The 72089-nt window shown below is 32.5% G+C and overlaps 4 protein-coding genes and 1 long non-coding RNA gene across 5 annotated transcripts in view; 2 read left to right on the forward strand and 3 right to left on the reverse strand.

The window, feature by feature from the left end:
* The first annotated feature begins 4267 nt into the window (after window positions 1-4267).
* On the forward strand, window positions 4268-34359 carry LOC136269626 (girdin-like). Its single transcript, XM_066088536.1, has 41 exons — window positions 4268-4441; window positions 4793-4949; window positions 5322-5626; window positions 7394-7489; window positions 7736-7898; window positions 8336-8398; window positions 8905-8955; window positions 9489-9551; window positions 9986-10045; window positions 10198-10260; window positions 10764-10814; window positions 11349-11411; window positions 11731-11790; window positions 12259-12312; window positions 12685-12747; window positions 16479-16541; window positions 16673-16735; window positions 16845-16940; window positions 17293-17388; window positions 17492-17554; window positions 18521-18571; window positions 19062-19121; window positions 19583-19636; window positions 19784-19888; window positions 20456-20518; window positions 21182-21244; window positions 21381-21443; window positions 21553-21648; window positions 21996-22091; window positions 22166-22228; window positions 23298-23360; window positions 23479-23562; window positions 25473-25586; window positions 26048-26161; window positions 28171-28296; window positions 28934-28975; window positions 29269-29442; window positions 29626-29661; window positions 30507-30545; window positions 30901-30939; window positions 31390-34359. The coding sequence occupies exons 1-41, from the start codon at window positions 4313-4315 to the stop codon at window positions 31422-31424; spliced, it is 3402 nt and encodes a 1133-aa protein (XP_065944608.1). The 5' UTR covers window positions 4268-4312; the 3' UTR covers window positions 31425-34359.
* On the forward strand, window positions 14244-15646 carry LOC105322300 (uncharacterized). Its single transcript, XR_010714919.1, has 2 exons — window positions 14244-14584; window positions 14928-15646. It is a non-coding gene; the product is annotated as an uncharacterized lncRNA (long non-coding RNA).
* Window positions 34360-42255: 7896 nt separating the features above from the next.
* LOC105342376 (uncharacterized) lies at window positions 42256-46817 on the reverse strand. Its single transcript, XM_011449301.4, has 2 exons — window positions 46462-46817; window positions 42256-43455 (listed from the first exon to the last, which is right to left on the reverse strand). The coding sequence occupies exons 1-2, from the start codon at window positions 46526-46528 to the stop codon at window positions 42581-42583; spliced, it is 942 nt and encodes a 313-aa protein (XP_011447603.3). The 5' UTR covers window positions 46529-46817; the 3' UTR covers window positions 42256-42580.
* Window positions 46818-48633: 1816 nt separating this feature from the next.
* Window positions 48634-59231, reverse strand: LOC105342377 (leucine-rich repeat-containing protein 74A). Its single transcript, XM_011449302.4, has 14 exons — window positions 59113-59231; window positions 57137-57231; window positions 56705-56877; window positions 54249-54356; window positions 53690-53783; window positions 53516-53565; window positions 52943-53024; window positions 52612-52697; window positions 52284-52478; window positions 51550-51642; window positions 50970-51090; window positions 49841-50013; window positions 49223-49311; window positions 48634-48762 (listed from the first exon to the last, which is right to left on the reverse strand). Exons 1-14 carry the CDS (start codon window positions 59166-59168, stop codon window positions 48744-48746), a joined length of 1434 nt encoding a protein of 477 aa, XP_011447604.3. The 5' UTR covers window positions 59169-59231; the 3' UTR covers window positions 48634-48743.
* A 5618-nt stretch (window positions 59232-64849) lies between these two features.
* LOC105322725 (enolase-phosphatase E1) overlaps window positions 64850-72089 on the reverse strand; it is a 10367-nt gene continuing 3127 nt past the window's right edge. The window contains exons 7-12 of the mRNA XM_034468470.2: window positions 71902-72089; window positions 71107-71237; window positions 70078-70101; window positions 68628-68826; window positions 68200-68330; window positions 64850-68056 (exon numbers count right to left, since the gene is read on the reverse strand). The exon at window positions 71902-72089 is cut by the window's right edge and continues 20 nt beyond it. Coding sequence (XP_034324361.2) covers window positions 65013-68056; window positions 68200-68330; window positions 68628-68826; window positions 70078-70101; window positions 71107-71237; window positions 71902-72089 — 3717 coding nt within the window. The 3' untranslated portion in view covers window positions 64850-65012. The remainder of the gene's footprint in view (window positions 68057-68199; window positions 68331-68627; window positions 68827-70077; window positions 70102-71106; window positions 71238-71901) is intronic.

Genomic DNA, 72089 nt, shown 5'->3' on the forward strand with positions numbered 1-72089 from the left:
TTATTTATGATTTTAAGTTGCATGAAACAAGGACACTCAAAACAGAAAAACTATGGTGTTCTGTAATAGCAACTCGCACCTTCGCCTTCAAGGCGAAGATGCAAGATTGCAAAGGTTCGAATGCGAAAGTGTAAAGGTGCAAGGGCGAAGGTTCGAATTGAGATGGATACTCCTATCGCTTCTTCGCCTTTGCAACTTCATAATCTGGTTTTCGCACTCTCGCCTTCGTCTTTTTCCTTTCGCTTGGTCGATTACTTATAGTTCGATGCAGGTATCGTACTCGCCCGAGGTTTGTCGAAAGCTCTCGAATGTTACCGGTACGCGCTAGACAGTGTGCTGTGTGCAATTGTACTTTATGAAAGTTTATTAATATTTTACTGGGTTATCCAACATCTGTTTACCAGTGCTGGCTAAGCCTATTTTATATTATATAATTTATATATATATATATATATATATATATATATATATATATATATATATATATATATATATATATATATATATATATATATATATATATGTAGATAAATAAAGCCTTGGTACAGCAAAAAATACTTAAATAAATAAAACAGAATGCGACAGTCCAAATTAAATAAATTGTTTACTGTTAGCGCTTTCAGCCATGTCGGCTCTTCAGAAAATATTTCCGTTTTACAAAATCTGGAAAATATTTCCGTTTTACTAAATGTGGAATTCAAATGAAATCGGCCGAACCACAAAAGAGGACTATTTTATTAAAATATTTAACCCGAAACTTAATCGAAAATAGATTTATCATATATATAATTTTTTATATGTATTGTATTATATGTCTATGCATTGCTTAACGGCGTTGATAAAGTTCACGCCATCGCTACCTTGATGTACATTGTGACGTCATAATGAACTTTAAAACACGACGTCATTGACAACGTTACAAACAACGTTTTTAATTTTGTATAACTGTCTGAAGAGCCAACATGGCTGAAAGCGCTAACAGTAAACAATTTATTTAATTTGGACTGTCGCATTCTCTTTTATTTATTTAAGTATATATATTTAAGTATATATATATATATATATATATATATATATATATATATATATATATATATATATATATATATATATATATATATATATATATATATATATATATATAAAATTAAAACTCCTGATGATTTAAAATGAAACTAGTTGAGTTTATTTCGGTGTTGTGATTTTTTTCATATATATATATATATATATATATATATATATATATATATATATATATATATATATATATATATATATATATAGATAAATGCCCATTTAAAATAATAATTTTATGTACTCCATATAAATGTAATGCATGCCATAATGTGCTGGTACTCTCAGACTTTCTGTCACCTACCAGTCTGTTTACCTTAATTCAATACTGTACTACATGTAACAATGGTTAAACACAGAAACGTTTGAATTTCATTATGCAACAAAGTGTTTAGATTGTTAATTGCAAATATTTTCTCAAGAGTTTTATAGCTAAAATTATCTTAAAACAATAAAGAGCTCAACACATTCAAATGCGAAGTGCGAAGTTGCGAAGGCGAAGGAGCAACAGTATATAAATAGTGCCTGTTTTGGAGTGTTATTATACCTAAATATGATTAATCTATATTACGCCTCATCCCGGGGAATAAATATCGTGCCTAACCTATCCGAAAATCTGGGGATCTTCATTCAAAAGGTATAAAATAAAAACCAATATGAGTATAAGATGTTGACAAATATTATTAAATAAAAAATATCTCATCAAAACAATTATCTTTAAACCATGAAAACCATTTTACTATTGTAATTGATTCGACTGTATGAAAGAAAACAGAGATTTAAAAAAAACCAAACAAACAATCACGACGTTATTGCTTTCGACAAGTCGAAAAATTATTAGAAAATTAGAAATCGGCATATTTTGTATAATCATCTGTTGTTCGGTGTAATAAAACTTTTATTGCATGAATGTTTGGAAATATTCCCCAAGAATAATCATATTTCCCGAGTGCTTCGCCCGCCAAGTTTTATAAAAAGGAAAAAGGGGGGGGGGTTGTCATGTACGCCTAGGTAATACATTCGAGGTTTTTTCCAAGCCTGCCGGAAAGTCCCGAGAAGTTGCGATTGGTTTATTACCATCAACTCGTTTCAGTACTTTCAGTACTTTGATTGTGAATGGTAGTGTACTTTCGGTTAGATATCCCGGAAATCATAACCATTGGTGCATTGTTATCGATTTTTTACGTAACGACTTGAGCAATATTATATAAATAGTGCCTGTTTGGGAGGGTAACAGTTGAAATTGACACCCCGAGAAAACCATTGTCAACCGACGCGAAGCGGAGGTTGACAATGGTTTTCGAGGGGTGTCAATTTCAACTTTTATCCTCCCAAACAGGCACTACTTATTTTGTTATACTGAATGTCTTTTTTAAAATTTTTAAGAAAATTTTACTGCTTTTATATAGGAATAACGTGAATTCTACAGCGAACCGTACGCGCATAATTTTCGCGCATGTAACATTTTTTAATGTTACCCGTTGCCAAGTGCGTTGCTAACGCTGAGGGTAACAGTAAATATTATTAACTGCGTCTTAACCAATCAGATTTCAGTATTTAACATGAAAGTATAACAATAGAAAATGCTCTGGATATCTTATAATGGGTTGTTTTTCATGACCGAATGACCAACATTTCCAAGAATTTCAAAAAAAAAAGACCCAAACCAAAATTGAATTCACAAACTATCATAAACAATCTTGAAAATATTTGAAAGAGGAAATTGTCGTCGTATATGTTTTGTGTGTGGAATAGGGTGGGTAAAAAATTTATGTGGTACATATATTACTATTGTCTTTCGACCTAATTTTTTAAACATATTTTGAAAACAAGTTTACCATGATTACGGAATGAACGTGGCCTTGTAACGACCGTGCCATGTAGACATGCCGTGCAGACAATCTACAAGGCTCACTAGTGAGAATATATTTGACCCTATATCTGCAACATGTTAACAAGCATCCCATCAACATTGTTTTTTGGTATCCAAATAGAATATAGTAGGCTATTGGGAAAATCTCAGATGTCTTAGTCTCACTTCACCAAACAGAGCACACAGTGGAAAAAGAGAGACTGAGATCAAACGTAAGCTCGTCAAAGTTGTATGACTTCGGGCCCTCTATATCGCCCATTAGAAAATTAATGTCAAATATGTTAAATGTACGTGTGTATTCTAATTACATGTATATGTTATAATTTTGAAGCAATATTATATATAACGGTCTACAGTTTGGATATAAAACGATAGAAAAAGAGTGCATATGCAATAATTCACTGTTTTTGGTTGACCTATATTAACGTTTTGTGTTACTTTCGCTTTGAGTTCACGGAATTTTGCTTTCTTTTTGAATTCCTATTTAAATAGTAAATACACGCTTCTAAACAATTTGCGAGTAAGGCGTCAAAGCGGTAAGAAAGTTTATGTTGTTCGTCTTTAAGATTTAGAAATAAACAAAACATAATTTGATAAAGCCGCATGATTTATTTTTATGTTTTTTTTTTAAATATTCAAGCAGTTAATTATTAGATTTAATTTAATAATTGCGTTCAATAACTTGATGGTTGGCTTTTTTTTCTTTTCTTTTTTTGCAGCAAGCATCATGAATGCATATTGCAATTTTTAATTTAGGTGTATTTATTTTACAATTTTTTAAAATAAAATGTCACGACCACAAAAAAAAATTATCCCCGAGACTTACTAGCTTAATTAGGCGATATTTATTGATATGAAAAAATTTCGCATTATATTCCTACAATGTATAACTATCATTTGATCATCAATAAAAATCTTGGCCTTTCTGCCAAAATGTTAAAAGGCAAGAAAATCGCATTAAATAAACATTAACACGCAGACCATTAAATGGGATTTGTTGATCGTTGACATTTATTTTTTTTATAGCAACGTATATATTGACCGAGTTTTGCAGGTTTTAAATAATGACATAACCAAATGATCAGTTGAGTACTCTTCGAAGATAAAATAAACGTTTGCATAAACATTTTTAAAAAGCCTCTTGAAATTTGAGTTCAATATCTATTAAAATAGACAAGTGTTATAATTATATATATTAATCAGTTTGTAATGCAGCATCTTCGCTAGCCAAGTGTCCGATTCGTTTTTCTCATCTTCGCTAGCCAAGTGTCCGATTCGTTTTTCTTATCTCATCTAGGGAGATGAGAAAAACGAATCGGACACTTGGCTAGCGAAGATGCCCGTGGTAATATCAACAGCGAAGGGATGCAACGTTCTGCTTCACCTACCACCATCGATTCACCGAATACTTACATCACTATGATGCCCGTACAGGGACAGCCTCTTCGGGCATTTGGTGACGATATCGGTGATCCCGGTTTGCGAAATGGGGAGGTAAAAAATTTAGGAGTGGGAAAAAAGTAGTTTACATTTTATTTGCCCATATTAGATCATATTGTTTGTATTTAAGTTTCTGTTTACATCTTTTGATAATTTTAGTTATCACACATCCCAAAGTTAACACGTTTACATCTCTATAAACATGAGCATGAACATTTAACCTACCAAAGTTTTACCTACAAGTACAAGCATATAACATATACAACTACCTTGTCTAATGATAGAATGTTAAAATTCTTTATAAAATTACCCAAACATTTTTACTTAACACTTATATATATTTACAAATTCAATTCTTATCATCGTGTATTATTTTAGACGAAAATGCTATTTTATATTTGATAGATGTCTTTAGATGAAAACGAGGCTGGAAATAACAACGTGGTGGCTGTTGACAATTATGAAAACGAAGTGGATTTTTTCCAGTCACCAACTTCTGGAACTAATATGGCTCACTACCAAGGATCCGATGAAACCCTCAACTTTCTTTTTGATATACAAAGTAAGTACTGAGTAGAACACCTTGTTTGCTGTCACAGTGACAGCCTTTATTGTATTGTACGTTTGCAAGTTTTTCTTATCTCTAAGGCGTATCGATGCTTCGGCTTATATGCAAAACGTTTGCCCAAGGTATAGGGGACCCCAAACAGCTCACTTGAAAACTTAACAATTTGCAGTTACAGTTAAAATGTTATAATTATATTTTTCAAAAGTGTTTTTATTTTCATTTACGAAATCAAGCATGATTACTAATTTTTATGGATGATTTCAATATTTTTTTCATAAATCTACATGTTTTTCATTTTAGCTTAATGTCATACTTTTTTAAAAGAATTTTGTTGTTTTTTGTTTCATTTATATTTGTAATACTTAGACCAGTCCAGAGAGGTTTCAGAAAAGAACACATCCGCAGAGTCTAATGATGTATTGACAGAGGATGTAATTGTAGAAACAACAGTTGTTGCTAGTGATGCAAAATCAGGGGATGATAGTCCATCGCAGAGTGTTCAAAATGAAAACATTGAACATGATTATATAAACAGCGAAGAGATACAACATTCTGCTTCAACTACCACCATTGATTCACCGAATTCTTCCATCACTACGACGCCTGTACAGGAACAGCCTTCTCGGGCATTTGGTGCCGATGTCAGTGATTCCGGTCTGCGGAATGGGGAGGTAAACAATTCATTTGCTCATATTTGATCATATATTTTTGCATTTAAATTTTTAAAATATCTATTTTTGAATACTTTAGTCTAAACATATCACTAATCACATTCACACTAAATATAATTCCCTCTACTCCATACGGAAATTAATATTAATTTAAAACTGTTTAGAAACCGACAGGACTGAGAGTTCTAACCAATTTAATATCGATTAGTCGAAACCTTCAGCGAACTAGGAACAATTCAAAAATATGCTTCCTAAAAGACAACTGAGTGTGTCCATCATGCATGTTAACTTTTCAGGAAATAATTGTAGTATAAGTCTTGCAGTGCTCAAATGATTTGACATTTTAACAAATAATATGAAATCTTTTTCTTCACTCTTGAAACGCAAAGAATCATTAGTTTACCTTTTTCAAGAATATCATAATTACACGAAGCAATGCAAGTGAAAAATAAATCTATTTATACCTACACAAACACACACATGCAAATACATTACATACAATAAATACATTTACCTTGTCAACTTTTGATGAACTTTAAATAAATAAGTGTTCATTTTCTATACAGTGGTAGCAACGTTATTGTTGACAAACGACACGCACGATTCTGATACACGAACGATCACGCACGATACACGAACGATCACGCACGATACACGGACGATCACTGACTTACTGCATCTTCACGATACACGAACAAAAACGATAAAACACGCAACCGAACGATTCTACACCATTAAACACGCAAAATTAAAATTAATTTTTAAGATTAGAATTAATGAAACGTATTACTTTAATTTGTATTGCTTTATGTTTGTGTGTTATTGAAAAGCGGCATGTACTTTTATTAGTCATGCACTGTTTTGTATTTTAAGAGTTAAAACTTTTACACATCCATACACAAATATAAAGGATTCACTCAGAAATTGATTTTTTTGTCTCCATCACAAATATTAACTTCTATCATAAGTTTAAGAAAATTACGTGTAATAGAAATGAAGATAATGCATAATCTAAACGAAATTATTTACATACGAGTTGACTGTTTATGTAATTTGATTATCTTACGTACGATTTAATTATGCGGGATACAGGTAAATTTGTTACCTTGTTCAATAGAATTTCGATTTTTCATATCCAATATTTTCATAATTTACAGTACATAATTGATTTATTTCTATTTATTCTAAATTTTAAAGCGTCTAAATAAATTTTATTTCTAACAAATGTGTATACAATCTACAAGATAATAATGCGTATCGTATTCTCATTTGAAATAAAAAACGTTAGGAATAATCGTTTAGTTTAAAACGGGGAATGGGTAAGCTTGGCCGCTTTCATTCAACGTGTCGCTTTTGCTAATAGGATTGAAATTATGTCAAGACACAATTGATGCTTTAATTGATGAATTAAACAAAACTAACTCGACCGAACGAAGGGTTGAATGAGCTATGGAAATAAAAAAAAAGTATTTAACGACGAAAGAGAGAATGAATGTTAACAACTGCCAATGTTCTTATATAAAATAAGTTTTAAATTCATCTTTGTTTTGAAAATAAATCCTGTCATTCCGTAAAAAAAGTTACAAAACGAAAAAACCGCACGATCACGCACGAACACGCACGGTAAAAAACGCAAACCAATTTTCCTGATACACGCACGATCCCGCACGTTACACGAACGATCACCCACGTTACACGAACTATTTAACACGATTGGCTTGTCAACAATAACGTTGTTACCACTGTACCCATTGCATCAAATTTCAGGCAGAGAGAAAAAGTGTGTCACAAACTGTGGTCGGCCTTATTTTTGGAGTCTTTAAATTTGTGATTTTTATGTCATCCTCAATCTTTGGAAATTTTGTAAGTAGAACATAGTACTCTCTTGTATAAATTCAGCTGTAGCTTTAATACAGTTATTATTCTAATGATGATAAGCATGGCAAATTCTTGCTGTTTCGTTTAAAATGTTACATATAGAAACATAAAAATGTTTAAAATTATGTATAAACATTACACACACAGTTTCCTTAGCAATGATGTTATACTGATCAGATTATAGTAATCTTGTACTGATTTTGGACGGATATGTTATTTTATATTTGTTAGATGTCTTTATATGAAAACGAGGCTGAAAATGACAACGCTGTGAATGCTGACAATTTTGAAAACGAAATGAATTCTCCCAAGTCATCAGAGTCTAGAAATGATATGGCTCATTACGAAGGCTCCAATGAAACCCTCGGTTACAACTTGCTCTCTGATATACAACGTAAATACTTAGTACTACTTTAAAACTATTCCAAAATTGCATTGTATAATCATGAACTTTAGTACTTTTGTTTAATACAATATGCTGGGATTTGTAAAGCCACGGAAAATGCAGAAAAATCCATATTTTTTAAGGAAGAAAAGTGTCCTGATACCTTATTTGTTGAGTGTTCCTGCAAAAAAAACAATGTGTGAAATTGTGGGTGTATAGTTACAGCTTACCTCTCTTGAAGATGTTCCAAGTTGATCGTTCCGTGTTGTTTAATTTAACTGAATGCATTTTAATGTTCTTTTTGCAGTTAAAACTTTACAGGAGAAAGAAATTGAAAAATTACAACTCTGTAACATGTAACTGTCTGACCTGCATATCATTAAGCATTCCTTGCAAATATACGTATGTATTAATTTAATATGTATTTTATCATTATATACCGACAGAAAATCTGGTTACTTTACAAGAAGAGATGAAACGTCCGGATGAAATTATAAATGAGAAAAATTGTAAGTATGATAACTGGAAAATACAAAGTTATACTTATATATATCAACAAAAAGAAGAAAAAAACTCCTAATGGCGTCGAGTAATTATTTGTACTTTCAGAGATTAAAATGGTAAGAACGTTTATTAGATCTTGCGCTAAATATTTTTAACTGAATGCCGATGTTACAACTTGATTCAAAAAGTTATTACTAGTTTTAAGTTCCTTTACTGAACTGTGTGGATTGAACTGCTAGGTATTATCATAGTCTGAATTTTACAAATATGTTGAAAGAAAAGAAATGAAATAGTAGAAAAATATTGAAAAGGACAGAAGGCAGATTTTCTCAGTTTTATTGTTAATAGGTGATAAGTTGTGAATATCTGAAAGATAAATATTCTAAATATAGTACCTATTTTATTTATTTTCATGTAGAATATTCCTCGTCGATACGATATTTTTGTAAGGAAAGTTCATTTTAAAGTAATAATCCATGAATGAATTTTTAAAAATTTTTTTTACATTCAGCCGAAAACGCAGATTTATTGCACAGATGTGTTGTTTCGGAAACGTCTGCAGGTAAAGTATGATATATGCTTATAAAATAAAATCCCTCTTATTTATCTTATAACTCTACATTTAATTCTACTGATTTTTATCATAAAAGCAAAACAGTATAAAAGGTATGTTAACGTAAGTAAAAGTAAGTCGAGTCCTTTTTGTTATTGATTAATAACTGGAAACCAATAATTACATAAATGAAGTCGATTCATCTTTATTATACAATAAGGTTTCAAAAGTCGGTGCATGCATCACCGATGTTATGCATTTTATATAACACTTTTCAATGACGTTTTTGCATCAGCATCAAAATCAAATTAACATATTTTTAATAAATGTGGAAATAAAAGATAAATTTACAGAAACAATAGTACATACTTTACATGATAGTTAAAATATTTGTAATTTATATTTTATGCAACATTTTGTATATTTTAATACCCTCACCATGGCCCAAGGAAAGAGACTTGCATTACGTTGAATTAAAAATCACGTTACATGACAAATTATGAGGGATCCCAAGTATACAATGTAAATATTTTTCATTCTAGAAGCGGCTGATGATTTAAGAGAACAGTGTGAAGACAAAACTCATCAAATTGAAACACTGGAAGGTATTTTGCATGTTAAATTACCAATATAAATAAACGATTAAAAAGTATAAGGAAATTACAAATGTTCGAAAGATGCATATGGTTTCATAATCCTTTGTTAAATTATTCTTTCAAAAGTATTCCTCATATCGAGAAAGTTATTCAAATCATATCAAGGATTTTTCTTTACATGTATATTGTTGTTAAAATTGTTTATCTTAGATTGATGGTTGTTATATACACAAATAATTACGCTACACAATAATAAAGGTTATTTTTAGGAACTTATTTTTTAAGGAAGGGTCCTGATACCTTATTTGTTGAGTGTTCCTGCAAAAAAAACAATGTGTGAAATTTTGGTGTATAGTTACAGCTTACCTCTCTTGAAGATGTTCCAAGTTGATCGTTCCGTGTTGTTTAATTTAACTGAATGCATTTTAAACTTCTTTTTGCAGTTAAAACTTCACAGGAGAAAGAAATTGAAAAATTACAACGAGAGCTAAACATTAAAAATGGTACGTTTTAAATTAAAGAATAGTTATATTAATGAAATAACATTAAAGAAACTCTGTAACATGTAACTGTCTGACCTGCATATCATTAAGCATTCCTTGCAAATATACGTATGTATTAATTTAATATGCATTTTATCATTATATACCGACAGAAAATCTGGTTACTTTACAAGAAGAGATGAAACGTCGGGATGAAATTATAAATGAGAAAAATTGTAAGTATGATAACTGGAAAATACAAAGTTATACTTATATATATCAACAAAAAGAAGAAAAAAACTCCTAATGGCGTCGAGTAATTATTTGTACTTTCAGAGATTAAAATGGTAAGAACGTTTATTAGATCTTGCGCTAAATATTTTTAACTGAATGCCGATGTTACAACTTGATTCAAAAAGTTATTATTAGTTTTAAGTTCCTTTACTGAACTGTGTGGATTGAACTGCTAGGTATTATCATAGTCTGAATTTTACAAATATGTTGAAAGAAAAGAAATGAAATAGTAGAAAAATATTGAAGGCAGAAGGCAGATTTCTCAGTTTTATTGTTAATAAGTGATAAGTTGTGAATATCTGAAAGATAAATATTCTAAATATAGTACCAATTTTATTTATTTTCATGTAGAATATTCCTCGTCGATACGAAATTTTTGTAAGGAAAGTTCATTTTAAAGTAATAATCCATGAATGAATTTTTTAAATTTTTTTTTTACATTCAGCCGAAAACGCAGATTTATTGCACAGATGTGTTGTTTCGGAAACGTCTGCAGGTAAATTATGATATATGCTTATAAAATAAAATCCCTCTTATTTATCTTATAACTCTACATTTAATTCTACTGATTTTTATCATAAAAGCAAAACAGTATAAAAGGTATGTTAACGTAAGTAAAAGTAAGTCGAGTCCTTTTTGTTATTGATTAATAACTGGAAACCAATAATTACATAAATGAAGTCGATTCATCTTTATTATACAATAAGGTTTCAAAAGTCGGTGCATGCATCACCGATGTTATGCATTTTAGATAACACTTTTCAACGACGTTTTTGCATCAGCATCAAAATCAAATTAACATATTTTTAATAAATGTGGAAATAAAAGATAGATTTACAGAAACAATAGTACATACTTTATATGATAGTTAAAATATTTGTAATTTATATTTTATGCAACATTTTGTATATTTTAATACCCTCACCATGGCCCAAGGAAAGAGACTTGCATTACGTTGAATTAAAAATCACTTTACATGACAAATTATGAGGGATCCCAAGTATACAATGTAAATATTTTTTCATTCTAGAAGCGGCTGATGATTTAAGAGAACAGTGTGAAGACAAAAATCATCAAATTGAAACACTGGAAGGTATTTTGCATGTTAAATAACCAATATAGATAAACGATTAAAAAGTATAAGGAAATTACAAATGTTCGAAAGATGCATATGGTTTCATAATCCTTTGTTAAATTATTCTTTTAAAAGTATTCCTCATATCGAGAAAGTTATTCAAATCATATCAAGGATTTTTCTTTACATGTATATTGTTGTTAAAATTGTTTATCTTAGATTGATGGTTATATACACAAATAATTACGCTACACAATAATAAAGGTTATTTTTAGGAACTTCTGTTTGATATGTTAGCATGGATTTTAGATTTTACTTATGAAATACATTTATGTAGGTGATTTAGCTTCTGTGCGAAATGAAAACGAAAGTTTAAAACGGCATCTAGAAGAAATTGGTAAGTAGTTGTGGAAAATGTAACATCCAGAAAATAGAAAATTAATCCTATTTTTGTCATTTATTTCTATGATTGAAATATTTAAAAAATATGTGTAAATATTTTTTTGTACAATAAAAGGAAGTTTTTATCAGCTTTCTTCAAAACACTCATTGATATGATCCTTCTTTTACATATCGTCATTGGACAGGATCTTCAGAATATTACTAAACATTACTCCAATTTACGACAGGGTTTTCATGACATCAGCATGTACACTTTTTTCCTTTGACTGAATTTATAGATTGATTGGACATGTATATAGCATATAAACATACCTAACGCCATATTTTAACAATGTTATAATGGTATTCATATCTAACATTAAAGTTTGCTGTTAAAATGTAAAATGAAAAATGATTCTCATATACTGTTGATATAAGTTTGTCACATATATTGCTTTCATTTACAAACCACATTATTTTGTAGAAAACGTAGCTGCAGATCATCAGAGGCTAATTGATGAAAATAAAAGTCTTAATGGTAACCGTTTTTATAAACTAAAATTAATATGAACATATAATGTCATTGATTATTATCATTATCAAATATTGAAACAACTCTTAATAGAGTTTCAAAACAATTGTAAACATGATATTTTATGTATGTTTGAATATTTGTGTTTCAGTTGTGTTTCAAGCTCTATTTCCCTTCCAAAACCAAAGAAAAAACATTTTGTGGTCATTTTTGTATATAAACAACTTTACACGTGGTGCTTTTTGATTATATAAGGGGTATAACTTTTATTTAAGTGTTCACTGGCTTAATATTTTATTGCGTCTCATATAGATTGTACTGATGCTGAAATATTTTTGGTGCATGGATAAGCGGATAACATTTGTTTTTATCTAAAAGGTCAAATTAAAAAGGCAATTGAAGAAAAAGAAGAATTAGGAGCACAACTTGCAAGCCGAAATGGTAAGCTGTGTAAATTTCTCAGAGAGAGAGAGAGAGAGAGAGAGAGAGAGAGAGAGAGTGTGATTAAATGAGAGAGAGAATAATATAAGAGAGAGAATAAGAGAAAGAGAGAGACATTTATGTTATTATGGTGAACATAAAAAAGTACCGTTTTAGTATAAACAGTTTTATTTATTAATCACATTGGCCTACCCTCTGTTTTATACTTTATGATTTAACATTCACTCTTCATTATAAATTTAATTTCAAATGTGTATTTGATAATTCGAATTTAAAAAAAAAACATAATCAAGTAATTTTATGCAATATAGGGGCATTTTGAAATCCTTGTTGATAACCATCATTGATATGGCTTACGTATACATACATGTACTCCCTTACCAAAGTAAAATTATTGCTGCAACAATGCTGCAATATTGCGGCAATATTGCAGCAACACATTTTTGTTACCAGAAACCAGATTTTGAGACTAGTGAAATGTTGCCGCTAGCTGCAACAACTTCTGGTAACATTTTGGCAATACTGCTGGAGTGTTGCCGCTAGCGGCAATAACTTCTGGCAACATTCTGGCAATACTATTAGAGTTATTTTTGTAAAAAATTATATTAACATGCACCTAGAATATTGCCACTAGCTGCAACGACTTCTGGTAATATTCTGGCTACACTTAGTATCATACTGCCAGAAATAATTTTCTGGTAACATCTACATGTATTTGATCATTTAAATCATGAACTAATATACATAATATATATAATTCGATCTGGCAATACTGCTAGGCATCATATTTGATTTCTGCTATAATTATAATTTAAGGAGAAGCCGAGCAGTGGAGGCCGGGGGGTTAAAAAATTGTTATAACACCTCAAAATTTGCCAGAAGTTTACCACAAACTTTTCTTTTTCCTCTGATTTATTATGCTTACCGAGCTTGCAAAAGCTTTAGCAGAATTTAGACTTATAAAATTTTACACATTCAGCACAAGTCTAAAACTGTCAATTTTAATTGCATGAATATTGCTTTTGTATACATATTTTCCCCCCAAAAATAATAATAAGTCGAAAAAATTAAATCTACTAAATATTTTATGATTAAAGTCTTATTCTAAGAAAGTCTCAATTTAAAAAATCCAGTGATATACCCTTCAATGGCATATAACTGTTATGCATGGTTATGATGTTTCACTATAAAAGACTGTTTGAATCACCACCACCCCCACCCCCAACTCATGTTTTACGTGAATACCGACCTGTCTGTTCTTTTGTAACGGTATATTCTTTTTTTATTAAGTTAAAATATCTGTCTACTGAGATTTGAGTATCTAAACTGCTCGTTGCATATTGAATCACAGGGGCTCATCACGAAGTTTTTCAACCTTTTATATATACCACCTCTATACTATAAAATACACAAGGGAGGAATCAAAACTTGTGTATTTTATAGTATAAAGGTGGTATATATAAAAGGTTGAAAAACTTCGTGACGAGCCCCTGTGGTTGAATTAAGAATTTTCGTATGCTGTTTGTTTCCACTTTTACTTTCGTTTCAATGTTAAGTAACGCGCGCGTTGATTGGTCGATCAAATCGCTAGCCGCCAATTTTCACTTTCGAAGCTGCCATGTTGTCTGCCATCGAGCCTCATGCAATCACAGTGATCACTGGAGATGGTGAAATAAATGAAATACGGGAATTATCTGTAAACAAGGTTAAAAAATACACTGTCAATGGGGTGTTTATCTGTAAAAAAAAATCAACGGCTGAACTGAGGACGAATCTGAGTGAACGAATCGAGTGTTGACATCCCCTGCACCATCTGCATGAGCACGTTTTTGAAAAAGTAAGTTTAGCAATAAAAATATATTCATTGAATGGCAGTTTAAACATGTTTGTTATAAGAATATAAACCAAAAGACTGCGATCTACCATTATACCAATGGGTTTAACACTGTTTAAGAACCATGCGCGGATCTAGAATTTTATTCCGGGGGGGGGGGGGGTCGACGGTTATTTGAGTTTGCCAGGGGAAGGGGGTCCGAGGCATATTTTTGGTAATTTTATAATGTAATTTTAAAAAAATTGAAGGGGGAGGGGGTCTGGACCCCCTCTGACCCCCCTTGAAACTGCTTAAAATCTGAAAACCATTGCCAATGTGCTTATATGAAATCCATTTTTCTTCCCAGTAGGTCTACCCTGGGTTACACAGACCTGAAGAAAACCATGAAAAAAGCTGTCACCTTACTGATTAAATGAATGGTGGAACTGGCAACCAAAAAATAATGATGACGTAATTTGTTTAAGATTATGGAGAGGAACATATACACAACAGTGCTGAATTCCAATGTGGATATTGTTGTGATATTCTAATAGCTGTTTTTGTGATTGTTTATGTGTGAAATCAGAATGCCCACGAGGCTGTCAAAAAAGGACATTAGGAATGCCTAGGACGATTGCCTTGATCAGTCGTAATACAGCAGGTGGTTGTACAGGACTTGTGAACTATAGGTTTGAGCTTTGCTTACGGTAAAGAGTGAACTTTTGTCCATATCCGTCTGTGCGCGTTGTGTCAATCCGTCTGTGCGCGTTGTGTCAATCAAACTACAATACATGTTATTCTGCAGCAATAAATTGTCACTGAATGGCCGAGTACTTTTAGTCAAGTTTCATCATGATTTGTTCTTCATATTTGTGTTTATTGTATTCATGTGTTAAATTTAAAGATTATTAATTTTAACTGGTGTTCTTTATAAGCATGTTGAAATTCCAGTTTCAGGTCTCTAACATTATACATTATATTTTTAATTCAATACTTACGTAGTATTTTGTGCATGTTACATTGAATAATATAATATTTTTACTTTTTTTCATTTTGGTTGTAGATTAATATAATATACATGACTGCTTTACTGTTTACATTTATTATTTATAAATATTGCATATATTGTATCATTGATGCCAGAGCACAGAAAATGCATTGAACCAATATTTTTGCAATGTCATTTTTCTTATGCAAATGTATTGCCAGAAAGGTGTTGCAGCAACAATGTGTTGCAGCAGAATTTTTGCGGCAACATCTTTCTGGCAATATTGCCGCAATCTCATTTGCATACGAAAAACGCTACTGCAGCAACATTGCCGCAATGTATTGCCAGAAAGGTGTTGTCGCAACAATATGTTTCAGCAAAATTTTGCGGCAACATCGTTCTGGCAATATTGCCGCAATCTCATTTGCATACGAAAAACGCTACTGCAGCAACATTGCCGCAATGTATTGCCAGAAAGGTGTTGTCGCAACTATATGTTGCAGCAAAACTTTTGCGGCAACATCTTTCTGGCAATATTGCCGCAATCTCATTTGCATACGAAAAACGCTACTGCAGCAACATTGCCGCAATGTATTGCAAGAATGTTGCTGCAGTATTGCTGCAATAATGCCAGAATGTGTTGCCAGAAGGTCAATGTTGTGGAAAGGGCTGTATACATGGAAATAGTCGCCCCTTTTTTCGCCCCTTTCGCCATTGTTGTCAACAGGCGAATGTAAGACGGGGCGAAATACGATGTCTTAAACTATCTCTTTTAAAACACATCTATGTCTGGGCGAATTTAAGACGGGGCGAAAACTGTTTGCAAGAGTAGAAAATAACCCTGTATACAGTATTTACTGAAAAACAATCATGAATCGCTTGTTGGACGTGTTACGTGGTTAATGTTTTTATATCTATCTATTGAAATAGAGAACAATTCTGATCTTCTCTCTAATTACCTGGAGATGAAGAAAAAGGACGAAGAGTTGGCAGGTTAGATTTAATTGTTGTTTTCACAAATATCCTTTTTTTAAACTATTTTGATCCAGTTCTTTCGAAGTGAATTTGTAAACAGTCTACGTTAATGTGCTAAGTTTCAAATTATTTTATCTATATTTCTAAAGCTGAGCTAAAGAAAATGCAAGAAAATTATCAATACGAAAAACGACGTTCAGAGGAATTGTCAGGTACGATAATTTATAATTTCTTCCTAAGATTTGTTCGAAGATTTTTTTATATGTTTCGATTTTTTTTAATTTATTTAATTTTTATTTATGTTTTATTTTTTTTTTTTAGGCCAATTAAGTTTGAAAAACAAGGAAGTGACAACTACCGAAAATAAGTACAAACAAGAGATGGAAGAACTTAAAGCTAAATATAAAAATGAGAAGGGTAAATTTTCACATTTTTTCATTAATGTTTCAAAAACATTTTTTTTAGTTTATCTTAATAATGCAAGTGATCTTCATTCAATCGAAAGAAAATGTGGGTAAATGTACAAAAGAGAACTTACAAGACACAAAATATAAAAGATGTTTTAAAAAAAATCATTTAATACAGCTAGTATGGATAAATACTATACATGCATACCATTTTCACATAAATGCATGTACATATAACTAGTCAAGCACAAGCACATATGGTGATTTTTTTTTTTTACATTTTGGTCCCTTATCTAACATGTGAATGATGATTTCGTTGTAAAAGTATCTTTGGTATATAAAAATATTTTATAACTCTACAGATCAAGCAGAAAAGGAGAAGGAATTACTGAAACAACGCGTCACAAAACTCACTGAAGGCAGTCAACAACTTCAAGCTGAAAATAAGCGAATAAAGGGTAAGCTCTCTCTCTCTCTCTCTCTCTCTCTCTCTCTCTCTCTCTCTCTCTCTCCTCTCTCTCTCTCACCGATTATTCTGAACAGTAGTCTTGGCTTTTTCAGATGATTTACAGTTAAAGTCAATGGAATGTGGAAACTTGAAATCTGAACGGTTGAGATTCACAGGTTAGTTTTTTTTTAAGTTTTATTTATCTCATATAAGTGGAATTCTCCACCTTTGGTCAGCATGTTCTATGATCATGGTGATTTTCTACACCAATTAATGATATAACGATATAAAAAAAATTAAATAGTTACATCATTTGCTAATAAATAGATTTTGAATAGTTACATCATTTGTTATTGCTGTTTAATGTATAAACGAGGAATTGTTTGACCCAATTCCAGCAAATACAATTTATTATGGTTTGTAAGTTTGCATTTTATTATGAAAAAAAAAGATAGTGTGAGCCAGCTTTCGTTAGAGGAAAGCAAATGACAAATTGAATGAAATGGAATAAGTTATTTACCTATTGCACTCCCCTCCCAAGAAAAAAAATTGTATACATTTAAATTGAATATGTCTACAAAATTGAATACACTTGGTACGATATATACAGATATTTTAGGTCAGGTATATTTACAACAAGCCAATAAACAGCAATTTATAGTGGGAACGCTCGATTTGATGTTTGCATCTTTATTAATAAAAGTGTCCTTTGCACACAGTTAATTACCCTTAATATTTAACATCTTTATGTAAAATACATTTAACTCGTGAAGTAAAAAACGTGTCTTTATATATATATATATATATATATATATATATATATATATATATATATATATATATATTACTGTGTGGATTGAACTGCTAGGTATTATCATAGTCTTAATTTTACAAATATGTTGAAAGAAAAGAAATGAAATAGTAGAAAAATATTGAAAAGGACAGAAGGCAGATTTTCTCAGTTTTATTGTTAAGAAGTGATAAGTTGTGAATATCTGAAAGATAAATATTCTAAATATAGTACCAATTTTATTTATTTTCATGTAGAATATTCCTCGTCGATACGAAATTTTTGTAAGGAAAGTTCATTTTAAAGTAGTAATCCATGAATGAACTTTTTTAATTTTTTTTTTTACATTCAGCCGAAGACGCAGATTTATTGCAAATATGTATTGCTTCGGAAACGTCTGCAGGTAAATTATGATATATGCTTATAAAATAAAATCCCTCTTATTTATCTTATAACTCTACATTTAATTCTACTAATTTTTATCTTAAAAGCAAAACAGTATAAAAGGTATGTTAACGTAAGTAAAAGTAAGTCGAGTCCTTTTTGTTATTGATTAATTACTGGAAACCAATAATTACATAAATGAAGTCGATTCATCTTTATTAAAAGATATAAGGAAATTACAAATGTTCGAAAGATGCATATGGTTTCATAATCCTTTGTTAAATTATTCTTTTAAAAGTATTCCTCATATCGAGAAAGTTATTCAAATCATAGCAAGGATTTTTCTTTACATTTATATTGTTGTTAAACTTGTTTATCTTAGATTTATGGTTATATACACAAATAATTACGCTACACAATAATAAAGGTTATTTTTAGGAACTACTGTTTGATATGTTAGCATGGATTTTAGATTTTACTTATGAAATACATTTATGTAGGTGATTTAGGTGATTTAGCTTCTGTGCGAAATGAAAACGAAAGTTTAAAAAGGCATCTAGAAGAAATTGGTAAGTAGCTGTGGAAAATGTAACATCCAGAAAATAGAAAATTAATCCTATTTTTGTCATTTATTTCTATGATTGAAATATTTAAAAAATATGTGTAAATATTTTTTTGTACAATAAAAGGAAGTTTTTATCAGCTTTCTTCAAAACACTTATTGATATGATCCTTCTTTTACATATCGTCATTGGACATGATCTTCAGAATATTACTAAATATTACTCCAATTTACGACAGGGTTTTCATGACATCAGCATGTACACTTTTTTCCTTTGACTGAATTTATAGATTGATTGGACATGTATATAGCATATAAACATACCTAACGCCATATTTTAACAATGTTAAAATGGTATTCATATATAACATTAAAGTTTGCTGTTAAAATGAAAAATGATTCTCATATACTGTTGATATAAGTTTGTCACATATATTGCTTTCATTTACAAACCACATTATTTTGTAGAAAACGTAGCTGCAGATCATCAGAGGCTAATTGATGAAAATAAAAGTCTTAATGGTAACCGTTTTTATAAACTAAAATTAATATGAACATATAATGTCATTGATTATTATCATTATCAAATATTGAAACAACTCTTAATAGAGTTTCAAAACAATTGTAAACATGATATTTTATGTATGTTTGAATATTTTTTGAAAATAGAGTATTTAGAACAAGAAAGACAATCAAGCGCTACATTGAAAGAAGAGGCTCAGGCTTTGAAAGAACAGATTACCAACAAGGAAGATGTTTTAAAGGAACTTGAAAGTATTTTTTACGGAAACATCTCTTTATTAGCCATCTTTAAGTGTGCTCTCCTAATAATGATCTCTGTATAAATGAAGATTACCTAATATAAATGGAAGGTTAACTTCAGTTGGTTTAAGAAACTGTTTACTGCATTCGCCATCTTGTGGCATCTGTATTTTTATAATTATTTTCTTGGATTAAAAAAAAAGTTTTCATGATTTGTTATTGTTTTAAGAATTCAAGGATTTCTGCAAATAGTATACGATTAGTGAAGGATATTGATTATAATTTAAAGAAACCCGACGAATAAAATTATCAATGATATGACATTTTGGAAATATGATTATGAGTCAAACAGTTGTGTTTCAAGCACTATTTCCCTTCCAAAACCGAAGAAAAAACATTTTGTGGTCATTTTTGTATATAAACAACTTTACACGTGGTGCTTTTTGATAATATAAGGGGTATAACTTTTATTTAAGTGTTCACTGGCTTAATATTTTATTGCGTCTCATATATATTGTACTGATGCTGAAATATTTTTGGTGCATCGATAAGCGGATAACATTTGTTTTTATTTAAAAGGTCAAATTAAAAAGGCAATTGAAGAAAAAGAAGAATTAGGAGCAAAACTTGCAAGCCGAAATGGTAAGCTGTGTAAATTTCTCAGAGAGAGAGAGAGAGAGAGAGAGAGAGAGAGAGAGAGAGTAACAGAGTAACAGAGTGTGTGTGATTAAATGAGAGAGAGAATAATATAAGAGAGAGAATAAGAGAAAGTAAATAAGAGAGAGACATTTATGTTATTATGTTGAACAAAAAAAAGTATCGTTTTAGTATAAACAGTTTTATCTATTAATCACATGGGCCTACCCTCTGTTTTATGCTTTATGATTTAACATTCACTCTTCATTATAATTTTAACATTTCAAATGTGTATTTGATAATTCGAATTTTAAAAAAACATAATCAAGTAATTTTAAGCAATATAGGAGCATTTTGAAATCCTTGATGATAGCCATCATTGATATGGCTTACGTATACATACATGTACTGTATACATGGAAATAGTCACCCCTATTTTCGCCCCTTTCGCCATTGTTGTCAACGGGCGAATGTAATACGGGGCGAAATACGATGTCTTAAACTATCTCTTTTAAAACACACCTATGTCTGGGCGAATTCAAGACGGGGCGAAAACTGTTTGCAAGAGAAGAAAATGACCCTGTATACAGTATTTACTGAAAAACAATCATGAATCACTTGTTGGACGTGTTACGTGGTTAATGTTTTTATATCTATCTATTGAAATAGAGAACAATTCTGATCTTCTCTCTAATTACCTGGAGATGAAGAAAAAGGAAGAAGAGATGGCAGGTTAGATTTGATTTTATTGTTGTTTTCACAAATATCCTTTTTTTAAACTATTTTGATCCAGTTCTTTCGAAGTGAATTTGTAAACAGTCTACGTTAATGTGCTAAGTTTCAAATTATTTTATCTATATTTCTAAAGCTGAGCTAAAGAAAATGCAAGAAAATTATCAATACGAAAAACGACGTTCAGAGGAATTGTCAGGTACAATAATTTATAATTTCTTCCTAAGATTTGTTCGAAGATTTTTTCATATGTTTCGATTTTTTTTTAAATTTATTTAATTTTTAATTATGTTTTATTTTTCTTTTAGGCCAATTAAGTTTGAAAAACAAGGAAGTGACAACTACCGAAAATAAGTACAAACAAGAGATGGAAGAACTTAAAGCTAAATATAAAACTGAGAAGGGTAAATTTTCACATTCTTCGTTCATGTTTCAATAACATTTTTTTTAGTTTATCTTAATAATGCAAGTGATCTTCGTTCAATGGAAAGAGAATGTGGGTAAATGTACAAAAGAGAACTTACAAGACACAAAATATAAAAGATGTTTTAAAAAAATCATTTGATACAGCTAGTATGGACAATTACTATGCATGCATACCATTTTCACATAAATGCATGTACATATAACTAGTCAAGCACAAGCACATATGATGATTCTCTTTTTTAGATTTTGGTCACTTATCTAACATGTGAATGATGATTTCGTTGTAAAAGTATCTTTGGTATAGTAACATTATATAAATCTACAGATCAAGCAGAAAAGGAGAAGGAATTACTGAAACAACGCGTCACAAAACTCACTGAAGGCAGTCAACAACTTCAAGCTGAAAATAAGCGAATAAAGGGTAAGCTCTCTCTCTCTCTCTCTCTCTCTCTCTCTCTCTCCGATTATTCTGAACAGTAGTCTTGGCTTTTTCAGACGATTTACAGTTAAAGTCAATGGAATGTGGAAACTTGAAATCTGAACGGTTGAGAATCACAGGTTAGTTTTTTTTTATTTTATTTATGTCATAAATGGAATTCCCTACCTTTGGTCAGCATATTCTATGATCATGATGATTTTGTACACCAATTAATGATATAACGATATAAAAAAAATTTAATAGTTACATCATTTGCTAATAAATAGATTTTGAATAGTTACATCATTTGTTATTGCTGTTTAATGTATAAACGAGGAATTTTTGACCCAATTCCAGCAAATACAATTTATTATGGTTTGTAAGTTTGCATTTTTTTATGAAAAAAAAAGATAGTGTGAGCCAGCTTTCGTTAGAGGAAAGCAAATGACAAATTGAATGAAATGGAATAAGATATTTACCTATTGCACCCCCCCCCCTCCCCAAGAAAAAAAATTGTATACATATATATTGAATATGTCTACAAAATTGAATAAACTTGGTACGATATATACAGATATTTTAGGTCAGGTATATTTACGACAAGCCAATAAACAGCAATTTATAGTGGGAACGCTCGATTGGATGTTTGCATCTTTATTAATATTATTTATTAAGTGTCCTTTGCACGCAGTTAATAACCCTTAATTTTGAACATCTTTATGTAAAATACATTTAACTCGTGAAGTAAAAAACGTGTCTTTATATATATATATATATATATATAAATATATATATATATATATATATATATATATATATATATATATATATATATATATAGTTAAATCCAAAAAAATATCGCAGTGTCAGGTTTTATATAAAGAAAATTTGAAAAATGAAAGACAACACAGAGTAAAACGTTAGCGCTTTCATTCAATCTTCAGACGTTTTTAATATATATATATATATATATAAATCACTCTTTTATATATATATATATATATATATATATATATATATATATATATATATATATGAATTTTTTGTTTCAATGAAATTATTATACTTTTTCGATAGAAAGGGTATTCTGAAAGTCATAAAGATTTATAAAGAATAAACAAAAAACTTTTTTTCATAGTATCCAGTTACCATAATATAAATCACTCTTTTATGTATTGAAAGTGATGTCATTTGAATTGATAATTTTAGGAGAGCTAGACGCTGCTAAAAAGGAAATTGCAGAGCTCAGTAATGATAGAGATAAACTGGGAGGTCTGTAACTTTATCTATCTATCTATCTATCTATCTATCTATCTATCTTTCTCTCTATCAATCTTTATAATAAACTATGTTCTTTACGTTATCTAACTATACATTTCCGATATTTTAGCTTACATTACCACTGTAAATGATGAAGTAAGGCAACTGAGAGCAGCTCTTGAATTGAAAGAAGCAGAGAAAAATGCTGCCAATGGTAACTTTGTAGTATAAAGTTAATTTTAAATTTACTTGAAGTTTGTAAATACAAATCTTTTCGATGGTTAGTTGTATGTTTTGAATTTAAACCCGTTCTGACAAAAGGCTAAATGCGTACTAGTATCTCAAGAGTAATAGGAAATTTGAAATTTAAAAAAAAATCAGTTGTTGGTTTTCAACCTCCCCCCTCCCCCCCCCCCCCCCCCCCCCCCCCCGATCTAAACACAAACAGGCCTGGGGGCCATAAAAGTTAGACGAGCTCACTTTCGATCTCAGTCTCACTTTTCCACTATATCTTCCTTTGATAAAAGTGAGACTTAGATCAAAAGTGAGCTCATCTAACTTTTATGGCCCCCAGGCCAGGAAACAACTTAATAAAAGAGCTTGTTTTGCTTATATCATGGCCACCTGTAGATTGAGGGGTTCAAATTGGGATAAAAAGTTGTTTATGGAAATCTTAAATTCAGTTATAGAAAAAAAATCAGAGTGTTGCAGAATAAAGTGGATAAAATGACCATATTTACCGCTGCATTTGGTACTTGATAACATGCAAGGAGTTATGTAATGTAAGGATAAGTGTAGATTAATATAGAAGAAAAGGCCCTAAGATCATGAAGCAGTCTTAGACTTAAGTCAAATATTATACACTGTCTTACTGTCTTGCGATTGACAACATCGAAAAAATGAAATTCTATTTGAAAGTGTCGCTATATTATGTTGATAGTTACGAAGTTTAAGTGTAATTTTATGTCATATCATAATTTTATAAACGTTTGCAATTTAGACTTCAGTCTAAATATGCTTCATGGTCCTGAGGCCACGTGTGTCATAAAACAAATTTTGTTCGAAAATATGATTATAAACCCTAACACAAAACTTATATATATATATTTACATTTTCCAGTGTTTTTGTCTGTGATAACACTACGTATCGATTTTGTACTATATAACCCAAAACTTTAAATTGGGGCGCCAGCGGGGTTTGCTTATTTATATTCAAATATTAAATCGTACAATAGCTGAAGATTATATAAATATAAGTAATAAGGAATCATGCTTTGAATATTATGAGGTTATAATTTCGGTCGGGGCGTGATCAAATCTACCATAAAGCCCTTCGGGCGTTATTGGATTTCACCACGCCCCGACCGAAATTATCACCTCATAATACTCAGAGAATGAATTCTCTTATATATGTATATATATTGTATTGTATTGTAGACGTCACCAAGTAACGTTATTGTTATTTTAAAAACGTCTGAAGATTGAATGAAAGCGCTAACGTTTTACTCTGTTCTGTCTTTCATTTTTAAAATTTTATAATATATATATATATATATATATATATATATATATATATATATATATATATATATAACACAATTACTTTGCATTTACAGTTTTCATTCTTCAGTGTTTATCATGATACTTTTGCAATTTATGTACAAAAGTATTGCTATGGCTTTTTCCCATTTTGAAGTCTAGCTTGTTATCAAGCAATGATTATGGTTGAGTGAAGGAGCAGTAAATAAGTGCGGTTAAACCTTCCAAAAATTGACAACATATCGAAAACAAGGCGACTCTCAGACCCTTCAAGCCTTTGATTAATCAACTAAAAACGATTTATAAAAATATTTATGAGCATATGAGTATAAATTCGGTAGCGTTTGAATTCATTCCTTACAATATATGAAGGGGTAAAATTATCAACACGATGCAAACATTGTTCAATTTTATGTAGACAAACAACTTTGACATCCTATTCCGTACATTTTGTTCCTGGGATCAAAGTTGCACATCATTGCCCTAATAAACAAAGTGCCCCTTGTGTTCATAATTGTTGTTCTATATCTGTGCTTTTCGACGTAAAATTTAAATAATGGTACATTTTGACATTTTTTCCACTAGAATGCATGCAAAAGGTTGTCAGAGAAAAGCAGGAAATGATGTTTACCATGGGGAATCTTCAAAGAATAGAGCTAGAGAACCACCAACTTAAACATCAAAATATGGATCAATCAGGTAAGAGAATCATTTTTTTTTTCAAAGGTTAATTATGTTTTTTTTAATGAATTTAATATACATAAGACGCGCTTATATATTGTTACTTGCGGTTTACTTGTTGCTTATTGCAGTCGATTATTATCTTAGAAAAGTATTGCTTTGTTTTTTGAAGTCTACGTTCAAGGTTATAAAGCTTGATATATTTATTTATCGCAGTTATTTATATCACTAATACCTAACATTCCGGAAATCATTGATAGTTTAGAAGGATAAAGGTTGAAACTTGCTGCTTAACATTCTTAAAGCCGAGTATCTTACCTAAAATGTCGAAACAGTAGTTTTGATATATCTTAATCATCTGTTACTTGTCTAAATTCTTTGAAATAATTTTGCCCTCTTTTAAGGAAAAAATAATTACATGTATCTAGATCATTTTTAACTTGCATTTAAGCATTAAATGATTATTATCTAAAATTTAGAACAAATTACCAAGCTTCATGCATCACTTCAAGAATATGGATTATTACGCGACCATATTCAAGAATATTACAAAGCTTTCCAAGATTCCCAAATGGAACTTCAAAGAGAAAAAGGTATGACATTTTTGTCGTTATAAAAGTTTCAAATCAAATAGTATTTTAACTAACCTTAGCTGAAAGCTCAAGTGAGCTATTCTGATCACCTTTTGTCTATCGTCTGTCTGTCCGTCCGTCTGTATGTCCGTCTGTAAACTTTTCACAATATCAACATCTCAAGAACCACTGAGCCAATTTCAATCTAACTTGGTACAGCGCATTCTTATGTTAAGGGGATTCAAAGTTGTGAAAATGAAGGGCCACGCCATTTTACAAGATAATTTGGAATTATTGAAAGAACGAGGTACAGTTTCACTCATATTTTGCCCTGTTCTTAGGTAATTTTTTAAAATATCAGGAACAATTAAAATGTAGCATTTATTTACACATGAATACCCATAAATTAAGAATTTATATATAGTTACCTGATTAGACTTTCACAACTGTAATTGTGACGTCATGAAAAGTGCATTTTCCCGTATTTTTTAAAACTAAGCAGACGACACCAATTTTTCAATGGTTATTTGAATAGAAAACAATGTCCGCAGCCGTCGCCCACGATGAAACTCACATTTTAACTTTATTATGTGATATCATTTAAAATAAATTAATTTCGTTCTGCGGACTGCGGACACATTTTCCTCTTAAAAAAACCTATGAGAAAATGTGCTATTTTTCATTATTTTTGACTACATTTTAGAAATATGACAAAATGTTGAAGTCATTATCCTTTTTTAGAAATCAGAATAAAGGTGTAGAGCATGGTTTTTTTTATATACACATGTATTACAGATAGTGTGTGCATTTTTTCATGAGATTTAAACAACTTTGGTATTTTAGGGCAAATATTTAAAGAAACCGTACCTTTTCAAAAATCTTATCAAAAAAATAAAAAAGCCAGGAAAGCTGATAATTGTCTGGAAGAATCCTCATGTAGTGTAAATATAAAGTTGTGAAAACCATGACCTCCAGAAGTAGGGTAGGGCCACAATTGGGGGGGGGTCGAATTTTAACATAGGAATATATAGAGTAAATCTTTAAAAATCTTCTTTTTATCAACCAGAAGGCCAGGAAAGCTGAAACTTATGTGGAAACATCCTCAGGTAGTGAAAAGTCAAGCTTATTCAAATCATGATTCCCGGGGGTAGGGAGAGGTCACAACGGTGGGGGGGGGGGGCAATATTTACATACATTTAATAATAATTAGAGGAATATATTAAAATCTTTTTCTTAAAAAACATTTGCCTAAAAAAGCTGTTACTTTATTGGAAACAACTTCAGAACTTCAGATCGTGTAGATTCAAATTTGTTCAAATCAAAATCTTTAGTAGTAGGGTGGGGCCACATTTGGGATCCCATTGTACAAAGGAAAACATTTTAATTATTCACAAAAACTGAAATGTTATCATATTTGGTTTTACCTATATGCAAGCATTTTTAAATATTGCTGATTCTTTAACATTGTTTGAATTTTAGCACCTGGATGAATATTGGGTATCACATGGGATTCAGAATTTGATGTTGGGTTTAGGGTCTTTATGAGAAATGCAATGCTTAATGTGACATGACTATAAAAAATCCTGTAAAAAAAAAAGAATAACACCATATTGTCCAACCATTTTGTATAATGACCTTGAAGTTGATTTTATCATGCCTATTGTTGCTCAGGTGAGCGATATGGCCCATGTGGCTCTTGTTTTATGTTAAAGAGCTGGGGAAATCAAATTCATGAAAATTTATATTCGTTGAGATGACACATATGAAAAGAAATAATTGAAATAAAACAAGTAAGAAAATAAAAAAATACATGTACATATTTAAATAAAATTAGTCAAAATTACATATTGTAGATCATTTTAGACTTTAAAACAATGATTGTTGTGTAAAATGTGCATAGTTTAGAGTATGAGTTGCACATTTGATCAGAAATTTTTCTATGATACATGTATATATAAAATATTTTAAAGATGGGCGATATTGATCTTATCAAACATAAAAGATATGAACATTACATTTTGATTAAAAAGAGAAGAGTCGACACATCAACGAACTGCTGTCAAAAACTGGGTACCGTTTAGATAGTATGGCTTCAGAACTGAACAATTATCGGACAATGACTGAAGGTTACAGACGTTCATTGGAAGAAGAAAAGGGTAAGTTAACAGTTGTTATTGAAATATAACTTCAGGAACTTAAATACTCATAGACTTATACTTTTCAAGACACTGCGTCAAAAGATGGCAATTCTAATGTTTTTTAATCTGTTTGTATCAATCGATTTTGTTGTGTATCGTCATATCTTAGTGGATAGTCATAGCTTATATATGTAGTGGTTAGAGAATCGGGCTTGTTTTCTGCAGATCATGAGTTTGAATCCGCTTACGGCTTTATTTCATGTTTAATGAATCAAACTTTTGAAAATATCGAACAAAGACGATGATTTACTCTCATCAGGTCTATAAAATCATTTAATGGCCAATATCAAAAGGCTATACGTAATTGTTTTATTATGATAAATAAAAAATTGATTTTCTTCAAGATTATAATTGTAAAATATTTGGTTCATAATGTGCATATGTTGATTTCGCTATTGTGACGTCATAATAGCTCAGATGCCAACACGAAATTTTATTTTTAATATAGTAAGGTTTATAATATTTCTATTTTTAGTATACATGTAGTTATGTCAATAACATAATTTGTAGCGCGATAACATGATATCAATCGGCCTATCACATGATAGGGAAAATACGATATTACAATAATAATGTATAAGGTATTATATTTTAGAAAAATCCAACAAATTAGAACAAAAGTTTGATCGTCTTACTAGTAAGTACAGTTTTACATTTGAAAAGAAAATTCTTCCATTGACATTCTTCGAAAAGTTACACATTTATGTCCAGATTTCAAACTGCTTGGTCCAATTTTATATCAGATTATGTGTACGCTTATAAACGATGGTTATGCCAGAACGTGTTAAATAATATACATTGCAGGAGTGTTCCTTCTCTCTCTCTCTCTTTCTCTCTCCCTCTCTGATCATTCAATTTCAATGTTTTGCTATTTTTGATGTGGCTTAGGGCAAAAAGAAGGTTTTTGAGATTTGTTTTTACTTATTGTAGTAGACAATGAGAAGCTGAAGGAAGAACGAGACAAATGTGAACAAAAGAGTTTTGAGTATAGAGACGAGTGCAGTAGCTTACCTGAAAATCTTGAAAAGTCACAAGCTGAATGCCGGGACCTACTGAGCAAAACACAGGAGGGACCCTCCGACGGTACAACGAGTTTACTGCAAGGTAAACAACAGTCAGATGAATTTGTTTTGATTTTTAAATTTTAACCTATGTTAAATACAATAATCACTCGGAAAAGTACTCAATAAAACAATAACTACTCAAAGTCAAAATTGTTTCTGGAATCTTTCAAAATCAAAATGATCTTTCTTAGTTAGCTTTATTTTACTTCCTTTTTATTTTTAGGAAATTTCCATTTCACGAGCACACCGATGGGCAACGGTAGTATACATTAATTATACAATAATGGCTTCTTAGCAAATAGCATATTGCATTTTGTTAAAATCAGACGGAGAATTAGAAACTTGCGCGTTATGAGCCACCACAACAAGCATTCAATGGTTTAGTTGACTTGTAAAAAGAAAACCTATTCAAGTCAAGCGTCCTGATAAAATGTAAATAGTTTTAAGTTGCCTGAATCATTAACTAGCTCAAACTATGAGCCATGGATCAATTCTTTTTGGCAAAGAATAGGTGCAAGTTAAAGAACCGCCTGCTGCTCACAAGATAAAAATATTTATAGAATAGTGTAGAGGAGTTTTCAAAAGCTCAATGCTAAAATAAATATGTTATTTGTTGCTAACTGAAAATTGCGTTGGTTTGGTTTTTATTTAATTTTCATGCGTTTGACTTTATATTTAGAACTTCGTTGCCAATAACCAACAATTGTATATAACGTAATGAGGGTTTTTTTTTTGCTAAGGTGAAAAAAGCAGGCTTTTTATTTGATTAGATTGATTATGGCTTGATAGCGGGACCGAATTGTTAAAAAAATGGGACTAAAATTAAACATCAATTTTTTTTTTTAAAGATGGCCTTTAATGATTAACAGCTGAAAGATAAAATTTGTTGTGTTCAAGTGGAAAAGAGTGAATATTAATAAATTCAAATGCAAGTTCTTTTTTTTAACAAATACCATCATAAATAAAACTGTTTCTGTGGTGTATTCCATATATCCAAGGTTATTAGGCACTGGATGAAAGTACTCATAATTAGTTAGGCGATATGGTCCTTATTCCTCTTGTTTTGTAAGATTAAGCCATACTTATGACTCTTTCTTCTTCCAGGGTTTGGAAATCCGAGTTCTCAATCTAAATTTGTATTGGGTAAGTTAATTTTAGGTCTTCAATTTCAATGTTTTGCTATTTTTGATGTGGTTTAGGGCAAAAAAAAGGTTTTTGAGATTTGTTTTTACTTATTGTAGTAGACAAGATTGCCTTTAATGATTAACAGCTGAAAGATGAAATTTGTTGTGTTCAAGTGGAAAAGAGTGAATATATATAAATTCAAATGCAAGTTTTTTTTAACAAATACCACCATAAAACTGTTTCTGTGGTGTATTCCATATATCCAAGGTTATTAGGCACTGGATGAAAGTACTCATAATTAGTTAGGCGATATGGTCCTTATTCCTCTTGTTTTGTAAGATTAAGCCATACTTATGACTCTTTCTTCTTCCAGGGTTTGGAAATCCGAGTTCTCAATCTAAATTTGTATTGGGTAAGTTAATTTTAGGTCTTGTCCAAACTTGTTGGAATTGACACATGATAACTATTGCATTAATGAAATTATTACTAATTGGCTATTGACTCCCTAATTAATATGAAAATTATCCTATAATTTTATTCCTGTTGCTTTGCAACTTACTATGACTTACAAATCTCAATGGTTTATAACATGTTTCGATTTTATGAATTTTTGAAGAAGTTATATATTTTTTAAACGGTACAAATTTGATCAAAAGTGTATTACCAAAATGTGACAGGTTATTTTGGCTCGAAATATTGAAATGATTTTTTGGTAGTTATGATGAACTTAAATGTACACAAAATTTTAATATTCATTTAGTTTTAAACAATGCTTATTTAAGATTTCTTGAAAACATGCAATTATTGTAATTTAGGAGATATGTTTCATGTAAAAATTTGGTTTTCTCCTTTATATTTCAAGGAATAGGAAGAGATAAAATGAACAGGAAAAAGTGAAGCAAAGATTTCGTTCAAGTGATTCTTCTTTTAAAAAAAATCAAGCAAAGTGTGCGTCGTGTGGGTTTACTATATTATCTACGCCAGGAGGAAAGGAATTCTTGACATGATATATAAGCAACTTTTTGAAATTATTATGACTTTTTTAGATACCGGGTCCTGTGCTGGAGATTGTAATCGTTTGGTTAGAACCACTTCATAGCAAACTAAAATGATAAAAGATAACGAAGCATTTATATTTCTTTTGAAGTGTTACATGATAATAATTTGTTGAGTTGTGATACATTTACTATATTGTTGCGTTGGGTGTAACATGAAAAATTCTAATGGTTTAAATGCAAGACTAATTTTGTTTATTCTGTCTGATAATCATTTATGTATTTCCCCACTTCCTTTTGGCAGCTACTTCAACAATACACATGTCTGGCTGAACAGGTCAATGACCTCCTATTCTATTGACATTATATACCAGTATATCGTTATGTTTAAGAATCAACCACCATGTAAAAAGATTGAAATCAAACAAGTCTCATACCACGAAGTCCATGCATTTTTATGGATATTTTTGTTTTTTATTTCAAATTAATTATCCATGGAATACTTTTTATGTCTTATACTTTTATTATATATAACCGGATAAATATTTTTAGAGTTTTATGTGCTCTGTCTTATTTGTGTGGATGCATTTTTATTTAGACATCTTGTTATTCTTTAGAATATAATTTTACATGTATTTGTGTTGTCTTAAAAAATACTGTAATATGATTATCTATGATCAATTAAGTATTTCTATTAATATTTCATTGTGTATTTCATCAGACATGCAATTCTAGTCAAAATGCCTCGTTGCATGTTCAGTTATTTATTGTTTACCTGTCAAAGGCGTGATCTACCAAAATACTAATGTTTACATGTTCTGAATTATCGTTCGTGTTTTGACACTACCCCGGTACTTTGTTTACATTTTTACGATATCAAATTATCTGCTTTTACCCGTAATTAGATCGAATAAATACATGATAACTGTTTTAAACATGTTTATATTTACCAGATTAATTACCCTGTTCAGTTCCATGCCATTGTAATGCTCTTTCCGCGAGATAATCGTCATTTTACCGCTCAAAAACTTCTCTGTACGGAACATGCTGTTTGACGGACCGCTTCAATCATCGACATGCAAACGTATTCTGACACTTATTTTTGTGTTATCAACATTGTTGTATGCTTTATTATATCATGTATTATTGTTTTTTGATGCTGGCCACTATTTTTCCGTATTTTTACCTCAGTAATTGCTTTTATCTGTCACCTCGATTGATGAACTATGTCTTGATCAATTAAGTATTTCTATTAATATTTCATTGTGTATTTCATCAGACATGCAATTCTAGTCAAAATGCCTCGTTGCATGTTCAGTTATTTATTGTTTACCTGTCAAAGGCGTGATCTACCAAAATACTAATGTTTACATGTTCTGAATTATCGTTCGTGTTTTGACACTACCCCGGTACTTTGTTTACATTTTTACGATATCAAATTATCTGCTTTTACCCGTAATTAGATCGAATAAATACATGATAACTGTTTTAAACATGTTTATATTTACCAGATTAATTACCCTGTTCAGTTCCATGCCATTGTAATGCTCTTTCCGCGAGATAATCGTCATTTTACCGCTCAAAAACTTCTCTGTACGGAACATGCTGTTTGACGGACCGCTTCAATCATCGACATGCAAACGTATTCTGACACTTATTTTTGTGTTATCAACATTGTTGTATGCTTTATTATATCATGTATTATTGTTTTTTGATGCTGGCCACTATTTTTCCGTATTTTTACTTCAGTGATTGCTTTAATCTGTCACCTCGATTGATGAACTATGTCTTCGTAGCGAACTTCCATATTCAAGTGTATCGCTACGCGAACTACTTCAGAAGGCGCTTAATTTCAAAATTACTTTAGTGTAAAATATCGCAAGAATGTGTATTAAAGCTATATGCGTATTTTGATTTAGAAATATGTGTCCGTGTACTTAAATTAACCCGGACAATGCTTTGCATAGGAATAAAATGTTTATTTATTATTTAAATATGCTTGTTCGGAAATTAGGAAACTTGTCCGGAATGTCCAAAATCCGTACATATTTTTGATTGGTTGTTTGTGTCCGGACAGAAAAGGACAAGTACTCATTGGTTGGAGAAGGTTATAAATATAGGCTAGTTTCAGCAGCAGTATCACTTGATCACTCGATCATATCCCGTTCGGTTGAGCACTCCTCTGAGAACTACATATAAGGTAGATAAGCAAGATGAACCTGGTCGTAGACAATGCTAATTTTTATAAGGACTTCGTCGTCCGGACAGAATCCGTATAGTATAGAAACCATGTAGACCAGTCTTTCCCGAGTTTATAGTTCTAGTTATTAGTTATGGTCTATAAAAGGAACTGTTATATTATTTGAACTGTTTCAAGTTTAGAATTACGAGTTGTCCGGATTGTTCGGAATCCGTAATATTGTTGTTCGGATTTTCTTAATTCATTAGTTCAAATAGGTTATTCATTTTTATAACGAGTTGTCCGGATAAGGCTGACTAGATTATTTACAGTTTACTGGAAATTATGAGGACTTAATAAGTATACCTAGTACAAAATGGGGAGGGGTGTGATTTTACTAGATAGAATTAGACTGTGTGTGTCGAGTTTAGCTGTCCGGATCGGCGCAAGTTTATGCATTTAATATTTATTTCATATTCAGTACAATTCTTATACGCTGTTTGTTGTTGATATTGAGCTTGAGAACGACAAATCCTGCAGATACGAGAACTAGTAGCATTTTCTTTATTTTTATGACGAGTTTTTAAACCGGTGATAGCCCCGGGTCTTAGGTTGTATTGTTTGAAATGGTCAGCATCTTAGTCTGTGTTGTGATATTGATATTATTGATATTTTGCCATCCTGAATAAATTGTAGTGTGTTAGAAAAACGGTGTTTTTCTTTTGTGGCAAGGACCGCTCGACTTGTTACAATATTGTATATCGATTTTTACGTGAGTTAAAGAAAATAAAGTTTAATTGCATAGCTCATATAAATATCCTGTAATCAATTGGGCGTCGTCGTTGTTATAAGCGTTTCACACCTATATTTTCATCCATTTTTAAGCTTAAATGCTATGAAAAAGGTTAGCATATCTTAAAAATATGCTTCTTATTTATCAAATTAATAATAGCCTGTAGTATTATACTTTTGCATAAGTGATATTACTTAATTAAAGGGATTTAGACACGATTTGAACCCAAAATTTTCAGTTTTTAATTTTTTTCATTTTTAATATATAGAATGATTAATATGGGTATAATATGGGTGTTTGCCACGGGTCGTTTTGTCAAAGAAATGGTAATTTCCTTATGTTTATATTATTTGTAAACAAATATAAGACTCGAGCTTTGTTTACATAACAAAATAATTCTTGTCTGTGTATTTCGCTTGTAATTTGACATCTAACATTCAAATATTGGTCAATCTTACAAATGCAAAAGTAAACCATTTAATACATGAAGATAAAAAATAAAATTTTGATCTCAGATCGTGTCTAAGTTCCTTTAAGGTCTTTCGTTTTCAACGTAAGACCATTTTGGTTTTGTTCGTTTTTTCCTACTGTTATTTCTTTTTCCTACAAAATATGACTAAATGATTTCTCGAAAACGGATTGGCTCGGCCGATTTTCATAAAACTTGCACATTTGATTTGATTGTTTTTTAGATAATGACGCGATTTTCAGAGGGTCTGCTTGCATTGTCCAGTGATCTCCTCCTAAACGGTAAAAGATTTCAAGTTAAAACTTTCGGAAATTGTAGACAAGATATTGTAGATGTGTCATTTGGCATTCATATTTGTCATGCTCAAAAAACGTTGAAGATCGCATGGTCCCGAAAAACAAGATTAAAAATCGTCGTAATTGTTCCTGATTTTTAAAATCTCTTTTATGAAAAATGCATTTTTTTGAGAACAAGTAAAGTAAAATGTTAACATTTGTAAGAGCTTTCGTTTGATCTTAGAAAAGGGGACTGGCCCTTCAAAGTATGCCCCCAGGTGAGTCTACAAGCCTTTTATCGATAGCCCTGTAGGAAAATTTTGATATTGATTGTGGAGACAAAAATGTTTATCGTACAGTTATGTTCATAAACAATATAATTATTTTCTCGTGTGTTACGTATTTAAGTGCTTTTAGGGGTCAAAGTCTGAAACTGTGATCAGGTATTTCTCAAAAAGAAAAAAAAGGAAGTATCGAAGAAAAGATGCTCTGAATGATATAAACGCGATGACTTCAATGTTTCTATAGTCAACTTTCCTTACTTTTATAGCAATATACCTTCACCACCTGCATATGGTGTTTTTGTCTCTCAGTTAATTCGATACACAAGGACATGCTCTTCGTATGAACAGTTTTAAGGCGAGGCACGCTACTAATAAAACAGTACTATAAGCAGTCTCGTTTGAAGTCATCTTTTTGTAAGTTCTATGGTCGATACAAGGACCTTGTCAGCAAATACAATCTTCCACTGGGTCGCATGCTGACTGACGTTTTTCATACTATTTTGTTAGACCATAATTTATCACCTACATGTAATTGTCTACGGACTTTTCCTTTTTCCCCGATTACGACAAAGAGCACACGGCTGATGGGACCAATACGTAAAACAATATGTCTTTGAACATTTTATAACCTTTCATTTGATATTAAGAAAAAGGAGCTTGTCCCTCAAATAAGGGACCCAGATGGGTCTAAAGCCTTTTATAGTTTATAGAGGCAAAAATGTGAGACAATTTAATTGTCTCCTCATGTGTTGTGTAATTAGGGGGTTTAAGAGGCAAGAGGTAAAAATATTTGATCCTTTTATCTCAATTAGAAGAAATACAAGTATGTTAAAAAGCAATGCAAAAAAGAATATGTTCACAAATATACACCTTAAAGTATGCATCCAATGTTTCGTTAAATTTTTCCAAGAAGGAGATAAGAGGTAAGCCCCTAAAAAGTTCCTTTCAATTGAAACTCAATAACAGTAACAAATCAATAAACATTAGCCTTGTTGGACAAACTATGTTTAATATCATAAGCACTTTCATTCAAGGTAAACTAAGGGACTGGCCCCTCAAATAACAGGCTAAGAGTGGTCTAATTCTTTTTAACAATAACTCTTTAGACTATTCAGGCATTACATAATTAGAGATTTAAGGGGGTGGAAAACCAAAAGTTTTATCCTTTTTCTCCAAATGAAGAACTTTTATACAAGCGCTACAGAAAGGCATTAATAATCCGCAATTTTTACCAGATCATGTTTCGTTGTCAAAAAGTCATATTACGCGTACCATCTAAACATTTGACGGGATACCTCCTTGCTAGCAATGAGATCGTGTCTAGTTTATTATCATAATTATTATTAAACTAGACTTTGACCCGTGCGTGCATTGGTTGACATTGCATATGATGTCGGACATTTACGAAATAGATACATCGACACCATATTGTTGACATTTATATAACCAAGCCTACAATATAAGCCCAAATAATGCTATATTAATTTCACTACACTCTGCTTAGTTAAAATAATCTAACTGTGTCTCGGGATAGGCCTCCACCAAAGTTAAAATGCCTCCCTTATACCCGTAATGTAGCAAAAAAAAATTGCAGAATCGCTCCGAAACAATTTTGGAGAAAATTAACGAAGCTGCATTGAAAATAACCGTCAAATTATTCATAACAAACCATTTTGAGGCTGTCAATACCTTAAATCTATAAATTTAATTCATATTTATAAAGAATCCAACACTTTAGTTTTTAACCGACGTTTTTTACTCGCTTCGAATTTACACACTATTTGGATTTTTCATATTAAATGCACCGAGTTAGAGTTATCTCCCGTAAATCCTTTGATGAACAGAATATATATGACAAATTTTCAATGAAAATCTACACGTATTTGTTATATCGTTTCTGATTTTATCCATGCAAATGAGATATTGTGGAAACAAACTAAAGAGGCTCTCTTGATTTAGCGTGAATGTAATGCGCATGCGCAAGATTGTAAAATCCAAAAAAATTCAGATGATTTCCGGAATTTTTAAAGGGATTTTTATTGATTATTAATTAGCGAGGCTTGATTGAGAAAAAATTAAAAAAACAAATTGGTTATCTTCAAGTACCAATAATGTTAAAAATATATAAAACAAAAGACAGTACTCTTCCGATTTCTCGGTATTAAAGCCGAAAAATTCGAGTCTATTATTTTAATATAGTAGTATAGATTGATTTGTAAAATTCATGCCCTCTCAGTCAGTGATTCAAAGTCGACCTAAATCATGGCCACTGGGTCAGGGGTTCAGACCTTAGGGCGGGGCAAAAATGGTCAAGTAGTAAAATTGTATTTAAATCTTGGAAAATCCTCTTTTCCTCTTTTAAAGGCGATGGTCACGATTTCGGTCAAATTTTATTTTAATGTTTTTAGCTCATGCACCTGAGCTGAAAGCTCAAGTGAGCTATTCTGATCACATTTTGACTGTCGTCCGTCCGTCTGTCTGTAAACTTTTCACATTTTCAACATCTTCTCAAGAACCACTGGGCCAATTTCAACCAAACTTGATACAAAGCATTCTTAGCCTAAAAGAATTCAAAGTGGTGAAAATTAAGGACCACGCCCTTTTGCAAAGGGAGATAATAAGGAATTTATGAAAATTTTCGAGAAATTTTCAAAAATCATCTTCTCATGAACCATAAGATCAGGAAAGCTGAAATTTGTGTGAAAGCATTCTCAGGTAGTGTAGATTCAAAGTTGTGAAAATCATGACCCCCACGGGTAAGGTGGGGCCACAAATTGGGGTCGAAGTTTTACATAGTAATATATAGAGTAAATCTTTAAAAATCTTCTTCTCAGTAACTAATCAGCTAGGAAAGCTGAAACTTGTGTGAAAGCATCCTCAGGTAGTGTAGATTCAAAGTTGTGAAAATCATGACCCCCGGGGGTAGGGTTAGGCCACAATGGGGGGTCGAAGTTTTACATAGGAATATACCGAGTAAATCTTTAAAAATCTTCTACTCAGAAACTTATCAGCCAGCAAAGCTGAAACTTGTGTAAAAGCATCATCAGGTAGTGTAGATACAAAGTTGTGAAAATCATGACCCCCGGGGTAGGGTGGGGCTACAATGGGGCGGTCGAAATTTTACATAGGAATATTCCGAGTAAATCTTTAAAAATCTTCTTCTTAGAAACTAATCAGCCAGCAAAGCTGAAACTTGTGTGGAAGCATCCTTGGGTAGTGTAGATTCAAAGTTGTGAAAATCATGACCCCCGGAGGTAGGGTGGGGCCACAATGGGGGATCGAAGTTTTACATAGGAATATATTGAGTAATTCTTCAAATATTTTCTTCTCAGAAACTAATCAGCCAGGAAAGCTGAAACTTGTGTGAAAGCATCCTTGGGTAGTGTAGATTCAAAGTTGTGAAAATCCTGACCCCCAGGGGTAGGGTGGGCCACAATGGGGGGGGGTCAAAGTTTAACAAAGGAATATAAAGGGTAAATCTTTAAAAATCTTCTCAGAAACTAGTCAGCCAGATGATTCTTTAAAATTGTTAAGACTTTGGCCCCAGGACAATTCTTTGGCCTCACAAGAAGGTTCAGAGTTTGATGTAGGTTTATATCCCATATATAAACTATTGTTAAGGATCTTTTTGAAAACTGCAATACTCAACATATGATATGACTATAAAATCATCCTGTTAGAATAGGGACTAATGATTATAAACATAAGAATATCCAGGGAAAAAAATGGATTTTATTTATACAGGATCTACATGTATTATTGTACATTGTCCAGATAGTTTGTATTATGACTCCATTAAGCTGAATTTATCATACCTATTGTTCCTCAGGTGAGCGATGTGGCCCATGGGCCTCTTGTTATTATTTACAATGCTTTAGAAATGCATTTCTAATGATCAAATAAAATTTGAGAGTAAATCGTAGAGTTATGATACAGGGCTCACAATTCCTTGTCATGTAAACATGTTTCTGTTTACATAGGTTCAATATACCAATAAAAAATCTTTTTCCAGCTTATTTGTCTATCTTTTTATTTATTTTAAGCATATATAAACAGTCCTTAGCGTTTAAAAAAAATTTTACTTCAACATTCAAAATGTAAACAAACGCTTTGTTTATACAGCGAAGAATTTCAAGCTCTGTAACTCGGATGGGCCTATAACTGAACAAATGGCCATCAAATTTCGCTTGCCTATTAAAAATGCCTTTTTGAAGCATTGTAAATATTAAAATGGGAAAAATAATTCATGACCAAAATCTCGACCATGCCCCTTTAAAAAGAATTGAAGCAACGTGTGAATTGTATTTGGGTTTCCTTTATTATATACGCTAGGAGGATAAATTCCTTGACATGATATCTGTCATGTTGTAAATTTTGAATTTACCGGGTGGCAGTAAATACAAAATTTACAACATGACACCCGGTAAATTCAAAATTTACAACATGACATATAGGCATATTTTTGAAATTATGATGACTTTTTTAGATACTGAGTCCTGTGCTGGAGATTGTGATCTTTTGGTTAGAACCACTCCATGGCAAATTTAAATAATTAAGAAATGAACTCAATGTCTACCCAAGTTATACTCGTATAACCTGGGTTGGGGCAATTTACGCTTTATAATCCGCGAAGCGGATTATAAAAAAGCGTAAATTGCTCCAACCCAGGTTATACGAGTATAACTTGGGTAGATATTGAGTTCATTCCTTATAATTTAATTTTCTGGAATTTGCTGTACAAATTGAGTCTGTTTTACTTTTAAAAATGATATAAATCTGTTCAAAATTCAAACGTAACGTCAAGTGAATTGGTACGTTGGTGCATTGTGACGTGTCTTGTGACGTGCAAACCAGGTTATACAAATTTAACTAAATTTTTCTATCCAATCAAATGCCGCGTTACAACCAGAATTAAATTATTAAAAAATAACCAAGTACATGTATTATAATTTCTTTTCAAATGCTACTTCAAAATAATTTGTTCAGTTGTTATCTATATACTGTGTTGCTGCGTGGGATGAACATGAAAAAGTTCTAATGGTTTAAACAGGTCGAGACCACTATATTTTGTGACGTCGGCATAAATTTGCATACTAAATTAGGCATCTGTTTACTTTTATCGACGAACCAATCAGGTGAATGAGTTGCAAGGCATTGTGGGCTACTACAAGTTTCAGTGTATACAAAGCGTATTGAAAATATATACCATTTTGAATTGTCTTTTGGAAACTCATTTTGAATGACTTTTCAGAATTTATTAAAGTAATATAGACAATTATGTCGTCTGAACTTCAATTTCTATGCTCACATTTAAAAAATATTGCATATGAGTACTTACATCAACGTATTTAAATACCCCATTGTCAATGTTCAAAAGAGAGGTACGTCCTATTGAATTAAAAGCAGTGGGTACTGGGTTTTTTTCACGTGATACCACATATTTGGGACAACATTAGTAGAACGCGCGTTGATATTTTCTTCAGGGACATTCATCAGAATGTCTTAACGGACAAACTACTGTATGCTGCATATAGCTTGTGCTTCTGCGTTTGTATATTTGTGCATTTCTACTACAATGGCTATTTACGTATGTTAAAAACGTATAGTTACCTGTATTTATTTCTAGTGCACAATGATAAAGTAACCAATACACAAATGTGATGAGGTTTTTTCTTATCAAAATATGTTTGTACTTGTATGCGTATGTTTGTCAGTCGTTTGAAACTGATCATTTCTGAATTAATCAACTAAAACAACAGTAATTTTTAATGTGAGCATGGAACAAAGTTAATGGTACGGAATCTTTCCTTTTTTACCTTCTGATGTACAAACATTCCGGCAAGCAGTTAAATATTGTGTATAAAACAGACAAATACCACGTGCGTTTGTTGAATCGTAAACACGTTATAGACCGTCATGCATTGCAACTCATTCACTGGATTGGAGAATCTGCTTGCCAAAAATACTGTCAAGTTTTAAATAATGCTATCCATATAAGGTAGTGTACCCGACCTGTTAAATGCAAGACTAAATTATTCGTGCTGTCTGGTAATCATTCCTGTATATTCTCACTTCCTTTTGGCAGCTACTTCAACAATTTAATATCAATTTAAAGCATTTTAGAGTAGAAAAAGATTTACCGAGAGAAATTTTCAAAAATATTATTAACTAAGCAGTAATTAATCAATGAAGATTGCATTAATGTCTATGGGGACAAGCACATTTTTTTTAATAAAAAAAATAAATACTAGAAATATCAATAAATGCTTTGGTGCAAAGATGTACATCTATTTCATCACTAGGAATACAAAAACTATTGAAAATAAATTTTACACCGTATAGATTTTTAAGAATTAACTTTTATAGAATAAAAGCAAAGGGGGCCAACTTTTCAAGAAAAGGAAAATGTCATCAATTGGGACACATTCCACTCTTACATATTGATACTTAAACATGAAAATTATGTCCAGGTATACAGAGTAATAATCCCATACGAATCTGTTATGCACCCAGATTCATTGAATCTGGGGCTATTATGGATCGGATCTATTAAATTTTTTCCCCTACAGACAACAAGACAAAATATTTTATAACATTTACGTTGTTATAAATGAGCCTTTTGCATTTTAAAAAAATCTAAAAATTCACATATTTGGTAAGCTTTACTTTGAGTACTTGTTAAAGCTGTTTCGTTTTCTCTGCATAAACTTTTGACCAATCTCAAACTATTCAAAACATAGCAATACGTTCATCTTTATTTGAATACATGCGCTACACATGCTTGATTTTCACTTCAATGTACTATGTGAGGTAAATTTTACGGTACATGACATGAATGAAACGTAACATTCAACCTTCTCACATTTGCACAACATACTTCTTTTATAAGAAATTTAAAGCATATTTTCACCTTTCACAAAAAATTTTATAAACGATCAATTTAGGAGCTGGACCACGAAAGCTTTATGCATATTTTGATATTATTGGTTTTATATCAATGGTAAACGGGACAAACATGCACGTTACAGGACTTAGATACAGATATCAGATATTGGTGATCATTTTTCATGAAATAAAACCTCGACAGATAAAAGTATATCATGTATATTCCGGTCCAGTAATTTGTCATCCAACACTTTCACGTAATGTTCATGTACCGAGGTATCTTGGATTTGGTCCCTTTCAAACTTCGGTTGTCTCATGACTGCTATACTAGCAGACTTCTGTGTCAAACCGGAAGTCAATGGAATGTTATCGTCAGGAAGTTGCCCCACACTGGCACTGAAAATGGGATTTCCACCCGACATTCGAAAGTTTGTTCTCCGTCTTTTCAATGCATCTCTTGGATCTAGGAATTTTGAACTTTGTTTCGATGGAACTAAAAATGTGTGTTCCGATGCATCTTCTACGTCACAATCTCGATCAATTAACTCAACATCGTCTGTACAAGTTGTCTGTGAGTGTCGGTTTGACAGCGCCGCTAAGAGAGGTCGGGGATGTTTTCTTTCGTAGATTAAAGCACCATGCTCCTCTTCATCACTGAACGTTGTTTGTCTACTGGCCGATGGGACAGTCAGACGATTTTTTCCATCGCTTGAGGACGTGTCATCTTCATCACTAAACGTCGTCTCTCGACTGCTAAGAGGGACGTGCAGACGTGATTTAATATCCAGGAAGTCCTCTGACTTCCCTGAGCGACTCAGCTGAGAGGTTTCAACACTTGTGTAGGAATCACAGGACGCTGAATGCTGTCTCCACGCATCCCTCTTCTCTTTTGCTTGTGCACAGCATTTTTTAATTTCATCTATGTGAGTTGACCTTGCAGCGTCACTTGTTTCGTCATTTGAAGCCATTTGCAATAGCCATGCCATCAACTTGTCGTATGAGTCGATCCCTTTTTCTTCAGCATCTTGAAGCCTCTCAAGTATATTGACTGTAAAACAACAAATTCAATAATTATTGTGTTATCATTTACGTATTTTGAATGCTGATAAGGTGGTTTTTTTGTGACCTTATAATTATTTTCTCACTATAGAAATCGATATCAGATGTCTATGTTGAAACATACATGTATTAATGCATAGAAATATACGTATACATGCATATTTATATTCGATTTAGAATAACTCTGAAATTGAAAAACAAATGTAGTCCATTTTGCTCTTAATTAATACTAAATGATAGATTCGAAACCAGTGAAATCTTTTTAGATCTAAATGTAATTCTATACTTCAGCCAACTTTAGAATAATTATTCATTGCCTCCTACGGCATCTCTCAAAAACAATGTTTAATGAAGTGCGCATTATTTCCTTAGGCCTCTTACAGGTGTTTGTAATTCAAATATTTCTTGATTATGATTTGTATTGTATCGTAGCAACACAGGTGTGTTGGGCTCAAAACTAAAGGTAAATCAATGCATGCGGCTGCAAAGCGTAGTACTCGTAGTAGCATTGATTTTCGAAATACTGCAAAGAATAGTAGAATTCATTGACAGAATTATTCCCTACAGTATAGGTGCTGTCAAATAATCAAATCGGACACGTCTCTGAAGCCAACAAGTGGCTGATGCGTGATATAATTATGCTGATAACAACTAGTAGAAACACTTTCTTATACATGTTGGACGTTTTCATGGCTTTTCTGTGTTTTGGTGTTATTATTATGTTTGAAAATTTAATGCTTTTGCATAATAATGATATGCTGATAGCCATTTTTTTTGTCTCCGTCAATTCCTATATTATATCACCGCATAATACGAAACTTGAATGTAAATATAAATTCCTCTGATAATTTGGTAACTGGGACAAAAGAGGTGTACAAACTTTTAGAATATGAAAAAAAACAATTTCTTTCGTTGAAATTTAAAAATTTAGAGGTTTTCAAATACATTTATATGGTATTATTACTTTACTTTAGTGTTTGTCGTCAAGCAGTTGTGTACAAGTTAAATGTGAACATAATTATAGTTGCTCGCATTTCAAACTCTTATTCTCTTTATACAGCATGACGCATACCGGTCATATACCATTGTGGAGATTCTTCTTCTAATTTTGAAGGAAAATAATAGACACCTCAGGCACGGTGCATAATGGGGGGGGGGGAGGAGCGTGGGGGCCTGCCCCCTACTTTTTTGCGCATTTTTAAACTTAACAGGGAATTGCCCCCCCCCCCACCCCCCCCCCCCCCCCTTTATGGGGCCATGTAAGAAATTGAATCGAAAATAAGGAAATAATCATTGTTTAAGATATACATTGTAACTCTCAATTTCATGTAAGAAATTGAATCGAAAATAAGGAAATAATCATTGTTTAAGATATACATTGTAAGTGTACTTCCCCCCCCCCCCCCCCCCCCCCCCCCCCCCCCCCCCCCCCAAGGATTATGAGGATGAGACTGATATTAAATTATAGCAAAATAACTGGTATTATTATGTACTTTTCGAATATTTACTTAATTGTGCAAATGGTAGGGTAGTTTTTCAACCAATGTTCCAATAACAAATTTGAAAGATTACCATGACATAATTATGAAGGACACAACTCTCAAAATGCCCGGAGTTTGGATTTAGTCAATATTTTAGTCGATATTGTAAAATTCGACTTTGTTTTTCCGGATTCCGGCCAAATTTGGATTTAGTTTGGTTAAAACCCCGTTCTCACGTCATACAACGCACTAATAAAATTGATGATAGTTTAAGATTTCATGGAAGTGATTAAGACTTCGTCTGATATCTAATTATGTTAGCAAACTTTTGAATGATTCATAAGCCACATGGGCTCGATTGTTGGAGTTTTGTATTCAATGTGTTTATGAAGACAAAATTATTTTTTTAAAAATTCTCTTATAATATATATTCCTCTGTATTGCAATGTAAGAGAAAACACTTCAAAAACTACGTAATCTGGTCATATACACCATGTAAATTGTAACTTCTACAAATCAAAAGGCAAAATGCATATTTTTGTATGGGTTTCTTCAGGGTTTTTTTCTCTTTTATTTACCAAACTCGTGATATTATATGTACATGGCCAGTGTTCATTAATTTTGTCTTGTGAAACAATATGAATAGGGCTTAGTACTCTGTCCGACATTATACATGTAAACGGGGCGGCCAGATTCCGCCATCACCTGACTCAGAACTCCCGTACCATCGTCCCGAGTGCATCTCCGATCGATGTTTATTCACCTAGTTTACACCAGCCGGGTTTTCGATGGAAAAACAAAAATTGGCGAGATACGTTGTGTAGTCTAAATAATTCACGCGGTTTGGAGTATACATTCTGGGGTTTTCCACTTTGGATATGCCCGATGTGCATTATTCATCAGACATGTAGATGTGCAAGTAATTATCGACGGGCCTACGTTATCCTAAACTTTGTAGAAATTACTGGAAATTTGAATCAACTACTGCTTTTTCATAACTAAGCCCCTTAATGATATGGGCTATGTATCTCACAATTATATTTCTAGATATTGTTTTATGAAAACAGCAATGAAGTAGATACTGTGATATAGGAGAACATTGGGGCCTCAATGCTTGACTGTCGTACAATTAATGTATTCGGTGAGACATGTACATGTGTTCACTGATATCATTACAGAAATGTTGCTTATGTTAAAAAATATAAATTAACCCGATCCAGCCCTTTAATTTCTTTATAGTTATTCTTATAGTTATGTACGTCTATATGTATGTCTTGTTTCATTGTTGTTCTTGGTTGCTGAAATTTGTATTGAATTTAACAAATGGCACACTTGTCAGTTTGTAACGCTTACAAAATACTGTGAAGAATAAATAATTTGACATTATGACACAGAAAAAATGCACAAGGACGTAAAAAATGACAAAGTGTAAATGAAACAAGCACCCACTTACTTGGTAATCGTTAACACAAATCCATTTGCAATTCTACTGCAAGTGAAAAAAAAACCCTTACCTTCTTCGCCTTCTGTTTCGAATTTTTCGAACGTTTTATTCCGCTTTTTACTTCCATTGTTGCCCATAGTAAGTACCAACTTCACACACGGCAATAATTAGCTAAACAACACACTGGCGTTTTCATTCATAAAACCCCAGCTGCAAAATGAACCTGCGTGTGTTAGCGATCTAATCTATATAGGCGCGTTCATGACTTCTCCACTGGAGATGAAGAAGCCGATATTTTATACGAGAGAGAGAGGCGTGTTTTTTCGCAATCGAATTCCCTCTGGTATTGTGACGTCATAAATGTAATTGATTTTACTGTTTGTCGAACTTCATTGATATTTTCTTTCACGGTCCTTATACTTTTTTCGCAATTTGCTTCCACAATTTGCTTAACCATTTGTAATAGAAAGAAGTGGGCTGGTTGGATGAGATGTTCAGTTATACAACTTATAGTACATTGGAGTATTTTTTACAATTATCTAAATCGACTATCTTAAGTACGCTTCACTATCAATAACGATAGAAATACAAATTTCAGTGACAACATGTATGGTTGAAATTAGATAAAAGATCGGTAATATAGATATGCTTGACATTTATGATATTTCTTTATGTTGTAATGATGTAAATCATACAAAACAAACATAACAACAAAACAAACATGTTTTTCCTCAGAAAACTTATTCCGTTAAATAGGTTGCATTACTGTCGCCAAAGTTTACCCGACTTCATTGCAATATATATATATATATATATATATATATATATATATATATATATATATATATATATATATATATATATATATTGTGTATTCAAACCAATAATTAAAATTCAAATTAAGGGTCGTGATCAACAATTTGAAAATATTATTATGAATATTAAAGTAAGTAGTTTTGGGCACTCGGGTCGATGTATAATTTACATAAGAATTTTTTGCTTTTAAAGGGCTCTAACTCATGTTTGTATACTTTAAAATTTCCATCTCATGCTTGTTTTCATTATGTTTTCTCTCAAATATCAAACCAATGTTACTCCCATTATGCACGAATTCGTTCAAACCAACACAAGCCCACCATATACAAACCCACTCCTCGCTCCGACAAAGGTTGCGTTAACGACCGCTCTAACACGTTAATGTGAAGGGCAGAGACAAATTATCCCTTGACGCACTGATGTTTTAAATTGTCGTGATGTAGTTGTAAAATCAAAACAGAAATATGAGAATTATAATATTAAATAAAAAAAATAATAAACGACTCAAATCCTAAACAAGAATTTGGTTTTAAAAGAGAATATTTTTTTGAAATTTTAAAACGTTTTTGCTTTATTGAATCATATTCTATATATAAACGAGGATTCAGACCGAGGAGAGATACGTTTGTGTGTATTGTTGTATATAGAAATCGAATTTTAAAATTTGAAAGATATTATCAAAACCCCGAGAGAATCGGAAGGAAGACACACCAAGTCTACTTAAGTCATAGAATGTATTCATTATAGCAAAATAAAAATTGCATCGAGTCATATTGTAAAATCGTGGTCTTCCAAATTAAAGACTATAGCACAGTTGCTTTCTCTTCACTGCAAGTCACGTAATTAAATACAAATCGTATAATTATGATTATGCATTTAGTTTTTAAGAAAACCCCGACTGGCATTTATTGTAAATTGTAAATTTTATTTTTTTACTGAAATATAACATAGCTATGGATTATGAACATTTTTTTTTATATTTTTGGGTAAAGCTATTTTGGGTAGCAGATTGAAGCAAAAAGAAGTTGTTGTCCTTAACCATTTGCTATTGTTTGATATATTTACAGTACCGACTCTTTTTCAATAAGATATAATTATATAGATTTGATTTCATATTATATGTTATTATCATAAAGATATAAGTAACACTTAGAATATCATAAAAACAGATTATTCTTGAAAACAAAAACCGCTAAAGATGCTTCAAGTATTTCTGTGACAATGGAATTAAATAATGAAATTAAAATAGTATATACAGTTCTAGTGTGTATGATATTGGCGTATCTATACATATATGTATAACATGATGTCCCGACCTTTATTTCATCCATTTGTTATCACGACATTTTACTAAAGTTTTCCTTTAAAGGAACTTAATGACTGAGTACTAAAATCTGCGGTGTACATAAAAATACCAAATCGTGTCTAAGTCATAAAACCATTTATTTTACAAAACAAATCTTGTTCTTCTGGAGAAAAATAGAAGACATTATTCGGACATCATCAGGATCATTATCGGATTTTTCTTTGATCCTCTTACTTGCTCCTAAAAATACTACAAAAGAAGTCATAATTCAAGATAACGACTCAGAAGAAATGAGGTTGGTATTAATTAAATAACTTGGTTTAATACCATCCTAGAATCACGAAATGCCAACGTATCGATTTACATATAGCGCATGCGCAGCGCTAGCTACGTATACGTAGTTTTTTTTTATGGTGCTGGCTTGCGTTTTACAAAAGAACTTAAAAAAAAACGATGAACGGATTGATAATTGCTAATTATTCATAAAACACCAACCTAATGATAAACACAGTTTAACATTTTACTTAAGTGAAGCTTTGAAAACGTTGAGAATAAACGGGTTTGCCTATGAAATGTTTTCTAAAAATCATTGAGGATATTATCCCCTAAGAATAAAAGTTGAGTATTTCATTTTGTTAAGGTTCTTTCGTGAAGTGTACATGTACCCTTGATTTTAATTTTGTTAGCTGTTTGGTTGGTTTCACCATACCTGTAGTTAATGAGGTTTTCAGGTGCAATTGCGTCTAAAAGATCCACCAGCTTGGGCATCTGGGATTCTTGCACTTCTATACCAGAGTTCTAGAGTGGATTAGACATGATTTACATAATACGTAATTAGAACGAAAATGACCACACACGACAGTGTAACACTTTTAGAAAAATGAATATAACGTTTTGACACGAGACAATATGCGAGCGTTGTTTAAAAAAGATTTTTTTTTAACACGAACCTCGCTCGACGCATGCGCGATGACCTGTCGGGGATAAACATGTATATAGTGGCTCGACCCGACTCGCTTCAGCTAATTAATTACAAATCATGAGAGAAACAGAAAAGGAAATTGATTCTTAATCGCTTATACCATCAGTCGTTTAGCTTTTTAAAAAAATGGGTCATGGTCACGATTTTTTGTCAAATTCTATTTTTTTTTTCATTTATTAATCACAATGTTTAGGAATGCATTTCTAATGACAAAATGAAACGTGAGATCAGTCGTAGAGTTATAAATTAAGCAAGATACGGAAATCGGAAAAATAGTATTTGACTAAAATCGTGACCGTGACCCTTTAACTTGGTACTGCATAACATGTAGCACTTAAATTTTACCTGCAGGCCCTGAATAAACTCCTGTATTGTGACTGACCCCAGCTTTTTCTTGTCCATACCCACAAACACATCCCCGAGTGCCGCGTCTTTCTCTTGGCTGTACTGTTTGATCGTTTGTAGAATGTTGGTAGAGTCCAGCTCAGCCACTGGTGCTCCAAACATGTGTTCCTTCTCTACAAACAAATATATCTATAAAGTCCATGTATGATATTTATTGAAAATCTCTTAAATCAAAGTGTTCAACTGTGTCAAAATCAAACATCCATGTACTAATTCGGTATTAAATATTACTATAGGACACGAATACGCCGTCTAATCAGAATAATGGTAGAGATGTTTTGCGGCAGAAAAAGAATGTACTCTGTATCTTAGCACAGATCTGAGTGATGGCAAAAACAGGAGAATTTATTTTTTTATGAATAGTATCATTAGAAGATTCATGAAATTTCCTAACAAAAATCAAAGTTATGGGTTAAAAGTAGAGTGAAAACTTATACATATCGTATATGTGTGAAATGAAATGTCAAGCAAGTTCAAACTATGGGATTAAACACATATATCTATGTACATACATTGTAATCATACCGTTTATATACTACACATTTCCCCGTTCTTCTTTCATTAGATAGGGCCGGAGAGAGAGAGAGAGAGAGAGAGAGAGAGAGAGAGAGAGAGAGAGAGAGCGTGCGTTTGTACTACAGTAGCAAATAACACAATCGTGACAAATGTGAATCGATAAATATTTTGTACTAGTTTGTCTCTTTGTTGTGTTTTGTGTCAGTGACATCATAACCAGCAGACAAGATAATTAGTTATCGTTATGAGATCGGCTGTGTTGGTTCTAACGTCTGTTGATTGGCCGATTCCATTCCCACACATACTCACGCGCGCTGAAAGAAGGAACAACTCGCAGCAGAATCTAACCTCACTGGGATATATAAAAGCTTCTGTTCTGCGATATGTGTATTGTGTTCGGTTACTCAGCATATTTATAACGTGTTTATTACAGGAAAGCTATAAAACGACGACTAAATTATAAATGAACGAGAACTATTTTTGCGCCTGGGTGCCACGAACTGTTGTGGCGTTACACAAAATGTATACATAAAGGATTCTGTACTCTGCTCACCCTTTTTGGGCTTTACTTTTATAACATAGTCGCTCAGAACCACGCCGTGGATGACATTGACCTCTTTGGTTTCTTCGAGACTTTGCTTTATTTCTCTGAATTCTTTATCCACTTCCACTCCCTGCTCGAACACAATTATAAAATCATCAAAGCTATGATATTTAATTAAATAAATCAGCGTATATGCATGAATTTCCGTTAATTGGTGAACGATTTAATTTGATGTGATATAAAAGTGTCTGAAATGAAGATTAGAATTGAAAGATGAATAAACATACCAAGGAAACACTCTAGTACTTAGATATACAAATTAAACAGGGTGGATTGATTTCTATTTTAGAATTTTTTGTTAAATGTTGAGCAATTTTCAGACTTCTTTACCTGTCTTATATGTTAGGAAAATTTCATTTATAATGGCGAGTTTCCAGTAACAATCAGGTAGATATAACTATTTCCATAAACAGACAGAAAAGGGGGGGGGGGGGCATTTTTCAATCATAAAATTTGCTTTTCTAGTTAAAGACGCTTTAATTTCAATGTAAAAACCATATGGACTAATAAGATAGTTGTTTATACTTACCGATAAATCCAGGAGGGTGATCACACAGTTTTCATAACCCACACCCTGTAGGATTTCTTTGGCCCCTGCAACCCCTAAAGGATTGTGTCCAATCTAAAAAAAATATATTTCTAAAATAACATGTTTTACAGATTATCACAAAAACATGGAATTCCTCTAAAAAATTAACTTAATTTATCAATGTATAATTTTAGGGGTGGGGGGGTTCATGTACATATTTTTCTTCTTTACATGTTTTTAAGAAAAATCATAGATAGATGAATCTAACTTTACACATTATAGCGCAGAAACCGATGGAGTTTGCTTTTGTAAGTTATAGTTTTGTGTATTTATGAAATATGTTTAAGGTGTAGGGGGTATTCATTGGTATCGGCACTGTTCGTTTATAGACTTACAATTCTATTTAAAAAAAATTTATTCCTAAACTAATGAAATATTGCTGAACACCAACATCGAGAATTTCCTACAAACTAAAGTAATTAATGTTAGAGAAAAACTATAAAATTTTAGCTTATATGCATTTAACTATTAGATTAGTAAACTCTTTGATATTCATTTTTAAAGATATATTTTTAGGAATTCATTCGTCGTATTAGTATGATATACAATGCATAGTTTTGATAGAACAATCCCCAAAAATATATGAAGTTATTCATAAAATGTTAAAACAGGAAATATGCACACACCTTTAATCCTGTTAATTAAGAAGGAAGAAGCGTAATGAATTGAATTACCCTGAGAGTCCTGAGGGCATCGTTTTGATCCAGCGCCTTGCCGATCGCAGTAGCGCCGATTTGTGAAATTCGGTTATAGCTAATGTCTAAGACGTAGAGTGTAGTACTCCTTTTGAGTAACTCGGCTACTGCGAGCGCGCCCTCGTCTCCAAACCCATTCATGGCCAGGTTGATCTCTTTAAGCCTGCAGTTACTCTGTGGAGCAAGTTATTTACACTCTTCAATTCTCATTACAAGCATGGGAGGAATATTTTCAAGACAAGACTACCTTAGTGTTTGAGTTCATAGAATTAGAATTTTTAAATTCTATGGTTAAAAATATATTTACCGAGATGCCCTCGCATAGTTTTAAAGTGCTCCCGCGTCTAAAGAAATTCCAGCTTAGATCCAGTTCTTCTATTGTTTCATTTTCGGCTATAATAATGGCAGTGAGAGGAATGTCAATTTGTTGAGCTTGCAATATTTTCTAAATATTTCAATCTATACTTTTTTTTACAATAGTGCATACAATAGTGCAACGAAAACAACGTACAAGTAAAAAAAAGTTTAGCAAAATAGAAACAAAATCCGATATTTTTAAAGAATGTAAATTGACTGTGAATTCTTGAACTCAGAATAAAATTGTTGTACAATGTTTCTTGGTTTTTGTGCATACCTACCTATAGCTTGTCCAAGGACGATAGCGGCATTGTCGGAGAATTCATTGTGGCTCAAATTAACATACTTCAGACGACTATTCTCCTGAATAATACGTTAAGGTACAGAAATCATAGAAATATTCTCCCGAGTTTAAAAGGTACATGAACAGAAATCGTTGACTTCTTCTCGGTCATTTAGAAATAGATAAAAGTATCATCGATCGGGTCGCGAATCAAACAGAAGTACTGTACCTATAGAAGAAATTACTCCCCGTGAGAGCTATAATACCAAATGAATATTAGAATGAGGACTTTGATTTAGATGACCATGAAATAAAGATTTACAGCCCTTTGTCTAACCTAAGTTTTACTTTATTATTAACGTTACTGTTACAAAGAACAATGTAAATGCTCTAAATTGAAACCACAACATTTCTCTCTTTCATTCTTTCTTTGGAATGGTATTAATATAATAATAGATGTCATCGGTTCACTTGCCAAAATGCGTTGAAAATGTGACAAATATACATTATTAAGTTTGGCATATCGCTTATTGAGGATATTGCTGAAATATTGTTGATTCCTGATACTTACGCTAAAAGCTTCCAAGAAATAACCTGCATGATGATCCGAGAACAAATTACCTGTCAGGAGAACAAAATAACTTTTTCAATTATACCTTTATCATATTTAGGTTAGGTATATCGTATTTTTTGCTTTATAAACTTCCAAATATTTGTCTTCCTCCAAAGATGGATGGATATTTACCAGATAGGTTGATGTTCTTCAAGGTAGTATTTGTAGTCAGCATGTTACAGAGGGATTTAGCGCCTCTGCCGCCTAGCCGGTTTTCTGAGATATCCTGTAAAAGAATAAGTAATGTACATTGTCGTTACTGTGTAAGTATGTCAAGAATGTAACGTCATTATGACCCCATCCCACCAATTCTACTCATTATCACTACTTCAAAAAGTGGCATTTCATTAACAAATCTCAAACCTTAAGCATTTTGGAACAGGTTTAGCTTTCCTCCAATTCAAATTAAGATAATCACAAATACATTGGTATATTCAATGATTCCACATTAATTGCAATCTGACTAATAAATATACTTTGTTCCAAGATGCATTTAACATTCAGTTGTGCAAAAGTGAAGCTCAAGATCTGCATTTACACTCGGAAATCAAAAGTTTATAAGTCGTAACCGAAGGTCACGATTATGCAGTAAACAAAGGAACACGGTACGAATTTCGGTGTTGTGGTCATTACTGTCCATGTGTCTTTGTTTTGCTTTTTTGGTTTGATATGATTTACATGTAATACGAACCAGATCTGTTATGTAGCAGTTTTCCTTCAACATACGGGCAATGCTTTCCCCACCTTCCCCCTCCAGCCAATTATCTTGGAGGTCAAGGTGAATGACCGCTGTGTTGTTCTAAAGCAAGAAGATTATTCAACCAATGAACATATGTGCAACCGATCATTTTCGGTACTTTGATACACAAAAATATCGATAAAACTTTTTTTTATCGAAATTGCATTCTTTTACCTGCTACTTGATATTGAAAACTATTAAACATGAATTTCATGGACACTGCTATTCACTGTGTTTTACATATGTTGTCAAGTTAACAATAATCACTGTAATCACAAGTAATAGCTTTCCTAAAAGCTTGCCTGACTAAACAAAATTATTCAATGGAAGCATGCATTTATCAATTAGGCTATCTTATCAGTAATGAATTTTAATTTTCGCTGCTGATCATAAATTTATAAATGGAACATGAAAATTTAAGACGAAATGTCAGTATTTTCTTCGATCTAGAACATAATTATGTACATATATACTAGTATAACTTGAAATTCAATTATTTTATCAATTCAATCTTTTTAAGGAATGTACACATATCATATCAGTGCTTGTAAGCTTGAAAGCTGGAGATTAAATAGTCATTTAATAAAAAATTGTATTTGTTATATTAAGATGCAAAATCAACTGAAAGGCGTTTTTAACCTTATAAAATATGAAAGGGTATACGAACACGTTTTATTTTTGAATGTGTGTGGGGCAGCTTCATCAAAATCATCTTGACAAGCAATTAAAAAAGGGTGAATTCTTAAATTCATGAAAAAGATCCTAACTGTAACTTAAATTCCTTGGAGAGGGCAAATCCATAATATTTCAATAAAGTTAAGAAAAGTGCCTGCTGCAAAAAAAATGGTAAGGTGGAAGCAGCCCCCCACCCCCGATGATACGTGCCTGCTGTTTAGAATGCACGGTGTGCTCTGTGGTATTCGCATGATCCCAACGGACTCGTCCACTAATCGGCGCCAAAAAACTATGAATGAGACATTTTGGCGCGAAGTCCTGCTTTACCATTCACGCATTTGAATGAACTCATCCATTGGCAAAGATCCATGGGGAGGGGGTCAGATGAATTTTTTGACATTTGTTTTGTAACAGCTACATACATGTATATTATACTTTGGGTCAGATGTTTTGGGACAAATATATCGAATTAACAAACACACTTGATTAGTAGTTGTTAAATGTAGTTATGTACATTTAGTAAGACACGCGAGTTATGACCCCTTTTCAAGATTAATTAATGAAATCGCCCAACTGAACGAAAATCGGGTCACAACCCGCTTTGGCGATTTAGTTCCTCCAGTAAACATTCCAGCTGTGTGTGTGTGTGTGTGTGTGTGTGTGTATATATATATATATATATATATATATATATATATATATATATATATATATATATATATATATATATATATATATATATATATATATATATATATATATATATATATATAATTGTTGTTTTAATCCAAACTGATGACTCTCTTGTGATAATGATAATCCAACACCAATTATTACTTACATTGTATCGTAATAGGCAATATGTTACAACTTGTTGCGATGACCCCCTCCCTCTTTTTCACCGTTCAAATATGGTGGAATGCTAATCTATTTTTAAATCAGGATTACACACGTGCACTGCTTGGTGAACATCCCTTTTACTCTTGCTCGCTGTTGTTTTAACATCCCATAGAACATTTTCATCAATTGTAAATGTAATTGCTGACACCTTAAACACGCATCGGTTATTTCTTTTTTGTGAAATATCATGATATTGCTTGATCCAGTTGTCTGCACTGTTTCGGAGAATGTAACTTTTAAACCTTAGGTATGCCTGACGTCATGACGTCAGGCAATTACTAAGAACAAAAGGAATGCCATCGGAAAAATCGTGCAATTTTACAAGAAAACGTTAAATGTTAATTTTCAGTGATAAATATTATATTTATAATCGCATTATGAATTTTTCCCATTAAATCTGGCCATCCAAACAGAGCACATTATAAATAATACCAGAATTAACGGAAGGCCATCGGAAAAATCATGCATTTTTACAAGAAAACGTGACATGTTAATTTCCAGTGATGAATATGTTTAATTCATAATCGCATTATGAATTTCCTCATTAAATTTGGCCACCCAAACAGAAATAATACCCCCCCCCCCCCCCGAAAAAAAACAACAAAACAACAAAAAACCTGATACAGTAGTGCTCGTCACAATCGCAGTCTAATTAAGATTAGATCTTAGATCCGCTCACGTACGATCGCTACACTAAACGTATCGTAAATTACATTGGTCCCAATCGTTACGCCGCTCGGCCTTTTTCGTCAAGAAATTTTCTCGACTTGACGGAAAAGGCCGAACGATGTTCCGATTGAGTTTATTATCCAAACTAAATGAATCGGTCCTACCATCAGGGGAAATGATATAGCCTTGGCCCCCAGACTGCCGATCCCGTGATGCCTGAGGGACAGGACGCTGTCCTGCATGTGGCGGAGGAAGAAGGAGGAGGGGACCACCCCCAGGGTTCTACAGACGGACAGGTACTGGTTCCGCCCAGTCACATCGAACTCATCTTTCTCTTCTAAAATGTTGATATTCTTTATTAATTATGAACGAGTTACTAATTATAATTTTGATAGACAGATAGATGACTGATGAAAACGGATAAAAAAGAAACCGAAAATACGGATCAAGTTTTAACCATTTTGTATTATGCAGATAGAAAAATAATAGGTATGATCTTATAAAATTGTAGCACTTTGAAAAACTACAATCCCTTCATGGTAAAATGAATTGCAAACGTTTGGTCTGAATAACAGAATAACAAGTTTTAAACCTGCCTTCTAGTTCAAGGTCGGTTTCATCCGACTCCTCGTCCTTCGGGATTTCTTTCTTCTGGCGGGCCTTGAAGGTCTTCAATATTTTATTCGTTCCACTGAAGTTAAAGCCATTATTATTCAATTAGTTTAATACAACCTCAGTACAAGTTAATTACTTGGTAGATGATACTAAAACACAGATTCTGAAACGGGGGATTGGGGATTAAAAAAAAGAAAGCGGCGCCCCCACCCCCACCGTGATATATGTCTGATTTGGAGTCAGTACAGACATTCGCCCATGCTTTATGCAAAAAAAAACAAAAAAACCCGCGGCTTTCTTTGTACATTTGAATTGAAATCTGTAGATTTAGAACTACATATCTGTACAATTAAATGCACGCAATTTATTACGCACAAAAACTTGTGCTATTCTTTTTAATTATAACTTTATGTCAGATGTCTCAAAGCATTCTTTGTAAATGATTCGTGATGCAAAACAAAAAATATACTAGAGCTTACATAATGAGTGTTATGAGAGATAAAATAGATTTATTCATCTGAGAAACATAATGAAGCAATATATCATAAATCTTTCTTTTTTTTATTTTTAGTTTGAAATCCATTTTAAAATTTAATTTAAAATTGAAATTCAGACAGAACTGAATTGAAATTTTGATTAAAAGTTTTTCTTTTAAGCGTTATTTTTCAGTTTAATAATAAAAATACTTGTTAACAATCAATAGTTTTCAAAAGAATATGACATGTTAAAACTGTTGTGTTTTGCTGTATATAAAAATGTGTCGATTAGAGGTCAAGGTTTTATTATCGGGCATTCTACTATCGCTCCTTCATCTCCTTCACCTTGCATATTTGGACGCCAAACATTCACATCTTTATGGGTTATATAATAAATGTACGGCATACAATCAAGAAACAATATTTCTCATTTTCATTTTTTTTTATCATAATGTGTCAATTTTTGCTGTGCTAGAAAATGGCAAATAAACAGAGGGACAATCTCTCAGAGAGAGAGAGAGAGAGAGAGAGAGAGAGAGAGAGAGAGAGAGAGAGAGAGAGAGAGAGAGAGAGAGAGAGAGAAGAAAGACAACTCTTATTTATGTATTTTAAAGCAATGCTGTGTTCAATATAAACATTTTTATTACGGATTTGACTATCATTTGAGTTTAAAATTTTCAGAAGGGTAGGGTAGGGTCAAACCCCTTCTAGATCCTAGCATGCTCTATATATTTGTCATCGCAAATATTTATAAATGCAACTTTTCCGGCATTTCAAAGGTACGATACCAAAAAAAAAAATGATTAGTCCTATTACATTCATGACTATATATTCTCAACTCTACATCAATTGCAAATGTTCATACACTGACACAATTAAAATTGTCCAATTTCATCAATGAATTCATATTTCCATATATGTGTCAATAGTTGATTGCGGCTCGCAGACGTTAGAAAATTATGACGTGTAACGTTGCAATGAAAGGGTGTTATGCAAATGAAAAGGTGTGATGAAATTAGTTGATTCGAATAAAATAGATTTGGAACACCTGATGATCAATTTTGATGTTGTGATTTTTAATCATTGTTTCATTATATATGTTGAGTAAACAAGTGATAAAAATAAACAGTAAGTGTTAAATTTATGAACTACAAAAAGGTTTTAAAATGCGTTTACCAGCGACAATTTTTAATGGTAAATTCATTAATATTGTCAGACTATCATCAGTGAATCCAAGATCTGCATAAAAGCACGCGGTACTGTTTGATGGACAGAATTGAGTTAAAAACAAAATTAATCTTACTGTAAAATATTGTCTGATAGAAGTTGAAATCGAAGTTTCGTGTAATTATATTCTATGACCCAGCCGAAGTTAAAACAACAAACACATGTAGGCTAATTGTTATAACTTCAGAAAACATAAATTATACGAAATGCAGAGATATCAAAGAAATTAAAGGATTTCTTTTCAAAAAGCTCACCTTTCAGGAGAACAAATTTCAGCCTCTTCTTCCTCTGCAACAACAGTTAACGACATTGTCCCTTATAGTGCCGAATTAACGTCATCGAGTTCTTTTGAATTCCTATGACGTCATAATTATTTGACGTTCGGTAAAAATAATCGGGGTTGAACTTATGTAAGTAGGCCTATAAAAAATATAGTAGGCTCATTTTTCACAGCGTTCGGTTGAAATATCAATTATAGTTGAATGAAATATTTCTGAAGAATGTTTGTTTTTCATGATCACATGAACGAGACAGTGCTATTCTTATGAAGTCCCAGATGTAAGAAGTGACAGTATGTGAGATAATCTCATTGCATGCGTTAGCCTGTTCCTACATTATATATTCAAGCCTACAGCAAACTATAGACTATTGTACGTCTCTCATTCCCTACTTAAGATTTTGATTATATACAAATTTAAGATAGTAATCTATATAATAATGTGCTATTACATGTATGTAAACAGTAGTTTGTAATAATTATATTTGCTCAATAATTTAAAAAAAAAATGATTCAGCAAACAAATAAAATTGTCCAAACACTGATATAACACTGTGCCGGATATTTACGCCAGTGCCAAGGTGGCATTTTTGTACTCGACTGTATCGAAAAATTCAAATATGCCATATGCTGTATCGAAAAATTCAAATATGCCATATACGTAGCAATTTTTTCCCGTAGGAAAACAATATTTCTATTGGATATTTCGAATTTGCTACCGGAGTAAAAGAACTTCCTATAGGAATTTAAACAACACCCCAATAGGATTTTAAAATCCGATAGTATATCTCAATTTCCTATAGGAAAACTAACTGTTTGAATCAAATTCCTTCAGAAAATCTGGTACTTTTCTTCTATCGGAAATATAATTCCTATAGGATTTTAGAATATCCCATAGGATTTTCAATGTTAAAATTATTTTTCGATGGGAAATTTTAATTTCGTATTAATTGGCTTTTAATTTTTAAAGGTAAATATCTCACTTGTCAGGTAAGACACACTAAAGACAAAAGTGGTTGTTTTCTAGACAATGATCTAACATATGGTATATATATATGGATTATTCGAAACTGAATCATGAGCGGGTGCAAAAACGCCACCTTGGCACTAGCATAATTATCCGGCACAGTGTTACATATTTTTACCAGAAGTATTGTTTATGGCCATAAATTTTGAATTTAAACTCGGTTTTATTTAAGATCGACTTTAGATTTATTGGTAGTAAATTTATCGCACAAACGAAACATTCATGTATTAATTTCATTCACTGGTTTTGCTATATATTTTATGTTTGTTATATTTGAAACTCTCTCTCTCTCTCTCTCTCTCTCTCTCTCTCTCTCTCTAATATATGTTCCTCTACCCCACCTGAAAGAATTAAAAGTTTTTACAGTAATGATTATACTATGCTACTGCCCTTATGACCTAAATTATGCTTTTCAAAATTTGTTAATTTATATCATCTATAACTACCGGCTTGCATGTACTGGTGTACATGTACATGTTTACATTTGTCCTCTGTATACTTTTACATCCTCTTATCACCCGATAATAAATATTTCCTCATGATAAAGATTGACGACTGCACAATTTATTGATCTCTGAACTCGCAGCGTTTTGAGATGTGTATCTTGGAGAGGTGTAAAGTTAAAAAACGAATCAATATTGTTACTGAATGAAAATTCTTTTAGCAAACATTTTGTTTATTCTGACCAGCGAATGTGTTTGAATTTATAGAATTTTTATTTAATTTGCGTTCGGCTTTAACCTTAAACTAATTAAGGGGGCTTTTAAAGCGTATAAAACATTCATAACCATCGATTTTCTCTTCCAATATTGTGAGCTGGGCGGAAATTGACATTGTCCGTAGACTATAGTCTGCTATGAGCAACAATAGTTAGCAAACGCATTGTTAATCGTTACAATTGCGCAAATCGCGCATATATAGCAAAGGAATTGAAAAATTCTAATAAAAAGTGGGTTTAGGCGAATGGCTAACAGGCGAGACAAAATTCGCGAAAGAAATATAGCGACTTGTACTCTGAGTTTGCTTCTTGAAAAGAGAGGCAGATTACAGTTAGAAAAGTCCCTCCGCCGCCTCGAATTTGATTCCAACTCTGCCTGGGGAAAGCACGTCAGGCGTATTCAGCGACTGGAGAAAGAGTTCACGGAGTCTATCTCCAGTAATGTCGTATCAAGCATCGCCAGGTACTATGAATCGGAAAATGATTCACCAGTGGGGACGGACGGCGAGAAATCGGCTACAGAACCATCATCCAAGCCAAGCCACAAACCGTCGGACAATGCTTCGCAGAAGAGAGCCAGCATCTGTGCCGGCAAACAATGTTTGCAGTTTCCATGTCGGCGGGAACGTACGTATCACTTTATGTTTGAAACGTCGCATTCCATGAAAGAAACGCGCGAGTTTCTTTGGCGACAGCAGACGACATTTAGCGCAAGAAACAGGAAAAGTGTGGAAATTCAAGAAGAGGATGCTGAATCCCGATCTTCGTCTCCGGTTTCATACAAGGGTAGTATGGAAATGGACACCGATACAATTCTTCAAAATAATACGGATGGGATGGATTTTTTAAACAGCAAATCTAACAATGTTTTACCCGATCTCAAAACAAATATTTGTGGTTTGACTAAAAAGGAAATCTTTTTAAAGTCGACAGTACAGAGTAAGAAAAATGCAGTGCCAAGAAAAATTGACTTTAGTGTAAGATACGGAAAGCCCTTACCATGGCGAATTTTGTTACGGCCTGTTCGACCTACTAAAAGCGAACCTGTGCAGACATCGGGTAAAAAGATTTTAGCGTTTTAAAATTTATGAACCAAATTCGTCAATATTTGACAAGAGATTTGATTAATCAACCACGGCTTTGTTATATTTTTTCAGTATATTCTTGTAATAGAATTATCTTTTTTTTACAATCTAAATTCGTATCTTCTGTGTGCAACTTCAGTTACAGTCAATGTTCGATTTATGGGTAATATTTACACAAAGTAAAAGCATTGTTACATGACGCCAGGTATTGTTTTTGATTTATTGAGTTTGTGGTACAATGGCAAAAAAGCAAACAACAAATAAAAAGTTTGTTATAGTTTATAGTGTTGAATGTTTTAGATTATTTTCATTCAAATATCTGTTTAAATTTTCAAGGAATTAAAAAAAATAATTTTTCAGGTTGTTATTCGTGTAAATGTGTGAGAAAAGACAAGCAATTCCCTGAAAAAATGCGTAAATTTGGTTAAAGAAAATTAATAAATTTTACGATAGTTTTGGAGGAGTACTAAATTTACTAGTATAATATGCTTCAAATATAACAAGGGAGTGAAAGCTTATTTTTTATATTGAAAGTTGCTCGTGCTTCCACTTTTCTTAGCTAATTGTTACATGTATATTAAAAGTTTTTCAGTTCACATGCCTCGTCATCAACTATGAACATCCCAATTATTATATGGATAATGCACAGCTATTATGTTACAAAGTTATTACGTTACACACGCAACTGTAAAATTACACGGTCATTACGTTACGCAAGTATTACATCGCACGGCCATTACGTTACACACCTATTACATTACATAGCTATTACATACATGTACCACGGCCATAACGCTACACCCCTATATCAAATGCAGTGCTTTAAATGTAATTAATGAAGACTGATTTCACAAGAAACTATTTATACAGAGTTTTGCGTATCTATTTCTTACAAATTATGAATTAATTATTGATGAGACATGTAACTCTCGTAACAATTAAATGGAAACTAAATCGAAGTCATATTTTTAACACTGTTTTCTTAGTTAGTCACTGAACAGTGACTATATATAGAATTACAAATCAGTCAGAAATATCACTTATTTTGGAAATAAACTGATAGATGGCGGTAGTAGTAAGCTTAAAACTTCGCTTAATGCAAATTTTACACGCTAAAACTATAGTTGAAAGTTTTAATATGTATCCATCGTTCCAGTTGTAAAATAAAACCAATGGTTTTGTGTCATTCCACAAAAGATTACTTACATAGATAAGAATAACAATGAAGTATTTTTGACTCTAGATATTTCGAAAAGTGAACGATATAATAGTTTACATGTATTGAAACTAATGATAAAATTAAAACTTCTCAATACATTCGTTCTTGTCAGTGACTGCAAATTCTAAAAAGCGGGAATTGGTACAAAGCACTGGCGTCGGAAGCAAATTGAAAGGGGGGGGGGGGGAGACTAATCCTCGGAAATATTGAGAAAAAAACCTAATTCCCAAAATCATCAAAATCCTAATCCAGGGGGGGGGGGGGGGGGCTTGTGTGCCTATCAATTCAACTTCTCAATCTGTCAAGCTAAGGAACAAATATATTTCCTGCGAAAAAAAGTGGGGGGGGGGGGGCTGAACTCTCTATTCTGGTATGTGCCTGAAGGTTACGTCTAACTTTGCAAAAAAAAAGTGCTGGGGCTAAGCCCCCCCCCCCCCCCCCCCCCCCCCCCGGTTCCGACGCCCATGCAAAGTATAACAACCCCGGGTAACGTAATTATTGGAATAGAGATAGAATTACCATGTGCACGGAATACTGGTATTCGAAAAACTTTCATGTTGTCATTTGTCATTGATTAAAACATTACAAATGTTCATCACAATCGGTATCTTCTGTTAACCAATGTTTCAAATAATACATACTTAATTAGAAAAGAATTAGAGCCAAAGCATGATTTGGTCCTATCATTATTCATTGTTTTGCCTCGGACTAGAATGTCTCAACGTCATTGGATGAATCGCGTCACGTGGTTGCCTTATAAATTTCTTTACACGGCAAGCGTCAAAATTGCCCGTGACGTAATCTTATGATCCTACAATAGCATCCAGGTTTGCACAAACGACTGAAGAGAAAGGTAAAAAAAAAATAGAGAATTAAGCTATGAATTTAAGTGTTATAAATAGTGGCGGGTATGTAAAAAAAAACAACAGTAATACAAATATTCTCAACTGTTTTTAAGCATATGGGCTAGCTTTGTGCGCATCAACGGAGCCCGATTAATTGGCGGATCGCGGAATTTGGATTGACAGGTCACGTGAGCCAATGATATGACGTAGCTCAGTACCCAAAGACGCGCCGCCATTTTTCCCGACAACTTTTGTTATTGTCGGACTTTAAAGGTTTTCTGATTTCAGTGATAATCATAATAGAATTTCCCCGACTTAACTTCCTCGTTAAATAGTTTAATAGTTTTTCCTTTTATTGATGCTGAGTATATCTTGTTTGGTGTATAATGGTATTTAAAAGTTTTATAGAATAGAAGTTAAGCTTTTGAACGTGTTCGTGTACAAGTACTTGTATAAAGGGGGGTTTAATGCGTTTTATGTGATAATCTATGCATTCCGTGTAATTCTACAAGTTTACATAACGTGTACAAGCAAAAGGAGAGGATAAATTGAAAACAACTGCGTATCTTGTGTATTTTTATCAAATTAACTAACTTATTTCACGTGTAGCTTATTAAACAAAACCCAGATCATTTTACGTTTACCTGTAAACATACATGTCAATACCTGTAGACGCATACGTTCAAATGCTTAACCTCGCCAAATTTGACACTGTATAAAAGTAAAAATTAAAACCATTTATTTTACTTAGAAGTAAAAAAATATTATTAAACTAACGAATTTTCATACGTAGTTGAACACAACAGACTATTTCTATAAAACATTTATTTTGTTTTTCTTTCATAAGAACAAAAATAATAGTGCATCGATTTTGAATTTATGCTTTGGTTTCTTTATCGTACATTCATGTTTACTCGTCAGAAAGGTCCCTCTTTACATTGATTTTGTGTTCTCTTTATCATGGTTGTTCGTTGCCCACTTCATCATTTATCTTGAACATCATCTGAGGATGCTTCGCCTTCCGTTTCTTGGGGTTCTTCTTGATTATCTGATGGTTCATTTTCCTGAACATTTTCTTTGGAACCTTCACCTTCTTCCATTTCTTGGGGTCCTTCCTGACTCTCTGATGGTTCATTTTCTTTATTATTTTCTTCAGTTCCTTCGCCTTCCATTTCTTGCTGTCCTTCTTGACTCTCTGATGGTTCATTTTCTTGACTATGTTCGTCTGAGCCATCGCCTTCCATTTGTGTTTCTTCTTGACTCTCTGATGGTTCATTTTCTTGTACATTTTCTTCAGATCCTTCGCCTTCCTTTTCTTCGGATCCTTTTTGACTATCTAATGGTTCATTTTCTTGAACATTTTCTTCAGGTTCTTCACCTTCCATTTCTTGCTGTCCTTCTTGATTCTCTGATGGTTCATTTTCTTGACCATTTTCGTCCGATCCTTCACCTTCCATTTCTTGGGGTCCTTCCTTACTCTCTGATGGTTCATTTTCTTGAACATTTTCTTCAGGTCCTTCGCTTTCTATTTCTTGCGGTCCTTCTTGGCTCTCTGATTGTTCATTTTCTTGACTATTTTCGTCAGATCCATCGCCTTCCATCTCTTGGATTTCTTCTTGACTATCTGATGGTTCATTTTCTTGAACATCATCTGAGGATGCTTCGCTTGCCATATCTATGGGTTTCACTTGACTTTCTGATGATTCATTTTCTTGACCATTTTCGTCCGATCCTTCGCCTTCCATTTCTTGGGTTTCTTCTTGACTCTCTGATGGTTCATTTTCTTGAACATTTTCTTCAGATCCTTCGTCTTCCTTTTCTTGGGATCCTTCTTGACTCTCTGATGGTTCATTTCCTTGAACATTTTCTTCAGATCCTTCACCTTCCTTTTCTTGGGATCCTTCTTGACTCTCTGCTGGTTCATTTTCTTGAACATCATCTGAGGATGCTTCGCTTGCCATATCTATAGGTTTAACTTGACTTTCTGATGATTCATTTTCTTGACCATTTTCGTCCGATCCTTCGCCTTCCATTTCTTGGGTTTCTTCCTGACTCTCTGATGGTTCATTTTCTTGAACATTTTCGTCAGGTTCTTTGCCTTCCTTTTCTTGGGATCCTTCTTGACTCTCTGATGGTTCATTTTCCTGAACATTTTCTTCAGATCCTTCGTCTTCCTTTTCTTGGGATCCTTCTTGACTCTCTGATGGTTCATTTTCCTGAACATTTTCTTCAGATCCTTCGTCTTCCTTTTCTTGGGATCCTTCTTGACTCTCTGATGGTTCATTTTCTTGAACATTTTCTTCAGATCCTTCGCCTTCCTTTTCTTGGGATCCTTCTTGACTTTCTGCTGGTTCGTTTTCTTGAACATCATCTGAGGATGCTTCGCTTGCCATATCTATAGGTTTAACTTGACTTTCTGATGATTCATTTTCTTGACCATTTTCGTCCGATCCTTCGCCTTCCATTTCTTGGGTTTCTTCTTGACTCTCTGATGGTTCATTTTCTTGAAAATTTTCTTCAGGTTCTTCGCCTTCCTTTTCTTGGGATCCTTCTTGACTCTCTGATGGTTCATTTTCCTGAACATTTTCTTCAGATCCTTCGTCTTCCTTTTCTTGGGATCCTTCTTGACTCTCTGATGGTTCATTTTCTTGAACATTTTCTTCAGATCCTTCGTCTTCCTTTTCTTGGGATTCTTCTTGACTCTCTGCTGGTTCATTTTCTTGAACATCATCTGAGGATGCTTCGCTTGCCATATCTATAGGTTTAACTTGACTTTCTGATGATTCATTTTCTTGACCATTTTCGTCCGATCCTTCGCCTTCCATTTCTTGGGTTTCTTCTTGACTCTCTGATGGTTCATTTTCTTGAACATTTTCTTCAGGTTCTTCGCCTTCCTTTTCTTGGGATCCTTCTTGACTCTCTGCTGGTTCATTTTCTTGAACATCATCTGAGGATGCTTCGCTTGCCATATCTATAGGTTTAACTTGACTTTCTGATGATTCATTTTCTTGACCATTTTCGTCCGATCCTTCGCCTTCCATTTCTTGGGTTTCTTCTTGACTCTCTGATGGTTCATTTTCTTGAATATTTTCGTCAGGTTCTTTGCCTTCCTTTTCTTGGGATCCTTCTTGACTCTCTGGTGGTTCATTTTCCTGAACATTTTCTTCAGATCCTTCGTCTTCCTTTTCTTGGGATCCTTCTTGACTCTCTGATGGTTCATTTTCTTGAACATTTTCTTCAGATCCTTCGTCTTCCTTTTCTTGGGATCCTTCTTGACTCTCTGATGGTTCATTTTCTTGAACATTTTCTTCAGATCCTTCGCCTTCCTTTTCTTGGGATCCTTCTTGACTCTCTGCTGGTTCATTTTCTTGAACATCATCTGAGGATGCTTCGCTTGCCATATCTATAGGTTTAACTTGACTTTCTGATGATTCATTTTCTTGACCATTTTCGTCCGATTCTTCGCCTTCTATTTCTTGGGTTTCTTCTTGACTCTCTGATGGTTCATTTTCTTGAACATTTTCTTCAGGTTCTTCGCCTTCAATTTTTTGGGTATTTTCTGATTGTTTATTTTCTTGAACATCATGTATGGGTTCATTGGGTCCTAACAAATTTATGGGTCTCTTTTGACTTTCTGATTCATTTTCGACAGGTGTTTCGCCTTGGATTTTTGAGGCTTCCTCTTGACTTTGTGACGATTGAGTTTCCTGGACATTTTCGACAGGTGCCTTACCTTCGGTTTGTTGAGTTTTCTCTTGATTTTCCGCTGAATTGGATCCTTGGACATTAGTATCGGATCCTTCGTCAACATCTACAGGTTTTACTTGACCTTCTGATGATTTATTTTCTTGAACATTTTCAGCAGTTTTGTCGCCTTTATTTTCTTGAGGTTTCTTTTGACCTTGTAATGATTCAATTTCTTGGACCTTTTCGGAAGGACCGTTGCCTTCAATTTTATAGGTGTGTGATGAATGAGTTTCTTGGACTTTTACTACTGATCCTGTGTGCACGATTTTTTCGGACGTTACTTCAATAGTAAAAAAAAACATTTATATAACAAAACAATCAAGGAATATATACATGTTCTATGTATCTGTTCAATCATAAAATCTTTTTTCTATTTTCTGGAAAAAATCATTCTTGACATAAAATTTTTAACAAAATTATTACCTTGTTTTATTTCCACAGCTTCAAATGTCATGTTAAATCCAGTGTCTGGTCTTTCCGAGTCGGATGTAAAAAAGATCGTGACTTTGTTGCTTTCTGGTAACAACACTAATCCATCTTCATGTCCACTTACCCTATTGAAAAAAACCAGACAGATTTTAATCATAATGATAAATACTAGTTGGGTTGCAAACATAAGAAAACCATTCTAGACATGCTGAAATAAGTTTGTCTGTATAATTACAAGAGTAGAGTACACGTAGTATGTTTGTTGGAAGACAATGGTTTGGATTTGCAATAATCCGTGACACTTAAGGATTTAAGCTATGTTATCATTTATAAAACGAAAATTTCTGTTTAAGAGAATCACCAAAAAAATCTCAAGATAATGGCATCCCCTCCCACCCCCAAAATCGATCAATTGGGCTTACTCGTCAAGGTAATCGTCTGTTTTAAGTACAATAAGATCGTGATTCTCTTCGGTTCGAAGAATTGGGAAAGCCAGTCTCATGTATTTTCCTTCCGGGACCGTAATAACCCAAGTGCAGTTTATATCCAATGGATATTCCGACGGAAATCTTGGACTATGAATGTTTCCTCGGCTTTGTCCGGTAATTTCTCCTCCGCAAACTGTAAAACAGGCAAAAATTATATTCATGTTATGGTTTTGAAATACTGTGGTTGCATTAATATTTGTTGATTACCAATTTTCGTGAAATGTGTTGCTAAGCATCGTCTCAAGTCTGGAGGCCGCATAGACCACGCAAAGAGAGAAGTTATGCTTGAACACATAAGGTAGATCTAATGTTAAGCTGAATATTCTCGTATTTTATGCAAACTTCGATTGGATAATCAAAGGTCACATCAAAGGTCTACCTCCGATTAAACTTTACTAAGTAAGTAAAAGTAACTAAATTATTGTTAAAACAGTATGAGTTGTATTATTTAGAATTTTATTTTGCTGCAAAACCCTGTATGATAAGTATGTGTGTAACTTATATTTTATGATAAATGAAATTAGAAAAAAATCAGTAATTTTTGACAAATGATAGATTTTTCTTCTACGGAATATATAGCAGTTGAATTTGTGTACAGTACGATAATAATTCAATTTTCCCCTAATTAAGTCTTCTTAACAGATACATGTATTTCCACAAAACTATAGCTAACAGAAATTTAAAAACCATGATATTTTTTTATCATTTTAGTAGAAAATGACATTTTCGTAAAAACTAAGGTAAGAGCTGTAGATTTCAGCTCTGTCAGTTTCTATGAAGCTATGAATCTCAATCAGTTTTCTAAAATATTTATAGGGGGAAATATTTGGTAGATAATAAATAATAGTATTGTAAAGATACAATCATATTCCACGAATTAACGTAATACTATCATTGAAATTGTGATGTCCATCATATCCACAAAAATCGATTCCCACGAATGTTTTGATAAAACCACAAAATATTGGGATATATTGTGCAATTACATCTTTAGTGATTTTAACCTCCAGTCTTAAGATTTTATCAATAGACATGTTTTTGTTTTCATTTTGAAATTTTCAGGTTTATAGCTAAAATGAACGCGACAAACGCTAGGAACTGTATATTAATGTTGTGACAAATATGTACATCAGCTTGAAAAAGAATTTTAGCCGGTATATTGATCCAATGTACTAAGCAAAAACAAGACACGAGCCTTGTTTACAAAAAGTTGTAAGCTCTGTCTTTTACTTATTACTTTACGACTGACACTCAGATTGTGGTTGATCATTAGAAATGCATTACGAAAGCATTGTAAACGAGAACAATAGAAAAACAGCAGTCGTGACTATATCCATTTAAATACCAGAGAACGCCTAAAAAGTAAATAAATCTAAATGCTTACCGTCTTCTAAGGTGGTAGGTGGTTCTAAAAGATATAAAGAGATAAAATATTTAGAATGTTACGTAAATTCACTGTCGTATTGGTACGAAAAGATTAATAACTTCTTTGTACATTCATACATTTGCTGAAGTGAGCGTTTTTAATATTAAATCTACACTGTAGATTGTATCTGATGAACTGCCCACAATACTGCATACTAAATATAATTAACTGACTATTTGTAATAAAAAGGAATTATTATAGAAATAAATCAATATAAATAAGTTTATTAATTTACAGTCAACGAGCAAAAGATAAACAGACAAATCGTGGTTAAAAATTGATAAAGATATGTTCACATTATCCCGATTCGCAGTGCGAGTGAAATTGTCTAGATCGTAGAGTACTCGTGGTAATCGCATCAAATCTCCTCAGATCTTGTGGTCGGTTGTGCCATTCGTGTTATGCGTAGAACACTTTTGACTATTAATTTTTTTTCTACGATCAACACGATTAATTTTCAATCATAATTATTCTTTATGATCGATCAATCGTTATTATCAATCTTATTTGATCGTATTTTCTCGTATCTATACGAGCAATAAGACCGTGACAGAAAGGCGACACAATACAGTAAACCACGAACACGGAATCTGCAAAGTTATTGACAGTGGTATGGAAAGGCTGTAGATATCAATGTGGATTAAAGTACATTATAATCGAAATACTTTCATGGATTAAGAATTTTCAAATTTTACAATACTTGAACAAAAAGAAATGTTTTAAAAAATTTTGGAAAGGTCAAAATTATAAAACCCTCAGTGGGATTCGATCTCGTGATTTAAAGATTCTTAGTTAATGCAATTAGGTAGAAATATCAGTAAAAAAAAAATTATAAATTATACTTGATATAACTGTTCACTTAGAAACTACTGTTTCATGAGGAGATTCGGTAGAATCTAGTTTCACTGTAGAATTAACAAATACCCAAAGAAACGGTATGTGAAAACAAATGCCATAATTGTACACATTGCTTATTACGCAGTTTACCTGTTGGTGGGGTAAAGGCCTCAAAATTCAAGATAAAGCCATCTCCCGTTATTTCTGCGTCCGAAAGGAACACGATAGTTAAAGTATTGTCGATAGAAACGGTCGAAAAATCGCTTTTGTCTCCGCTCACACTAAAGAAAAGAAGAAAAAATCACACATAAATTAATAAATGACACAACACTAGCTTAATTGACTTTAGTAAAAGGCTTTCATAAGAAGAAATAACGGCGATGATATAGAAACGCTTGGTGTTTTATTTTGAAGTACGTTTTTTTTTTTTAGGAATTCATATAACTATCTTTATCACTAAATCTAATAGCTCAATATGTTCTGATTAATTAAGTTTTCATTCACTTAGTTATATCTTTGCCAAGTTGAATTATTACCGAGTTAAGTTTAATATAACATTTAGCTATATTATTGTCGAGTTGATTCTGGATTTTTTGTACAACCATTTTAAAAAGGCCTTGGGTTTTCAGCAGTCTAGTACTTGTCTTAGCTATATTATTGTCGAGTGTATTCTGAATTTTTTGTACAACCATTTTAAAAAGACCTTGGGTTTTCAGCAGTCTAGTACTTGTCTATCTATTTCTTGCGTCAAATCAAGTTGAAAATGACGCTGGTTTCAAGCACCGATTGCGTAGTCTTAACCCACATGCCAGACAAGATTTGTTCATGTGATTGTAAAAGGACCTTGGCTGACAGGCAAGCAATGAGATGGACAGACCTACGTCACAATGCTGTTTGACACAACTACTTAAAGTCCAAGCTTTTGTTAAAAATAGTTCTATTTACCTGGTTATATAGGAACCTGACAATGGGTCAAGGAATGTGATGATATCTGAACCGGCCTCTGTCGACATAAACGTCGAATATACCCTGATAAGTTTGCCTTCGGACACTGTGAGCTCCCATGTACAGGCCACATCGATGGGATATGGCTTAGGATACAACGGGCTCGTAATTCTCCCCTTGTCTTTACC

This window comes from Magallana gigas, chromosome 6 (genome assembly GCF_963853765.1).
Source record: "Magallana gigas chromosome 6, xbMagGiga1.1, whole genome shotgun sequence".
NCBI classification, from domain to species: domain Eukaryota; kingdom Metazoa; phylum Mollusca; class Bivalvia; order Ostreida; family Ostreidae; genus Magallana; species Magallana gigas.

What these genes read in the sequence shown, in the direction of transcription:
- LOC136269626 (XM_066088536.1), top strand. Translation starts at nt 4,313, where the DNA reads ATGCAACGTTCTGCTTCACCTACCACCATCGATTCACCGAATACTTAC. An exon ending in AATTATAAATGAGAAAAATT is followed by an intron (nt 10,261 to 10,763) that starts GTAAGTATGATA and finishes TTTTACATTCAG; the next exon opens with CCGAAAACGCAGATTTATTG. An exon ending in AAAACTTGCAAGCCGAAATG is followed by an intron (nt 20,519 to 21,181) that starts GTAAGCTGTGTA and finishes CTATTGAAATAG; the next exon opens with AGAACAATTCTGATCTTCTC.
- LOC105342376 (XM_011449301.4), bottom strand. Translation starts at nt 46,528, where the DNA reads ATGGGCAACAATGGAAGTAAAAAGCGGAATAAAACGTTCGAAAAATTC. An exon ending in CGAAACAGAAGGCGAAGAAG is followed by an intron (nt 43,456 to 46,461) that starts GTAAGGGTTTTT and finishes GTTGTTTTACAG; the next exon opens with TCAATATACTTGAGAGGCTT.
- LOC105342377 (XM_011449302.4), bottom strand. Translation starts at nt 59,168, where the DNA reads ATGTCGTTAACTGTTGTTGCAGAGGAAGAAGAGGCTGAAATTTGTTCT. An exon ending in AACTATGCGAGGGCATCTCG is followed by an intron (nt 52,479 to 52,611) that starts GTAAATATATTT and finishes CTTGCTCCACAG; the next exon opens with AGTAACTGCAGGCTTAAAGA. An exon ending in AGTTTATTCAGGGCCTGCAG is followed by an intron (nt 49,312 to 49,840) that starts GTAAAATTTAAG and finishes AATCCACTCTAG; the next exon opens with AACTCTGGTATAGAAGTGCA.